Consider the following 60948-nt stretch of genomic DNA (forward strand, 5'->3'; position numbering starts at 1 on the left):
GGCAAGGGTGTCACCAAGCTGCAGGATAGGCGATGAGACAGGTGAGGTAGCTGTGTGGTTGTGCATGACTCTGGGCGACAGTGTGACATCACAAACACCGAGCAAGAACTATGTATGAGGCACAATAATATGGCTTTGACAGTTCATGTCAGTTACTTTTCTTGTTGCTGCTACAACTGTTACTACCGGATAGTAGTAACTTTATGTGGGGAGGATTTATTTTGGCTCACGGTTTCCAATGGATTGCAATACATCACAATAAAGCACAGCCGCTATCAAGGGGATGGGAACTATGGCAAGACTCTTCACATGACAGCCAGAACAGAAAAGTAGAGACTAAGACTAGAAACAGAAGTGTTATAACCTATAAAAGTCACCCCAACCAGTCAGGCCCCACAACCTCCCAGAACAGTGCCATCAGCTAAGGACCAAATGTTTAAATAGATGAGCTTGTGTAGAGATTTCATCTTCAAATGATGAAGATGTATGTCTCAGAATGTCTCCGTTGCTCTGGCAATGGCAGTCATTTCTCTGCCAGTCTCTGAATATGTATGTATGGGCATGTGTGTACCATGTAGAATGTGTCATCTCACCGTGTGTCTTAGGAATGACGATGTGAGCAACTTTATGTACATTTGTGGAGCTGTCAAAATCCATACTGTCCCTCTGTGAATTAGGGACCTTCCTCCCTGGGCCAGAAGACAGTCTTGGGAAAGAGTGGATTAGATCGGAAGCTCAAATGTGTTCCCTGGGCCTTAACTCAGCTCAGCCTGCTGCCCTGTAGGAAATGGAAAGGATGAAGGGACAGAGACACGAAACATCTTCTCAAACAGGACGTGGTAGCTGAAGCCTCTAATGCCAGCACTTGGAAGCATGAGGCAGGTAGACTGCCACTAGTTTGAGGCCTGCCTGGGGTACAGTTTGAGACCTCATCTTAAAACAAAGCTTTGTGTGAAGGCTCAGATCTGTAATCTCAGGGTTTGGAAAGCTGGGGACAGGCAAGACAAGGGTTCCAAACAATGACACAAAAGCTTCTGGAGGCCGGAGAGAGCATTCAAGCTAGTAAGCGCGCCACTCTTCCAGAGGACCCTGGTGGATCTCCAGCACTCACATGGTTTCTCAAAATCTGTAACTCCGGTTCCACCCTCTCCTGGCCTCCCAGGGCACCACCAGGCACGCAAGTGGTGCACACAAGTGCATGCAAGCAAAACACCCATGCACATAAAATTGAAACTAAAATTTAAAAATGGCTGATGAATTTAATACCTCATAGGTGGGGAGTGCCACACTGCCAAGTTTCTCTCCACACTCCTATTAAACTGGATGAACTGTTCTCCCAAAGTGAAATATGTCATTTAGTAACTTGGGAGAATGGCTATCGAGAGATGGCTCAGCAGTTACAAGTACTTGCTGCTCTTGCAGAGGAGCCAGGTTCGGTTCCCAGCACCCACGTGATGGCTCACAAGCAGCTGTAACTCCAGCTCCAGGTGATCCAGTGCCCTCTTCTGGCTTTAAGGGCACTAGGAATACAGTGTACATACATACATGTAGGCAAAGCACTCATCTGCATAAGGTAAAAATAGTCCTTAAAAATGAAAATATTTTAAAGGAAATTAATGGACATTAATTAGAAGATAACATACTTTGAAGTTGGGAACATTCTAAAACAAGTAGGTAAAGTGACACCCTGTTGCGCCCACGTCTTGAGACATCGCCACCGCCACTGCTGCCACCACCGCCTCCACCACACCCCCACCCCCACCCCTGAGCAAGACCATCACAGAGTCAATATCCGATGCAAAACACACAGGGATTTATTGATAACAAGCAAGTCCGACACAGCGGGAGGAGGAGGGCAGCCCTGAGCTCTCAGGGTGAGGGGTTTTAAAGGGAAAATCCACAAGAAGGGTGGTACAAGCCTTGGCATTATATGATTGGGTGAGGGTGTGTAACCTTTGAATTTACTGGTTGGGGGTTACAGTTATTTTGGGCAGGCCTGGACAAGTCCCAGGCTCTGTCCATAAACTGCCATGGAGGCTGGCTGGCCGAGCACATTCACATTGACCCATGCACGTAGCTCTAAGCTGTTGAGGAGTCCCAGACAGTAAACAACTGGCTGAACCTTGAGCAGTCAGAGTACGTGCAGAAAGGGAGCTACTGCAAGGACTATGTCTTTTGTTCATGGCTCTCCCAGAAACTGCTTGCTTAAGTCTCAGGAAACTGAAATTGAGGCTTGATCTCTGAGAGAAGACTGAGCAGCCTGTTATGGCGTCTGCTCAGTCTTTTAACCCAAGGCCACACAGCTTCGCACGTAGCCGGGACAGGCCGTCTGGTCAAAGACTGGTGGTCTCTTTCCCTCTAAGGTAGAGGCAGGAAGATCCTAAAATCAAGGTCATCTTTGGCTGCCTATTAAGTTCATAGCCAGCCTGGGATACATGAGCCCCTTCTCAAAAACAAAACAAAATAAAATAGGTATACAGGATAACCTAGAGGAGTTCTGGTGAGGATCCAGTGATGATGGTGGACCAGAACCCAGAGGCCTTGAACCAGATCAGTGACTCGTTGGAATGAACATTCGCTAGTCAAGCCGACTGGACAAAAGGGTGTACTGTGTAACACACAGAGGCTTCCAATGCCCCCAGGACCAATGAAGAGACGTTGTAGGCAGGAAAGAAGACAAGAGGATTTTGTTGGTTTGGTTTTGTTTTGTTCTTAATTTTGTTTGCTGGCTGGCTGGCCGGCTGGCTGTGTTTTGTTTTCTCTTGTGAGGAGGCACTGCAGGAGGGACAGGAGGAAATGGGACCAAGGTGAGTGGAATTGGGATGCATAACATGAAACTCTCAAAGAGTCAATAAAGAAGTTCAAACAAACAAACAAGCCGGGTGGTCCTGGCGCAGCCTTGAATCCTAGCACTTGGGAAGCAGAAGCAGGTGGATCCCTGTGAATTCAAGGGCAGCCTGGTCTACAGAGCCAGTTCCAGGACAGACTCCAAAACTACACAGAGAAACCCTGTCTCAAAAAAAACCAAAACAGCCGAGGGGTGGTGGTGCACGCCTTTAATCCCAGCACTTTGGAGGCAGAGGCAGGCGGATCTCTGTGAGTTTGAGGCCAGCCTGGTCTCCAAAGTGAGTTCTGGGAAAGGCGCAAAACTACACAGAAAAACCCCATCTCGGAAAAACCAAAAAAAAAAAAAAAAAAAAGAAAAAAAAAAAGAAAGAAAGAAAAAAAAAAAAAAAAAACAAACAAATCATTTTACTGATAAAAAAAATCATGAAGCTATTTAAAACAATTCTTCAATATACATATCTTATCATTTATCAAAAATGAAAGCAAATTTTCATACTAACAAGATATTTATTTATTGTTTTTGTTTTTTGAGACAGGGTTTCTCCATGTAGACCTGGCTATCCTGGAACTCTCTCTGTAGCCCAGGCTGGCCTCAAACTCAGTGATCCCACTGCCTCTGCCTTTGAGTGCTGGGATTAAAGGCGTGTGCCACCATTGCCCCACAACAAGATATTTATTTTTACATAGAGAATTAAATCTTGGAACAGGAAAGATGGCATAGTCAGTCAATCATCTGCCTTGCACATGTGAGGACCTGAGTTCAAATCCTGGAACCCATGGAAGACGCCAGGTAGTGTAGCCTGCACATGTAATCACAACCCTGGTGAGACAGAAGGGAGAAACAGGAGGATCTGTGGAGCTCGCTGGGGAGCTAGTCTCGCCTACCTTGTGAAGTTCCAGGCTACTAAGATGCCAGGTCCCAAACAGGAGGTGGAAGGTGGCTGAGGAATGACATTGGAGACTGTCCTCTGACCTTCACACACATACAAAAGAAGCCCTGGCCGAATACCTGCAACTGTATGAAGAGTATCTTGAGTTTATTATCAGTGCTGAGAATGCCACTTCAAATAACTACGTAGTACGAAAAGGGAGAATTGTATTTGAGCCTGGGCTAGCAAGAATGCTCAACAGGCAGAGGTGCTTGATGCCAAGCCTGATGCTTGACTTCAATCTGGGGGACCCACAGAATGGAAGGAGGAAACTGACTCGTGCAAGTTGTCACAACTCTGACCTACGTCACGCGCGCACACACACACACACACGCACACACACAAAATAAATAAATAATAAATAAATAAATAAATAAATAAACAAATGTAATTTTTTAAAAAGAAGGATGTCAGGTCATTTTTAGAAGTTGTTAGAAATGCTGTCCTAATCCTAAACCAAAATTTACTTAATGGCTTTTAAAAATGAACTCAAGTTAGCACTTCAAATAGTAATTTCCATCTTTAAAATGTGTTATTTTATGTGTATGAGTGTCTGCGCATAGGTCTGTGAACCATATGCATGCCTAGTGCCCGCAGAAACAGGAAGATGGTGTCAGACACCCTGGAACTGGAAGTAACTTACTGCTTGTTATGTGGGTGCTGGGAACTGAACTTGAGTCCTCTAGAAGAGCAGCCAGTGCTCTTAACCTCTGACCTCTCTCTCCAACCCCACTCAAACACTAATTTTTTTTTTTTTCCGAGAACAGGGTCTGTCTACATAGCTCCAGCTGTCCTGGAACTCACTTGGTAGCCCAGGCTGGCCTCAAACTCACAGAGATCCGCCTGCCTCTGCCTCCCAAGTGCTGGGATTAAAGGCATGCGCCACCATCGCCTGGCTCAGAATAAGATTGTGTGTGTGTGTGTGTGTGTGTGTGTGTGTGTGTGTGTGTGTGTGTGTTCATGTGTGTGTGCATGTGGAGGCCTGGGGTCAGCTTTGAGCATCTTCGCTTCCACCTTACAACTGTAATATTTTTTTAAAGTCAAACATTCTAATACAATATAATACTGGGGATTGACCTCAGCCTAACTCATGAGAGGCAGGCACCCCACCACTGAGCTCTAGTGCCAGCCTTTGTTTCCTCTTTAAGTTTAGTTTGCTCACACATGTATATAATTATCTCTGATTACGAGTTTCCCCACACTCTCTTATCTGCCTCCCATCTTTTTATCTTTTGAGATAGCGTCTCACTAAGTCTTGCATTTGTCATACTCGTATCTAAGTTTCCCAAGCGCCTGGGATTACAGACCGGTGCCATGAGGCCTGGCACATATTAGTTTGATATTTGCATGTTAAAGAATGAGAGTAAGAAACCAGGACTGCGTTGAAGTCCTATTGTAACAGGAGCCCAGATCTTAGTAGTTCCCCGGACCTTAGCACAAGTGACTCCACGATGGAAGAACCATTCAGCACACAGACAGCACCACCTGCCAAAATGAAAACAGATGCCGAATCCATCAAAGGCCATATAGTTCTGGGAAAGTCTCTAAATGTACTAACCTTGCTTTTGGCTTCTGCAGTTCTGCCTCTGGCTAACTGTTCTTGTTAACTGGAGTATGTCAACCCAGGACATGGTTTTTGTGCTTCAAAGCTCCCCCTGAGAAAGGCTCAGGATACACTGGGATCTCAAACAGTGTAGTGACCAGCTGGCTACTAAAGCCTTTCTGTTGGCTTAAGCCCATGCCTGAGCAGTCTTCTCTGGTGGATCCCCCACAACACTATGCTGCCACACAAGCAAGTGCTGCCACAAACACATTGGATGTACTTTTGGATTAATTTTTGGCCATTAAACATTCAGAAATGTTTTACTGCTACCAAATTTTTCACGACCCCCACATTCAGTTATGTAAACTCACAGTCTTTTGTTTTGTTTTCTTTTTTTTTTGCCTTGAGACAGGGTCTCTCATCATGTAGCCCAGGCTGGCCTGGAACTCAATATGTAGAGTAGGCTGGCCTCAGAGTAATCTACCCATCTCTGTTTCCCCAATGCTGGGATTAAAAGTGTGGGCCACCACACCTACAGCTCCATATTCAGTCTTAACTCACAGTTCAAGAAAGTCTACTTTAGCTGGGCGGAGGCAGAGGCAGGCCGATCTCTGAATTCAAGGCCAGCCTGGTCTATAAAGCAAATTCCAGGACAGCCAGAACTGTTACACAGAGGAACCCTGCCTCAAAAAAACCAAAAAAAAACTAGGGCTGGAGAGATGGCTCAGTGGTTAAAAGCACTGACTACTCTTCCAGAGGACTCAGGTTCAATTCCCAGCACCCACATGACAGCTCATAACTGTCTGTAACTCCAGTTCCAAGGAATCTGACACCTTCACACAGACATGCATGCAGGGAAAAGATCAATGCACATGAAATAAAAATAATTAAAAAAAAAAAAAAGGTCTACGGGTCCTGTGCTCATTGCATGAATTGGCTGTTTGAAACCTGGGGCTTATGCAGGGACACTTGGCTCAGTCTGGGAGGAGGGGACCGGACCTGCCTGGACTGAGTCTACCAGGTCGATCTCAGTCCTCCGGGGAGGCTTTGCCCTGAAGGAGGTGGGAATGGGGGGTGAGCTAGGGGGAAGGGGAGGGGGGCAGGAAGGGAGAGAACAAGGGAATCCGTGGCTGATATGTAGAACTGAATGGTATTGTAAAATAAAATAAAAGGAAAAAAACAAAAAAAAAAACGAAAAACAAAACAAAAAGGTCTACTTTAGTTCATGATACCTGAAGAAAGTCTATTCATATTCATTTTACTGATAAAATGATAAACTTGCCTAACCACCCTGAGTTTAAGGAGTAGGTTTGGGATGGTATGACTGCCCCCAGTCCTGCAAATCAGTTTTATTTGTATTAATAGAGATGTTTTCCCTTGGAACCCCACACGAGAGCTATGGAAACACAGAAATGAACACACTGTGGGTACCTAACTCTTCACCACAGGGCCAACTCCCTGTCGATTAGTGCCACTGAGAGCCTCCAGGTATGGCAACTCACACCTGTAACCCCAGACCCCAGGAGGCTGAAGCAGTAGTATTGTCATGAGTTCAAGATTAACTGGGCTACATAGTGAATGCAAACCAGCCTTGAGATATACAGAGATTCTAGCTCAAAAAAAAAAAAATCACAATAGTTTATATTCCTTTCGGAAGAGTGTCCAGAATGGCTGTGGCCTTATAAAAGCCATATATCTATGCCTGGCCCCCAAAGCAGCTCAACCCTCAGCTCTCACACCTTGCAGACACCCTGATTGGAATAGCAACTCTGCTCAGAACTGCTGTTACATAGGTTCCTGGCCTTATCTTCATAAGAGATCCCAGGGTCACCACCTCATAGGAGGGAGTGCAGGAAGCACGGGCCAGCTGAGACTCTATAGACCTAGACCTCTTGTTCACTCGTGTGTGAGTGTGTGTGCCTGTGTGTGTGTGAGAAAGCACTCTCCTTCTTCCTCCCTCCATTCTTCCATCTCCCTCTTTCCCTCTTTCCCTACCTCTCCCCCTTCTTCTTCCCTCTACTCCTCCCTCTCTCTTACCTTTCTTTTGTTTGTTTTTTTGAGACAGGGTTTCTCTGTATATCCCTGGCTGTCCTGGGACTCACTTGGTAGCCCAGGCTGGCCTCGAACTCACAGAGATCCACCTGGCTCTGCCTCCAGAGTGCTGGGATCAAAAACGTGTGCCGCCGCCGCCACCACCACCACCAGGCTCTCTTGCCTTTTTTATTCCCCTTCTCCCCATCTCTCCCTCCCCCTTCTCACTTGCTGTGTACTTCACACTTCCACCTAATTGTTTTGTCTTTCTTGATTTTTCTGACACAGGGTCTCACTCTGTATGTAACCCAGGCTGGCTTTCTGCTCTGGATGTATTCAGACTGATCTTGAACTCGTGGCAATCCCCCTGCTTCAACCTCGCAGGTGCTGGGACTTCAGGCATGAGCCACTACACCCAGAAGGGAGCCTTCTAATGATCCACAGGGAAATCCATTCTGATCCTGGATAGACGCACCTATCCAAGTTAGGAATCTTGGGGCCACACACAATTAAAAAGCCCCTGTACCACCCACCCTCTATGTGAGCCTTAACTGCTCTGTGGGTCCTGTCTGGACCTCAGGCAGGAACATCCCTGGCATACCACTGGGTTAACTCTGTCCTCCATGAGGCATCTTAAATAGAGCCCACTTGTAGTAAACTCGTTTCTGACTTGTACCGACCTGACGTTTCTCTGTAGACATTGTCATCCTCACCTCCTTCAGGAACTCTGATCTCGGGGAGCTCTTGCTTTCCCTGTCAGCAATAAGCCCTGACCACACCGGGCACAACAGTCCTATCCAATCTCCTGCCTCACCCTGTGCCATTAGCAGGAACCCGGGATCCACCTTGCAACACAGACTTGTTTGGAACTTGTTCAGGAAGTTCTCTCTTAGCAGGGCATGGGGATGCTTGACTGTAATCCCCACACTTGGGTGGCAGAGGCAGGCAGATCTCTATGGATACAAGGCCAGCCTGGTCTAGGCAAGCTACGGCGACATAGGGAAACCCTGTCTCAAAAAACAAAAAGGGAAGGGAAGGTGCTGATCCAGGTTTGATTCCCAAGCACTTTTAACTCTATTTCCAGGGGATCTGATACCCTCTTCTGGCCTCCTTCAGCACCGGGTATGCAAACAGAATATAGACATACAGGTAGGCAAACCACCATACACATAAAATTAATTGATTGCAAAAAGCCAGCCTGAGCAGGGCGGTGGTGACGCACACCTTTAATCCCAGCACTCGGGAGGCAGGTAGATCTCTGTGAGTTCAAGACCAGCCTGGGCTACAGAGTGAATTCCAGGACAGGCTCTAAAGCTACACAGAGAAACCCTGTCTCAAAACAAACAAACAAAAAAAGCCAGCCTGGTCTACACAGCAAGATCCAATCAGAAGTACTAGCAGGGAACTGTAGTTGGAAGGTTTCCTGGGACCTTCCGACTACAGGGAACCTGTGCTGACTCTCTACTTTGAACCCTGCCTGTCTTATGTATGAACCTATGGACCTAGGGCTTCACCTGGCAGAAGCCTTCCTGCTTACTGTGTGGCTACTATGTGATGATGTCTCACAAGGCTCCCTGTCTTGACCTTTACAAGAAGTCTGGCTTTCCAAATGCACCAGGATATCTGACCAGACTATGTACAAAATATTTGTCTGAACCCCCTTTCCTTCCTTCCTTCCTTTCCTTTCTCTTTTATGTGTATTGGTATTTTTACCTGCATGCATGTCTGTGTGAGGTGTCAGATCCTCCGGAACTGGAGTTACAGACAGCTGTGAGTTGTCATGTGGGTGCTGGGAATTGAACCCAGGTCCTCTGGAAGAGCAGCCCGTGCTCTTGACCACTGAGCCATCTCTCTAGCGCCCTTTTCTTTCTACAAAAGAAACGCTTTACTCGTTTACAGAAATCTATGATCTGACCTTTTCTTGGAACTCCCGGCTTGACTTTCTCTAGAAATCCTCTATTGGGAATTGCAGCTCACTGAAAGAGCACTCGGCAGGATTGAAGAAACCACAGGACTGGTTAGCAGAGTTAACCTACTAGTAATCAATAGTATAGATCCGTAAGCAAGAAGGTGTTTGAAAGGGCTGCGGGTTGTCAACTCAGTTGACAGTGTTTGCCTAAGCCCTGAGTTCAATCCCTAGTAATACACACACACACACACACACACACACACACACACACACACACACACACACGGAGAGACACAGTGGCAAATGCCTGTAATTCCAGCACTTGGAAGTCAGAAGCAAGAGGATCCGAAAGAGAAAATTTTGATTGGGTTCTCTGGAGCTAGCCTGGCCATGGCATTAATCTGAAAGCCTTGCCTTAACCTGTATGGAGCCCCAAAGGAGGAGACATGAGGAACATCTACCTATATGAGCTGTAACCATCTGGGTTAATGGTGTCCTACATGACACCCGGTCTGTTATGCTGTAATCCTCTGGCCTGACTAACCGCAGAAGGCCATTCTTTTGGCTTTCAAAGGAATAATCTTAACTCTGTACACCCTTCTCTCTCCCTTGACAATGTTTCCAACTCCTTAGTTTCCTATAAACCTGCCTTACTATCCAACAGACTCATTCTCCTGACTCCAGACGGAAGACAAGACCTTGAACTCAGAGTACAAGAAGTCCTGGGCCGGGGCTGAGGGTGTAGTTCAGTGGCAAATCACTTGTCCAGCATGCCTGAGTCTCGGGGGCTCACCCCCAGCACTGCATAAAAGAAAACAAATGTGATTTTAAGCCAATAGAATTATTTTCCGAAATTGACTTTAAATTATGTGTAAAAGTGTCGTCTGCCACCTCTAGGTCTGGGCCACAAAAGCTTCTCACGCAAGCCTCTTGTTCTCTGTTTCATCTAACTAACTAGTGAGAACGTCAAGTATGTAGAGGAAAGTAGGTCATAAAATGAAATTTCTCTGGGTCCATAAATGGCCAGCAGTAAACATTCTGATTGTATTTTATATAAGATAAGTAATGAAAACTTTTTGGTCTGAGTTTATCAGATGTTACTGGACTGGACATTGTTAATATATATAATGGAGTTTTTATCTGAATCTGTCAAATGTTAATGGACTAGACATCATTAATGTAATTTTTGGCTGTATATATTGTATATACTTATTGGATAGTTTTTCTTGTATTAATTATAAGCTTTTTTAATTTTAGACCAAAAGAGAGGAAATGTGGTGGTATTGTGTTCCCCAAAATATTGTGTAACTTAATAAACTTATCTAAAACACTGCCTCTGAGGTTGCCTCTTAGGGCTTACCTAAAACACTGGCTGGGTGGTGGTGGGGCACGCCTTTAATCCCAGCACTCAGGAGATAGAGGCAAGTGGATCTCTGTGAGTTCGAGGCCAGCCTGGTCTCCAAAGCAAGTTCCAGGAAAGGCACAAAGCTACACAGAGAAACCCTGTCTCGAAAAACCAAAAAAAAAAAAAAAAAAAAAAAAAGAAAAGAAAAAAAAAAAGAAAAACCACTTATTAAGGCCCTTGAGTTTCTCATAACAACTAGCATAACATAATATTTAGCTTAATCAATAACAATCCCTGCATCTGAAACTGTGCATGAATATCACTTTTTTAGAGCACACACTAGCCTTGATCTTACTATATTGCCAAGGATGACCTTGAACTTCTGAGCCTTCTGCCTCCATCTCCCAAGTGCTGGAATTACAGATGTGTAAAGCTAGGGATCCATGCATGCTAGGCAAGCACTACCAACTGAGCTACATCTCCCATCCCAGCCCTCAATGTATACCAATCTTTTTTGGTGGGTGGGTTTCAAGACAGGGTTTCTGTGTGTAGTTTTGGTGCCTCACTCTGTAGACGAGGCTGGCCTCGAACTCACAGAGATTCACCTGCCTCTGCCTCCCGAGTGCTGGGATTAAAGGTATGTGCCGCCATTGCCCGGCTTAATGTATACCAACTTTAATATCTCTATGAGCATAAGCATGGCACCTATACAGAAAACACCTAGATGACCTGGAAATTGAGCGTTCGAGTTCTTTCTAGGAACCTGTTGTAATGCTTAAGAAACCTCATCCTGGGGCTAGAAAGATGGCTCAGGCAGTAAAGTACTTGTAGTGAAAGCAGGAAAACTCGAGTTAGACCCCCAGAACCCATGCTTGTGATTGTTTGTTTTTAAAGCCAGGGACTACAGCGGCGAAGGCTTGGCAGGTAAGGGTGCTAGCCACAAATCCTTAATGATGTTGAGTCCAATCTCTGAGCCCCACATGGTAGAATCTCTCCTACCAACTCCCACAATTTGTCCCCTGACCTCCACAAGCATGGTATGGCACACTCGAGCATGCACAAATGTATGTGTATCCATAAACAAAATAATAAAATGCAATTTAAAAAAGCTAAGTGTCGCATGTACCTGTACTTTCAGCACCAGGTAGGCAAAAACAGGATTCCTGGGGCCTGCTGGCCAGCCAGTATAGCTCAGTCAGAAAGCTCAAGTGAGACTGTCTCCCTGGGTGGTGGTGGCACACACATTTAATCCCAGCACTCAGGAGACAGAGGTGGACTGATCTCTGAGTTGGAGGTCAGCCTGGTCTACAGAGAGAGATCCTGTCTTAAACCCACCCCCCAAAAAATCAACTCTGTTTCAAAAAATAAGATGGAGGGAGCTGGAGAGACAGCTTCACGGTTAAGAGTATTTGCTGCACAACCATAAGGGCCTGAGTTCGGATACAAGCACTCCTAAGACAAGCTGCGTCTGATTTCATGAATGCCTGTAACCTGAGTGTTGGGGCTGGAGGAGGTGGGGGGGAGAATGATCACTGGAGCTACTTGCTGCTAGCCTAGCTAAAAATATGAATTCCAGATCCAGGGAGAACTCCTGTCTAAAAGGCATAAGGTAGACAGAAAGTAACTATAACACCCGACAACCTCCTCTGGCCTCCACACATGTGCACAGGTGCATGCACTTGCACACACATGCATACACCACAAAAACCACACTCATAGACACACATACATAAATAGGAAAGCAGTTAGAAAAAAGTAAGGTGGAAAGTGAAGATGCTCAAAGTTGACCTCAGGCCTCCACTTGCACTCACACATGAACACACACACACACACACACACACACACACACACACACACTTATTCTGAGCCAGGTGTGGTGGTGCAGGCCTTTAATCCCAGCACTCAGGAGATCTCTGTGAGTTCGAGGCCAGCCTGGTCTACAGAGTGAGTTCTAGGACAGCCAGAGCTGTTACATAGAGAAACCCTGTCTCGAAAAAACAAAAAAAATCATTCTCCTTAAAATAGTCAATCTCTCTGAAAATCCAAAGCCTTTTAAAAGTCAAAGTCTCTCAACTGTGGGCTCCTGTAGAATCAAAAATAAATTAAATACTTTTATTCAAGGGGGAAGAACCAGGGCATGGTCACAATTAAATCAAAGCAAAACCAAACTCCAAAAATATCAATCACTCAATGTCCAATGCCTGGGATTCACTTACAATCTTCTAGGCTCCGGCTGGCTCCACTCCACTGCTGCTGTTCTTGGTGGTCATCCCATGGGATAAGCATCTCCAAAATGCTGGGATCTCTTGCTGCAACTGGACTGCACTTTCACCAATAGCCTCTCGTAGGCTTCCTTCATGGTGCAAAGCCTCAGCTTCTTTGCATGACCCCTTCAGTCCTGGGCTTCAACTGCTACTGAGGCTGCATTTCCCCAATGACCTCTCTTAGCTTCTCACAGTGCCAAGCCTCAGCTGCTCTCCATGACCCCTTCACGCCTTCAAAACCAGTGCCATCTGGGTGATGCTTACACTACCAAGTTCAGTTGTTAGCGCAAGGTACAACCTTGGCTGCCTCTGGAACACAGCCTGTGTGCTGACTCTGAAGAAATGCTTCCCACACCACTAATTTCTCAGCTCCAGCCGACCAGCCTTGAGTATCCCAGCAAAGCCAAGGGTTCACTTTAGTAGTTCTGGTCTCTTGTTAATCACAGCTGATTCTTCATCCCCAGCTGACCAGAACCACAGGATCTTAATTCAAAATAACAAATGGCCCAAATAAAGTCTTTAAACTTTCCTCTGAACAGTCAGGGCTACACAGATAAACCATGTCTTGAAAAAAAAAAAAAAAACTTCCCTCTGAAACTCACAAACCAGGCCTCCATCATCTGCACTGCCCTCAACATTCTTATCTTCCTAGTTCCTACAGAACAGCTCAACAAGCATTGGACACTCAATGGCTTTTCTTGCCACAAATTCCAAAATCCTTCTACAACCCTCCCCAAACAACATGGTCATGTCTGTCACAATAATATACCATTCCTGGTATCAATTTCTGTCTAAGTTATGGTTACTATGGTTGTGATGAAACACCATGACCAAAAGCAACGTGAGGAGGAAAGGGTTTATTTATCTCAGTTCCACATCACTGTTCATCATCAAAAGCAGTGCAGGTAGGAACTCAAACAGGGCAGGAACCCGGAGGCAGGAGCTGATGCAGAGGCCATGGAGGAGTGATGCTTACTGGCTTGCTTCCCATGGCTTGCTCAGCCTGCTTTCTTTCTTTTTATTTTTATTTTTACTTATTTATTTATTTATTTATTTATTTGGTTTTTTTGAGACAGGGTTTCTCTGTGTAGCTTTGCGCCTTTCCTGGAACTCACTTGGTAGCCCAGGCTGGTCTCGAACTCACAAAGATCCGCCTGGCTCTGCCTCCCGAGTGCTGGGATTAAAGGCGTGCGGCACCACCGCCCAGCTTCAGTCTGCTTTCTTTTAGAACCCCGGACCACCAGCCCAGGGATGGCATCACCCACAATGGGCTGAGCCCCTTTACATCAATCACTAATTAAGAAAATGCCTTATGGCCAGCAAGAAGAACAGATCTGTGCCTGGCCCAACAGTTCTTAGAGAGGCTTCATCCAGCAACTGATGGAAACAGATGCAGAGACACAAAGCCAAACATTAGGTGGAGCTCAGGGAACCCCACAGAAGAGGTGGAGGGAGGACTGTAGGAGTCAGAGGGGTCATGAACACCAGGAGAACACAGTGTACAGAATCAACTAAGCAGGGCTCATAGGGGCTCACAGAGGTTGGAGTCTGCGTGGGACTGCACTAGGTCCTCTACACATATGTGACAGTTGTGTAACTTGGTGTGCTTGTGGGACTCCTAACAGGGGGAGTGGGGCTGTCTCTGACTCTTTTGCCTGCTCTTGGGACCCTTTTCCTCCTACTGGTTACCTCACCCAGCCTTGATATGAGGGTTTGTGCCTAGTCTTTTTGTTGATTTTGGTGTTTGTTTGTTTGTTGAGACAAAGGTTTCTCTGTGTAATCATACTGACAGGCCTGGAACTCGATCTGTAGACCAGGCTCAGATTCACAGAGATCCGCCTGCCTCTGCCTCTCAAGTGCTGGGATTAAAGGCGTGTGCTACCATGCCCAGCTCAGTGAAGGTATTTTCTCAATTGAGGTTCCCTCCTCTCAGATGACTTTAGCTTGTGTCAAGTTGACATAAAACTATCCAAGCACATTTGCCTTCATTCTGGAAAAGAAATCAGCCAGATGAAGGAAACCAAGAACTCTGCAGCTGAGACCATTAAAAGTCACACTGGGGGCTGGGCGGTGGTGGCGCATGCCTTTAATCCCAGCACTCAGGAGGCAGAGCCAAGCAGATCTCTGTGAGTTCGAGGCTAGCCTGGACTACAGAGTGAGTTCCAGGAAAGGAACAAAGCTACACAGAAGAAACCCTGTCTCGGGGGGAAAAAAGCCACACTGTGTGCCAATTTTTATGGTTTTAAATCAGTGGTTCTCAACCCTCCTAATGCTGTGACTCTTCAATATAGTTCTTCATGTTGTGGTGACCCCCAATCACAAAATTATTGTTACTTCATAACTGTAATTTTGCTACAGTTATGAATTGCCATGTAAATATTTTTAGAGTTAGAAGCTCAGCAAAGCAGTCGTGACCCACATGTTGAGAACCAGTGTTTTAAATGATTGTTGCGCTAAAGAGATAGCTCAGTGCTTGGATCCTAGCACCACGTCAAACGGCTCTGACAAACACTTCTAACTGCAGCTCCTGGAGGATCCAGTGCCCCTTTCTGGCCTCCTTAGGCACTGGAATACATACAAGCAAAATAAACAAAATATCCTGAGCATGGTGGCACATGCCTTTAATTCAGCACTCAGGAAGCAGAGGCAGGTGGATTGAGTTCAAGGCCAGCTTGGTCTGCAGATCAAGTTTCAGGACAGCCAGGGCTACACAGAGAAACTCTGTTTCAAAAAACCAAAAAAAAAAAAAAAAAAAAAAAAAAAAAAAAAAAAAATTACATGTGGCTGCAAAGTCTTTATTTGCTATCTGACCCTTCATAAAATTTACTGACTCCTGTTGTACAGGAACCTCTTCTGATTCTTCCCGTTTATAAGAATCTTCCCTGTTTATAAGAATCATCTTTAATATATTGCTTTGCAGGCATCACACCCCCAGAATATTCTTCATTATATATTTTCCTTAGTGTGTGTAGATTTAGACCCATAGCCCTTAAGGCAGTGAGGGAGGCTGAAACTGACATTTGCAAGAGGGTCAGAGGGTCTGGCTACTGGATTATGGGATTGTCAATCTATTTGCTAGTCAGTGATGCAGAAGTCCAGAAGTTTCTTTCCAGCTTCAGCGTAATAGGAATACAGCCCAGTAGGAAATGGCAGAGAATGAGGAGATCAGGAGGACAAATTGGCCTCCTGTGAGCCTGATACTTAGACACAGAGTGGGAGTCCCAAAGAGTCACGGGGACAATTTTCCCTTCCCTTCCCCCCCAACCCCTCCCCCCCGGTCCACTACATGCTCTCATTTGATTACTCAGTGGAGGGGGCAGGTAGCTTGAGCTGCCATCCAGGAGAAACATCCCTTCCAAGTCCATTCTGGCCTTGGTACTAGCATCACAATTTCACAGATAAAGGCACTGAGGACAGAGCTGTGACTTGTCCAAGATCGTATGTCTAAGTCCCTCTGTGTGTTGTCTGCAAAGCAGCCATAACAATGCGAACTACATCGCAGAGGTGTGGCTTACTGCCAAGGTGTGCCACTTAGCGACTCCTTCAGTGCACTACCCATTTCCGCAGAATGTTCATAGTTAACATTCGGAGATGCTTCTTGAGTACCACCGTAGTGACTGCTAACTCAGAGAATTCTCAACACTTATCATCACTCTCATTTTGGCTGCCAGCAGCCACAGTCCTTATTAGTCCACAGTCTATCACTAGCCTTTATATCGGACTAGTCACCTGCCTGCCCTAGCTACGTCATCACCAAGCGCAGTGCAGGAATCCCCGAGAAGACGTCCCTTCTGAACGCCCTAGCTTCTTTGATTTGCTCTCGAATCACTGCACAGTACAACCGATGTCGGTCCTTAGGGCTCCTAAGATGACTAGCCTGGAATTGAGAATGGCAGCCATAGCAATCAGAACGGCGGCAGTGGGGGTGGGAACTAGGGGGAGGAGGGGGAGGGGTATTGATAGGGGCAGATCCGGGTCTCGAACCAGTGAGTCATCTTTTACGCAGGCGCAATACGACCCGCTAGTCTGGTGAGCTCGCGAGAGGTGTGGTAGTCTCCAGAGACGTTGGGGACGGACTAGATCCGCGCTGTGGGCTGGTCGTGGGCGGGCAAATTAAAACGCTCAGCCCAATGGAAAAGAAGGCATCAGGTGCCCGGGGCCACACAGGTCGCCGGGAATTTGGCGGTGCTAACCAAGGGCGGAGTTTGAGAAAGGGGCAGCGCTCAATGAGTAGAGGGGTAAGGATTGGCCAGCGTCGAAGGCCGGGCGGGAAGGGGGCGGAGGCTTGGGACTGGCGGAGGGAGCCTGAAGGGGGCGGAGGCTTGGGACTGGCGGAGGGAGCTTGGTTAAACGTTAGGCATCGGAGAAGGGGGTGGGTCTAATGGATTCCGCTCGAAAGGGGCTTCTCCTGAGCAGCGGGGCACGGTGAGAGGATCCGAGCCAGATCAGAGGCTGTGGAAGGTGCGAGTTCGGCCCGATAGGAGGTGGAATTAAGTGAGTCTTGAAGGGTGGTACCGAGGCTGCCGCAGCCTGGCCTCGCGGACTAGAAGGGTCGGTGATTATCCAGGGAGATAGATAGGCTGAAGAGGGCAGGTTGCAGAAGCCAAGCGTTCTGGGCGAGGATTAGAGGTATGAAAGGGTTTGGGAAGTAGAGGGGTGGGGGGCGGTGATTGGAAAGGGCAGGTTTTAGAAGAGCCGGATTGAGCCTGAGGTTACCTTGCTTAGTGAAAAGGCAAGATGAGGAAAGAGACTCGTATAAAAGCAGCGAGGTGGAGGGGAACGGGCGAGACCAGGTTTCCCCGGTGGTAGAAGATGGCCTTGAGAGGCGGGGTTTAGAAGGCACGGGAATGGAACAGCGTGAAGGATGCGATCTAGAATAGGGGCGGGGCCTGGAAAGGGCCAGGGATGTGGGTCCTCTGGACACTCCAGGGGCCTCACCGCCAGCTACACCCCTGCTAGAGCCGTGCCAGGGGTGAAGGCTCTTCAGCCATGACCTCCACCGGCCAAGATTCTTCTACCAGGCAGCGAAGGGGTAGGCACAATCCCCAGTCGCCCCCTCAAGACTCCAGCGCCACCTTGGTGAGGCCCCAGACCGGCCCTGATGAGGGGGGAGGGAAAGGCAGCCAGCCATGTCCAGACTGATCCTTGTCTTTGATTGGCAGAAGCGAGGTGTTAAGAAGGGTACTGCACCCCACTCCAGCCCCAATCTAGCAGAGGTAAAGAAAAAAGGCAAAATGAAGAAGCTCAGTCAAGCAGTTGAAGAAGACCTGATCGCGGGGCTCCAAGAGCTGGTGAGAGAAGCCTGGCCGCAGATGGTCCTTCTTTACCAAACAAAACAATGGTTTTCCCCATCCTGGGCAGTATACAGTGTTCTCTCTGATTGGAGCCCTGAGTGAATCTGTGTTTCTTTTCTTTTCCCCTGCAGGATCTGAACCCCGAGACAAGAGTATTGGTTGGTACTGGATTGGTGTTTGATGAGCAGCTAAATGACTTCCACTGCCTTTGGGATGACAGGTGAGGGATGACCTCCAGATTGTCCCCAAAGTAGGAAATGTACACATTTGCCCCCCTCTCCCCCAAGCAAGAACGAATCTTTTCTTATTCTGGCTTGTAGTCTGGAAGCAGATGACTTAGGGAGGTAGGGATCATTCTTGAAAGAGTTCTGTTTTAAGTCAACACATACATCGAGTGTCTGCTGTGTGCCGAGAGTTGGTGATATATGTGAACAAAGTAGAAAAGTCCCTTCTCAGCTGATTGGTGAGTATGAGGGGAGATCATTAAACAGCTGACAGCAGGATGAAGTTTTGAACGAGGACAGAGTGACTAGGAATTCATGTGTGTTTTTTTGTTTTGAGACAGAATCTGACTCCATAGCCTAGGCTGTCCTGGAACTCACTATTTAGCCTAAGCCATCCTCAGACCTTTGATGATCTTCCTGTCTTAGCCTCCTGAGTGCTGAGATTACAGGCATGACCTATGACACTTGGCTAGAAGTGTTTATTAGACGGTCCTGGACTAGTAGCTAGCACACGGAGTCCCGGAGCCTTCCTTGAGGAAGAGACGTTATGCTGAAATATACTTTGTATCTGCTCTACATTTCAGAAGAATCTGCTTATTCTTTTTGGCTCTATGTTCAAAATATATTCCCTGTCTGACCTCTCCTCACTGGTCCCCTGCTTCCAGCCTCCACACTGAAGCCTAAAAAATATGTTTGCGATGATGTTCCCTTTCTTAAAATACTTCAAGGGCAGAGCATGCTCTTAAGGTAAAGTCTGAATTCTTTAGCCTGGCCTCCAAGGTTCACACGTGATTTGGTTCCACATCACCGTTTATGACCTAGTCAGCCAATCCTCATTTGCTTCAGTTCCCCTCACCCACACTGGTCCCCTTGCTCTTCTTTCAGCATGCCAGGCACCCCCTAGCCGAGAGGGTTCCTCACCCTTGGCTGATCCCTCTTTCAATTTTCACAACTGTTGAGATGCTCACAAAAGTCTTTGACTGGCCACTGCCTTTCTCCCATCTGGTCTTAGATATTTTACCAGCCTCTGCCATTGTCTGTTAATCATTACCCTGGTGTTTACAAATACAGTAGCTCTCTCCCTCTCCTGACCTAAAACTAACTCATGATGGCAAAAGGTTTCATTTATGGCCAACGTTTGTTGAGAGGCTAGGGATAAAGCAGTACCAAAACTGCCTTCAGAAGCCGAGGTGGAAGGGAGAGTGAAGCTGGAGTCGAAGGGGGCTTCCATTTTTTAAAGCAACACCCCGATAAGGCATTGCTGACATTTGAATAAAAATCTAAGGGGGCCTTAAGGGAGTGAGTCATGGAGTCATTCTGAAGAGTGTCCTAGGCAAAAGACATTGAAGCCCATGGGCCTGGCTGAAAGGTATGTGTTCAGTTGAAGACCAAGGAGACCACTACAGGCGAAACAAAGTGAAAGAGGAGGCTTATGGTAAGGCATAGTGTCAGAAAAAGGGTGGCGACAGTGTAGTGGATATTATCAACCTATGACCTTGAAGCACAGCCCCTGGATGATGATGATGATGATGATGATGATGTGCTGGATGCCTGTCCTACATGCCTGTGACCTTGAATTACCTGCCCCTGGGGTGTAGCCTGGGCCACCTTTAAGACCTGAGACCACACGTAGGCTGGTCTCTTTCCCCTGTGGGATTGGGTGGAGTGGACTGACTCAGGCAGCCAGAGCAGCAGAGACAGTACCTCAGCCTTCCAGGACCCTGCAGCGATTCTCCTATCCTGTTGAATGAGTTTTCTTTCCTAATAAATTCCTTTACCCTTTAAGCAGACGCCAGTGGATTTCTCATTATAGGACAGATCTGTTTTTAGAGCCTTCTAGGTGTGATACAGATTTTGGCTTCTACTATGAATGGAGTAGGAGCTACAGAAGGGTTTTGAGTAGTGGAATTTTCACCACTGGCTGCTGTTGTGTGCAGCAGGGACTGTTGGAGGAAAGTGTATGACTTCAGAAATGACAAGAGGAAAGGTTGAAGCCCCAGGGAAGGGATGAGCAGCTGTGGGGGAGGGGGTGTGGATGCGAGATATGGCTAGAGCAGATATGGTCCCTACTGTCGTGCGTGCGTACGTGCGTACATGCGTACATGCGTGTGTGTCAGTCACTGCATCTCTGCCTCCCTAGTTTCCCTGAATGCCCTGAGCGGCTCCATGCCATCAAGGAGCAGCTGATTCTGGAGAGCCTCCTGGACCGTTGTGTGTCTTTTCAGGTGAACTCCTGCCCCCGGCCTGCGGATGGTGGGCGGGGAACTGGCAGGACCTAGGCACGGCCTGTGCTCTAGCCCCTTTATCCCTCATGTCTCCCCAGGCCCGGTTTGCTGAGAAGGAGGAGCTGATGTTGGTTCACAGGTGAAAACTTGGGAGTGTGGTAGGGCAGGGAGGAGGATGCTCTGGCCCAACCAGGAAAGAATCCCATAGACTCTGTGGCCAGCCTTGGACAAGTCCCTGAGCCTCTCTGAATCTGTCATTGCTCAAAAAACCTAAGTTCCAGTTAGGTGTGATGGTACATGCCTATAATCCCATCACTTGGGACAGGAAGACAAGAGATTCAGGAACTCAAGACAGTCCACACCTACATAGCAGCTTCAGTCTGGGTTATGTGAGACCCTGTCTGAAAAAGCCTCCCACCCCACCCTACCCCCAAAGAAAAAAAAATCTTAATTCTTCAGGACGGTCATTTTGTTTGTTAGGTACCTGACAGCATCTTATAGATCCTGAGCCTGGGATAGGCTTGAGTTCTTATAATCTGGTTTGTTAACTGATGATGGGTGTCTGGCAGAGCGATCAGGAGGCTCCTAGGGGCCTGTAGGAACTCAGAGGAAGAGGCCTGGTACAGTATGGCTCACAGAAAACTGGTTTGGCAGAGAGTATCTGAGCTGAGCTGGGGGGGGGGGAGGGCAGTGAGTCCAGCCGTAGAGCCGAAGTGGGCTAGAGAAGAAATAGGGACTGTGGCCTCCATCTCAGCTGATCCCCTAGGTTGACTGTGGAGGTCTGATTTGGCCAGAGGCCTGGTTTGTAGAAGGTGTGGCTGGGAGGGAGGATAGGGCTCTAAATCTTATCCCCTATCTTGTCCCCAGCCTGGAATACATTGATCTGATGGAAACAACCCAGTACATGAATGAAGGAGAACTTCGCATACTAGCAGGCACCTATGATTCAGTCTATCTGCATCCGGTATGCGTGAGAACTGTGAGGTTAGGGTGTGGCAGCAATTCTGGGGTCTCCCATATCCATGCCAACCTCGCTGTGGGAAAAAGAGGCTAAATAGATAGGATAGTCCTTTCTCATTCTTTCTCTCTGGCTCTCCACTGTCTCCAGAACTCCTATTCATGTGCCTGCCTGGCCACAGGCTCTGTCCTCAGGCTGGTAGATGCGGTCCTGGCGGCTGAGATTCGGAATGGCATGGCCGTCATCAGGTAGGACTCAAGCTTCTTACATTTTTATTTTATTTTATTTGTGTTTTTTGAGACAGGATTCTTCTGTGTAACCCTGGCTGTCCTGGAACTTGCTTTGTAGACCAGGCTGGCCTTGAACTCACAGATCCTCCTGCCTTTGCTTCCTGATTGCTGGGATTAAAGGTTTGTACCACCACTGCCTGGCAGATTTAAAAAGAAGTTCTTCCTACCTAGTGGTGCTTGGAGTCCATGTCTGTAATACCAGTACTTTGGAGGTGAATGTTGAAGGATCAAGAGTTCAAGGCTACCTTGAGCTATATAGTAAATTTGAGGCCAGCCTGGGCTACATAAGATACTTTCTTCAAAAAAAAAAGTCCTTCCCTCAAATGTAAAAAATGTTAACTTGGTACTATATGTTCATGTGGTTGAAGAGTGAAATGGGCAAAAATGGGAGTTTAATAAAAATTCTCCTCTCCCTCTCTCCTTGTGGCCGCACTCCTGAAAGGTAGCCATTGTAATCAGTAACTTGTGTCCTCTCACAGATAGTCTTATTAGTAAGTGATAAGTATCATAGGCCACTTATTCACAGGTACGCATGTTTCTTTCCTATCTGGAACATCTTGAAATCCAGAGGCAGCCAGTTCTATCGGAACATCTTGAAATCCAGAGGCAGCCAACAAACTGTGACATCTCAGATTTTTGCCCATAGCATTTTCTGTTTTCTTGTTGCCATGGAAAATCATAGCCTATCTTGCCGCAGCTGACTCCCTCCCTACTGCTGATAAAATGCAGAAGCTAGCCCTTTGTCCCCCCTCCCTTTTTAATCTCCAGTGGCAGTAAGCACACGATGCCCTTCCAAACTGCATTTTTTTTCTTGCTTTTTCAAGACAGGGTTTCTTTGTGTAGCCTTGGCTGTCTGAGAACTAGCTCTGGCCTCAAATTCACAGAGATCCCTCTGCCTCTGCTTCCTGAGTGCTGGGATTAAAGGCATGGCAGTGGGCCACTAACACCCAGCTTCTGTGCATTTAAAACAACAACAACTTAGATGTTTTTTTGTTTCTGTTTTTGTTTTTTTAATACCGAATGCTGTTTACTGGAGGGAAGAGGTCTTAAATACAGGGTAATAGCACAATGGGAGAACCCCGGAGGGCAGAAGTTTGCTACTGATGTTTTACAATCTTGCAACTTAGATGTTTTTGAAAGCTTTCTCTTAACAGTGTATGGGTTATACCTGAGTGAGATGCCCTTGTGAAATATACTTTCTAAGTTAGTCACTCTCATGCTGTTGGGCATTTTGCTTCTCAGTCATTTGCTGCTTCAAATACCATAGCAAATAACAGTGGCACATTTATGAACATAGCAAATTTTTTTTTCCAGAGCTGAGGACCGAACCCAGGGTCTTGCGCTTGCTAGGCAAGTGCTCTACCACTGAGCTAAATCCCCAACCCGAACATAGCAATGTTTACTACATAGGTTTCAGCTAAGCCCATGTAGCAAAATGACTGGGTATGAGAAAGTATGTATGGACAACTAACTTCGCGTTCTATTTTTTGAGACAGGAGCTCACTATATATCCCAGGCTGGCCTTGAACTGTATAGATCCTCCTGCTTCAACATCTTCGAGTGCTAGTATTACAGGCATGGCCACGATGCCAAATGCATGCATGGGTACATTTTCCTTCTGTCTGTCTGTCTGTCTGTCTCTCTCTCTCTCTCTCTCTTCATTGATTTTTTTTTTGTTCTGTTTTGTTTTGAGACAGAATTTCACTGTATTGTGTAGTTGTTTGTTTGTTTTCCAGACAGGGTTTCTCTGTGTAGCTTTGGAGCCTGTCCTGGAACTCACTCTGTAGACCAGGCTGGCCTCGAAGTCAGAGATCCGCCTGCCTCTGCCTCCTGAGTGCTGGAATTAAAGGCGTGCGCCACCACTGCCTGGCACATGTCTTAATGGTTGTGTTTAAATCTCCTTTGATGAGAAAGCATTGGATTTGGGGTTGTGAAGCTTCAGAAGCCACGGTTACTCAGTTGCTGGCCGATTGACAGAATCTATTCTGGAAGAGTGGGGAGCGTGGGAGGACGACTCCCAAATCCGTAGCCTCCCCTTTCGTGCTTAGGCCTCCTGGACACCACGCCCAGCGCAGTCTTATGGATGGGTATTGCATGTTCAACCATGTGGCTGTGGCCGCCCGCTACGCTCAAAAGAAGCACCGCATTCAGAGGTCAGCAACAAATGACGGGTGGAATGTGGGTAGCATGGAAGAGGGGTACCGTGGTCCTGGTTCTTCCTCTCTCTTTCACTTGATCCCTTTGTACAGAGCTCCCCTCTCTCCTGCCCACAGGGTTCTTATTGTGGATTGGGATGTGCACCATGGTCAAGGAACACAGTTCATCTTCGACCAGGACCCCAGGTATATCCCAAGTCCCACCCTAAGTACTGGACTCCTAACTCCTTCTGTGAGGCCCAGCCATAGGTGTTAGGAAGGAGGGAAAGGCATTCACATTCATTGAGTTGGCCTGGGACGAGGAAATATACTGCTTCCTGGTTGTCTGCTCTCTCCTAATTTCACTCTGAAGCAAGAACTGTGGAGTTCCCATTTTACAGATGGGGAAACTGAACCTTATGCAGAGTAGGAAATTAGTGTTATGCAGGCAAGTGAAAGAAGTGGGATTTGACTTAAAAGTAATTGGAGATCTTGTTCAACAATTTACCCCTGAGCTGGAGCAGACCTCAAATTAATACTTTATTTTTTTAAAAATATTATTTATTTTATTTTACAATACCATTCAGTTCTACATATCAGCCACGGGTTCCCCTATTCTCCCCCCTCCCACCAATACTTTATTTTAACTGTACTTCAAACTATTCTTTAAAATTAAATAGGGGGCTGGCAAGATGGCCCAGCAGGTAAAGGTGATGGCCTAACAACTTGAGTTTGATCCCCAGGACCCACATGGTGGAAGGAGAGAGCTAACTCCTGCAAGTTGTCCTCTGACCTCCACATATACCATAGCATGCAAATACCCGCACACATACACAGAAAAGAAAAAGAAGTTGACAGTTCAGGTTTTAGCCTCATAGATTTTTATGTATATATAGATATTCACTATTATTAATAATATACTACCATTGGGATAATTCTCCATATGTTCACTAGCAGCTTTATTTCATCTAACTGTATTGGGGACACATTTACCATGTTGATGCTACAAAAGCATCCTATTCTTTGTGAAGACTGTAGAGTATTTCATTGCATTGTTGGAGCTCTGGTCATTTAATCCTGGGACATTTAAGATACTTCTTACTTTTTGCTATTGTAGACAATTCTACTGTGAATAGTATTGTAAATACAGAATTTACATCTCTAGGTATATCTGTATAATGAATTTCTAATAGTGCGTTGCTGAGTCAGGCAGATCGACATGCTTTAAGGCCTGGTGTATGCTGCCAGACTTTACCCCAGAAGGGTGCTAGTTTATCCTTCCTGGGGAAAATGATTAAGTGAAGCCAGGCGGTGGTGGTGTACGCCTTTGATCCCAGTGTTTGGAAGGCAGAGGCAGGCGGATCTCTGTGAGTTCAAGGCCAGCCTGGTCTACAAAGCAAGTTCCAGGACAGGCACCAAAACTACACAGAGAAATCCTGTCTCGGAAAAGAAAAAAAGAAAGAAAATGGTTAAGTGTTTGGTACTAGGGAGTATTATATTGTAAAGAGTAGTTTTATCTGGCCTTCCATCCAATTTATATATTTAATATATTTATTATAGAGAATTCATTATAGAGAATTTATTATAGAGAATCCACTTGTGCTCTCGTGGCCCTTGGTTCTATCTTGATGCTTTGTTCTTTAAACATTGCTTTACTCTTTTCCAGCACTTGGTGCTGATGACAGTTGTCTTTCTCACTTCTCTCTGAGTTACCTGTTTTGCTCTCTGAAAGGCTTTGGGGTCTCCTCTTTTTGCCATCTGTTATCCCACATGAACTCTAGGTCCTGTTAATGTCTCTTTAGCAGTGGGTTGACATTTTACATTGGCAGCCTTACACCTTCTATGTTTACACGTGTTTTTTTTTGGGGGGGAGAGGGGGGTTCAAAACGGGATTTCTCTGTTTTGTTGCCTGCCCTGGATCTCACTCTGTAGCCCAGGCTGGCCTCGAACTCACAGAGATCCATCTGCCTCTGCCTCCCGAGTGCTGGGATTAAAGGCGCGCGCCACTGCCGCCTGGCTACATGTTCTTATATTACATCTTTGATAATAACTTTAGTTTCTCTGTCCTCTCAGACTCCTATTAGATGTTAAACCTCCTGGCTGGATCCTTTATGGGATTTTGTTTTGTTTTGCTTTGACTTTTGAGACAGGGTCTCTAGCTCGGGCTGGCCTCTACTTCTGTATATAGCTGAGGATGACCTATTGTTTTTTAAGTGGGGACAAGAGGTGTTTTCCTCTTACACTCCAGGGCCAGGGCAAGTATGTAGCTGTCTGGGATGAGAGTCCCTTGCCCTCTGCCCATGAAGTGCAGGGGTCTTAACTCTGCCTCTCCCACATGGATGCCAGGGAGGCCAGGACCTGTGCCACATCCACCTCCTCTAAACAGATCTCTTTTGTTTCTTTGATACATAGTTTTTCAAATGAAGGTTCATCTTGTCCTTTTATTCTTAGAGTTTTATCTAATTTTTATTTCCCTTCTTTGCCTTTTCATTTTGACTTCCTGCTCCAAGCCCTCAATCCTAAGGGATGGTCTGGATTTTTTTTTAGTTTGAACTCTTCTTCCTCCTGCCCTGTGCCACCAGGCCTGGTTTCTAAGACACTAGAGGTCGAACCTAAGGTTTCATGCATGCTAAGGCAAGCATTGTACCAACTGAGCTACATCCCCAGCCCTGGGCGGCTTTTTAAAAATAAACCTTTATTTTTAAAAATTTTATGTATATGGCTGTTTTGCCTGCATGTATGTCTGTACCATGTGCATGTCTAGTACCCTTGGAAGCCAAAAAAAAGGGCATTGGATTCCTTGGAACTTGATCTACAGTTGTGAGCTGTCATGTATGCTGAAACTCAAATGCAGGTCCTCTGGAAGAGCAAAGATGCCCTTAACTGCTGACATCTCTACTCTCCTAGGTGGCTTATTTCATGTTTTCTCTCTCTTTTTACTTGGCTCAGTGTCCTGAGAGGTGGCCTTAATTCTGTTTGTAAGTCCTCCCATTGAAGTATGTACTCTGACTTTTTTCTTTTGAAATGAGATCTTACTGTGTAGCCCAAGCTGGGCTTTGATCTTACTCTCTGCAGGCCAGGCTGGCCTCCAGCCTGAGGTCCTCCTCTCTCAGCCGACCAAATGCTAAGACTGCAGGCAAGTGCCACCCTCTCTAGCTCGACATTTTTTTGATCGGCACAAGCATTTTCTTTCTCTCTTGTTTTTATACTCTCTCGTTCCTGAGCTTGTTTTTATAGAATAAGAATTAGATCTGGGCCTTGGTGGCGCACGCCTTTAATCCCCCAGCACTCGGGAGGCAGAGGCTGGCAGATCTCTGAGTTGGAGATCAGCCTGGTCTACAGAGTGAGTTCCAGGACAGCCAGGGCTACACAGAGAAACCCTGTCTTGAAAGAAACAAACAATTAGAAGTGCCTTAAAGTTTTTTCCCATTCCATGTTGTTATATCTCTTCATTCTGAGGCTAAATGAATTATCTTATTGGTTCTTCTCTTTTATATTGGTGCTTTTCCTCAAATGTCTCCTTTTGGCTATTTATACCTCAAATTGAAGGGCTGTTCTTGAGGCCATTCATGAGATTACTGTGCTGTGCTATTTGTAGATCTGTGTTCCTAAAAAGCATTTCCCCAGAAATGGAAACAGGATGTGTGCTGATAGAGATCTCAAGTTCAGGGACAGTGGGAAAAGATCCAGGCATTGGGTTGGACTTTGCAAATACCAGGATAAAAAGAATGCCACTTTGGGGGAGGGGGTACAGAGTGCACATTTTTTTATTTAATTAATTTTATTTTTACGTGTATCCCTTAGTGTATGGATGTATACCATGGGTGTGCATGAGTCTGCAGATGTAAGAAGAGGGGGTCAGATCCCCTGGAACTAGAGCTAAAGCTGCTGTGTGGGTGCTGGGTATTGAACTCAGGTCCTCTGCAAGAGCAGTAAGTGCTCTTAACCTCTGAGCCATCTCTGCAGCCCCCAACATCTCTTTTTTTAATCCCTCAGCCTTAATAAAGGTTTGTGTCAGATTCCCTGGAACTGTACTTAGAGACAGGTGTGAGCTGCTGTGTGGGTGCTGGGAATTGAACCCGGGTCCTCTGGAAGAACAGCCAGTGCTCTTTTACCACTGAGACATCTCTCCAGCTCCTCACTTAATTTTCTAACCTTTAATCTCTGGCTCTTTCTGTCATTTCTACTGTTCTAGTACTTAACTAATTCTTCTGTTTTATCTTTTTAAATTTCTTCCACTTGTGTTCTTTATTTTGTTTGTGGCAACCTGGGTTAAATGCTTCAACACTAATAAATCCATTGGCCATTTTATTTCATCCATATCTACACCCTCTACTCTAATCCTGGATTATTTCTGCATAAATTCTCGAATGTATCTTTTAAAATTAGGGATTAAGTTTTAGCAAACATATTACTCATTGGAGGTATAGCTCAGTGGCAGAACTGTTCCTTACAGTTTGGGTCTAACTTCCCTCCCCAGCATTTTAAAAAAAGCACAAACCTCAGTATCATGGCTGAGAAAATGAGTAAGACTTGAATAAGCTTTTGGGGGGTGTGGGGTAAAATATGGTCTCATTATGTAACCTAAATTATCCTTAAAGTCTCAATCCCCCTGCTTCAGCCTCCTGAGTGCTGAGATTATATATATGCATTGCTGTAGCTGGCACCTCTACTGTCCTTTGCATGGGATGTCAGAAAGGTAAAGAGTAAACCTGTTCTAGGAGTCCACCCTTAGACTTGAAGTTGGTAGAAAACACTGTACAATATCCCTTTGGAGTCTGGGGATGGCTCAGTCAGTAAATCCTTATGAGGACCTGACTTTGATCCTCAGAACCCATATTTTAAAAAGCCAGAGTGATGGTACACACTTACAATCCCAAGTAGTGGAGTGGCAGAGACAGGCAGATCCGTGGGGCTCAGTGACAGCAAACCTAACCTACTTGATGAGCTCCAAGCCAATGAAAGACCCTGTCACAAAAAAAACAAGGTGGATGATTCTGGAGTAACAACACCCAAGGTTGTCCTTTGTCTTTTACATGACACATACACATATGAATACACGTACACACACGTCTACTGGGCGGTGTAAAGCCCTCAATACATAGCAGCACGCGCACACACATACACACACAAAATCAATCAATAAAAATAAAACCCTCTTTTTACTCTATAAACCTAGTTTCCTTGGGTGCTAGTTGTTTTTTTGAGACAGGGTCTCACTGTGTAGCCTTGGCTACTCACTCTGTAGACCAGGCTGGCTTTGAACTTACAGAGCCTCTGCTTCCCAAGTACTAGTATTACAACATGCACCACCACACTTGATGAGGGCTGTTTTCTGTTCTCTGACTGAGAGCTGTTGGGGAGCTGGGTTTCTTCAAGTCTTTGCTTATTTATTCCCTGAGGAAAATTCTTATTCTCCAGTGTAGTTATTTTCCTGTACTCATTACTTTGCTGAAGGTTTAAGGCCAGTATTTACATGTCAGTGTCAGAAATTTTAAAATAATATAATTAAGCAAACAAAACTAAATAATTCAGACTGCACATGGTGGTTCTCTTGTGAGTTCAAGGCCAGCCTAGTCTACATAACAAGCTGCAGACCAGCCAGAGCTACATAATAGAAACCCTGTATCAAAACCAAAACAAAGAATCATCCTCTACCCACTCAAGACCAGAGCTTTAGTGTTGTTGTTCTTCTCTCATATGTTACATCCTGACTTGCAGTTTCCCCTCCTGCCACTCCACTCCATCCTGCCCCCCCCACACTTCCCCTCTCCCCCAGATCCGCTCCTATTTCCCTTCACAAAAGAGCAGGCCTCCCAGGGATATCAACCCAACACAGCATAACAAGATGCAATAAGACTAGGCACAAAACGTCATAGCAAGGCTGGACCAGGAAACCCAGTAGGAGGAAAAGGGTCCCATGAGTAGGCAAAAGAGTCAGACAGCCCCTGCTCCCACTGTTAGGAGCCCCACAAGAACACCAAGCTACACAACCACAGCGTATATAGAGGACCTAGCATAGACCCATGCAGGCTAAAGCTTTTTATGGGGATTTCATTCCCCAATTCCAAGATACTTTTAATCATTTTTAAGTATCATTTTATATCCTTTAAATTTCACAGCTATATTATCAACATATATGAAGATGTCTTTCTTGAATTAGTCTAGATTCTTTGCTCACCACTATTTTTTCATTTCCCATAAAAAGGAGGTGGGTAGGATGCTGCCTCAGACTACTGGAACAAGGCACATTGTAGTTGATCAGATAGAGGGTAACTGGATAGACAGATGTACAGATAAATGATAGATTATTCATTTTTCCCCAAGCAGAGTTAACCCCCCAAACCCTCTGCTTTCTGTTGGAATTTGTCCATCATGTTCTTTTAGTCTCAACCTGACTATCATGCCTTTTTAGCTAGAATCTGTTCATCATGTCTTTTCACCCAGAACATGTACATATGTCCTCTCTGTCTGAACCTACAGATTTTGTCTTTTTAGTCAGAACCTGCACATGGTGGCTTTTCAGCGTCAGTTTTGTGTCTTGGTCTTTCTCACCCCTGTGGGCACTTTCTCCTCTATGAAATAGAAGTAGTAGAGATGGCTTTGTGAAGTATTAAGGAAAAAGGACTGTCCTCACTTGACTTTATGGCAGCCTCAGACACTGTCCTTCACTTTAGACCCACACACAAAACCAAGCCCTCTCTTTCCTCGTTCCTGGCCTCTGCATTTCTCCACTTCCTTCAGTGGAATCACTAAGTTCCCCGGCATGGACTTGATGAGGCTCTTTACAGCCCTGGCTGGCTTCTGCAGATAAGTTCCCCTAAGACCCCCATGGACCTCCAGTATTCAGTGTTGTTATTACCTTGGGATAATAACACTGCGCGGAGCAGTGAGAGGACAAGACTAGCGTTCCTCACGGGTTCATTGCCCAGGTTCCTGGGTCGACTCAGTAGCTCTTGAGACCTTAGGCTTGAGTCTGAAATGGGGCGGACACTGACAGAAGGGTTCCTGTGGGAGATCAATGAATATGTAGAAAAAGGGGTAAACCACTGGGCGAGGAGTAATGAATGGGAAAAGGAATAAGTTGGTGAATGAGTAGAAGGGTAAATTAATGGAAAAATTAAGAGTATAGATTGAGAATCGGAAAAACTTATGAGCAAGAGAATGAATTGAGTAGTTGGTAAAAAAACAACTTGTTGAATAAATAAATCCCTGCAGCTGTAGGTTGGGAGCCTTAAGTTTGACTCTTCAATTCCCTTATTTTTTCTATGCTAGGGGTTGAGTTAACACATACTATGCAACCCTCAACATTTCTTTCTCTGCCTCTAGTGTCCTCTATTTCTCCATCCACCGATATGAGCAGGGTCGGTTCTGGCCCCACCTTAAGGCTTCTAACTGGTCCACTACAGGTTTTGGCCAAGGCCAAGGCTATACCATCAATGTACCTTGGAACCAGGTCAGTGTCTTCTCACCTTAAATGAGCCTAGCCTTGCCCTCCCACAGGCTCAAGAAAGGTGACTGACTGTCGTATCACATTTCTGTGTCTGTAGGTGGGGATGCGGGATGCTGACTACATTGCTGCTTTCCTGAACATCCTGCTGCCAGTTGCCTTTGAGGTCTTGGAGATCCAGGAAATTTGAGGGTGTGGGGGCAACACTGAGGGATGACCTATGAAGGCGGGCCTTCTCACATACTCTGTTCCCTTCCTCAGTTTCAGCCTCAGCTGGTCCTGGTGGCTGCTGGATTTGATGCCCTCCAAGGAGACCCCAAGGTAAGGCAAGTTCTCCGGGTGTTAGGTAGGCAAAGGGAAGTACACTGAGCTTCGTGTTCCCACAGGGAGAGATGGCCACCACTCCACCAGGCTTTGCCCACCTAACGCATTTGCTCATGGGTCTGGCAGGAGGCAAGTTGATTCTGTCTCTGGAGGTGAGTAACCTACTCTTTCTTATCTAACGCTGTAGATCTGAAAGGACTTAGAGTGTTTATATTTGTTTATTTATTGTTTGTGTGGACGTGTACATACTCTATGTACATGTACCATGATGTTTGTGGCGGTCAGAAGACAACATGTGAGAGTTAGCTCTCTCCTTTCACCATGGAGATTCGTTTTTGGGGATTGAACTCAGGTTATCAGGCTTGGTGGCAAGCCCGTGTATCCTCTGAGCCATCTCACTGGCCCACTTGAAGGCTTAAGAACAGATCTTTGGGCCTTGGGGATGGAGTTGAAAGGTAGAATGCTTAGCTGATATATGCAAGGGGTTCCATTCCCAGTACCACTAAAAACAAAACACGAGTTTTGTTCTTGGAGGCTGAAGAGATGTCTAGTGGTTAGAGCACTTGCTGCTCTTGCAGAGGACCTGGGTTCGATTTCCAGCTTGCTGTTTGCAACTGTCCATAACTCCAGTTCTTGGGGATCTAACAGGCACACACGTGGTACACATACACACATGCAGGCAGAACATTCATAATCATAAAGTAAATAATTGACTCTTGAAATTTTTTCATGGGGTTTTTTTTGTAAAGTTGTTCCTTGCTCAGCCTTACCACTTCATAATTCTTTGTGCCTCTGCTAATCGCTTTACATCATTGTCCAGTGAGTTAAATGAAGTCACCCTCCAAATTTCTTGTTGTTTGACATATAGTGTGCACCCAAATCATGTTGCTGTTATCAGTATCAGTATACATCAGTATATTCCCTGGTAATATCTGGCCCTCTGCTTGCCTCCCCCAACAACTCCTTCCCCAGGGTGGCTATAACCTCCATGCCCTGGCTAAGGGTGTCAGTGCGTCACTCCACAGTCTTCTTGGAGACCCTTGCCCCATGCTGGAGTTCCCTAGTGCACCGTGTGCAAGGTGAGCCCCGGGGAAACGGGGGAATGGGAGCCCTTCTTACCTGCCAGGGGGCCATTTTCTCACATACCTGCTTCCACCACCCCCAGTGCCCGGACTTCTATCTCCTGCACTCTAGAAGCCCTTGAGCCCTTCTGGGAGATCCTTGCGGGATCAGGTAGGAGGTGGGGAATGGGCATGATCAGCATCAGACGGGGCATGATCAGCATCAGACGTGACATGAGCTACTGGGGATATTCTCTTCCCGATCCCCTCTTGTTTTCCTGGGATGCCTTGATGGGGAGGACTGTTTGGGTTTTCGGCCTTTTGTCTGGGCCACATTTGTCTCAGAATATGATGGGATCCAGACTCAGGAAGTCAGGTGATGATCTGAGCCCCTCTTTAGTCGAGCCCCAGGAGGAAGATGAAGTAGAGGAAGACAGGGCCGAAGAGGAAGATGAGGAACGCCGCTGGGAGACTGCTGCACTGCCACTGGATGCATGGCCAGCGCTGCAGGAGCGCACTGGGCTGGTCTATGACGAGAAAATGATGAGCCACTGCAACCTGTGGGACAAGTATGTGCTCTGAGGGCGGGGACCAGTGATGGGGATCCCTCACCTCCGTCACTAAACCCCGGCTCTGGTCTTCCCCCACTGCTAGTCATCATCCTGAGACACCTCAGCGCATCTTGCGGATCATGTGCCACCTAGAGGAGCTGGGCCTTGCATCACGCTGCCTCATCCTGCCTGTGCGGCCTGCCATGGATGCTGAGCTTCTTACCTGCCACAGGTCAGACCCGGTGCCAGGGGTAGGTCAGGTGCAGGACTGTAGGGAAGTTCTAGGAGAAGGGCCTGGGGCTCTACTCCCATGGTGGGTGGAGCTACTGCCCACCTAGAGAGGTCCAAGATCTTACCTGGGGGTGAGCTTGTGGCTCATGGTTCCTCTGTGTCTCCAGCGCCGAGTACGTCGAGCGCATCCGGGCCACAGAAAAGATGAAAACCCGGGAGCTGCACCGCGAAGGCGCCAGCTTTGACTCCATCTACATCTGCCCCAGCACTTTTAGCTGTGCGCAGCTTGCCGCAGGCGCCGCCTGCCGCCTGGTGGAAGCTGTGCTTTCAGGAGAGGTATGTCTTCTCGGGGTGCCAGGGCAGTTGGGCTGAAAAGATGAGGGCCTAAGGAAATAGAAAGGGAGGACTCCCTGGCCCTCCTTAGGAGGACAGAGGCAGTGGGAGAGTCTGCTGGGAAAGGACGGGAGTGCGGGCCAGGGTCTTACCCACTGCTCCTCTCCGCAGGTTTTGAACGGCATTGCCATAGTGCGCCCTCCAGGACACCATGCAGAACCAGATGCTGCCTGTGGGTTCTGCTTTTTCAACTCTGTGGCTGTGGCTGCTCGCCATGCCCAAGCCATTGCTGGACGTGCCCTGCGGTGAGGGCTCCCCAGAGACCCCCAAACCCGATCTTTGAAGGAACCTGGACACTACTCCCCCCATTCAGTCTCACTTGGCAGATCCATGGTACAGCCCCCGGGAGCTTTTGTAGACACCAGCAAGGGTCCACTGGACAGCACTTGACTACAAAAGAGGCAGGAGGAAGGGCTGTGGTGGTGTCAGCAGATCATGTCATCTAGATGCTTAATAAACGAGGATCCAGGATATAACACCAACATTCCTGATCCTTAACAGGTCTTTCCAACAAAGCCCAAGCCCAGGCTCCAGGTACTTACTCCAAAAGACTTAGGGATTGGCATGTGACATTAGCCAACCCGGCCTGGAGCCCTGTTCCCTAGTCAGTCCTCAGAAGAGTCGAGGACCTAGCCTCAGGTACTTGTTTAGTCCCATAGTAAAGCCCTTGGGAACCAAGGTTGGGCCTTCAGTCTTCAAATGATGGCCAGTGCTTTCTCAAGATATCCATGATCCTCCTACCCAGCACCAAATGCTTCCGAAGACCCCTGGAGTCCAGCTGGCCATAGCCCTCCTTCTCCTAGGGTTAAGTGTCTTAGGCTGCTAAAAGGAGCTATTTCCCTCCCCCAGGATCCTGATCGTGGATTGGGATGTTCATCATGGTAATGGAACTCAGCACATGTTTGAAGATGACCCCAGGTGAGAGATGGGGCTGTTAGCAAGAGTGGGGGGGGCGGTGCTAGGCCATCCTTGCCGGAATGTTTGAAGCCCCTAACTTGTCACGGCCCCTTTCTCATCCTGTCCTCTCCCTTGGCAGTGTGTTATATGTGTCCCTGCACCGGTACGACCGTGGTACTTTCTTCCCCATGGGGGACGAGGGTGCCAGTAGCCAAGTAGGCCGAGCTGCCGGTCTAGGCTTCACTGTCAATGTGCCCTGGAATGGGCCCCGCATGGGTGACGCTGACTACCTGATGACTTGGTATCGTCTGGTACTTCCCATCGCCTATGAGGTAAGTAAGGCTCATGTGACATCTGTGTAGGTGGCAGCATGTGTGTCTGACTGCCAGGTAACCGATCATATGGTGGCTGTTGGGACAGGGGTGGCAGTGATGGCCTTATGTATCTGTCTGACCATGTACATATGGCTGCATGTGAGTGGCCTCTCTGTGATATTTTACATGGGAACAACTGTCTTGGCTGTATGAATATGTATGTGTGTGTGTGTGTGTGTGTGTGTGTGTGTGTGTCTCCTGGATATGTCTGCCATCGTGAGTGCATGGTTATGAGGCTGTCTGCAAGAGATGCTGTCTCTGTGGAACTGTGTGTACAAGGGAGGCAGGACATTGGATACATGTGTGTAATGTTGCCCAGTGGCCGTCACCTTCTTTCTGTATGTGATAGATGTGATGCTGGATGCCGCTGTCTTGGGATAACCCAAGAGAGACCTTGCGAATGTGGGAGGCCGTAGTGAGATAATCGTCCATGTCTTGTTTGACTGGGTCCACATGTCTCTGAGTTGGCTCTCTCTGAGTGCTCTGGCTCAGGGGTAACCTAGCTGTGTGTGAGCTGGGGGCAGGCCAGTGGCGTGTGTGGGACTGACTCACTGAGGACATAAATAAAATAACTCTGCAAGTCTGGCCTTAGGATCTGCATGCATGTGACCTGCACACAGGTGGCAGTCACTACCTTTATGTGTCTGCAACTGTGTGCAGGCGATTGCCTCCTATTCTAACTGTGGTGACTGTGTATCATTGTGGCTGTGCTGGAGTGGCTGTGTATTTTTGTCCCCAGGAGAAAACCAAGTATATGTGTGTAACTGGTATGGTTTGCAGTCCTGCCAGTGTGGGGTTGTAAGATTGGGAGTCGGAGTGTATGACACTCATATTAGTATATATTATTATGTGTATGAAAGCCTGCATCATGTGCATGTGTGTCCCATGTTTGACCCTTGTTGTGTGTGGGAGAGAGGACATGTCTCTGTCTCCATTTCTCTTCTCACTGTCTCTTACCATCTGAGTCTCCATGCATCCTTGTCTCTGTGATCCATAGCCATCTCATGACTATCTCAGAAGGGGTTCTGTCAATTTGTAGCGGGTCTCCAATATCTTTTTTTTAGCTTTTATTTATGTTATGTGTTTGGGTGTTTTGCCTGCATATGTATCTATGTACCACATGCATGCCTGGTGCCCATGGAAGCCAGAAAAGGGCATCAGAGCCCCTGGGACTGGAGTTACAGACAGTTGTGAGCTGCCATATGGGTGCTGAGAACTGAACCCTAGTCCTGGAAAAGCAGCGGGCTCTCAACTGCTGAGCCATCTCTCCAGCCCCTGTCTCCCAAAATATCTTGAGTTTCTGGTGGGTATACCCTTGTCTCTGACAGGCTGCCCATGTCTGTTTCTCCTGGTTTCCCTGGCTTTGCTCCTTCTTTTCAGATCTCTGTTCTCACATCCTCTGCTTTCTGACTTACATTTCCATGCCTTCATTTGTCCTGGTTTCCATCTCTTGCTGCCCACCCAAGCCTTGATGCCCGTGTTTCTCTTCTCTCCTTACTGCAGTTTAACCCAGAACTGGTGCTGGTTTCAGCTGGCTTTGATGCTGCACAAGGGGACCCGCTGGGTGGCTGCCAAGTGACACCTGAGGGTTATGCCCACCTTACTCACCTGCTGATGGGCCTCGCCAATGGCCGCATTATCCTTGTCCTAGAGGTAACTCTCTTGATCCCTCTTGTCAGGGTGGGAGGGCAGTTTGGAAGAGTTGCTCTGTCAGTCTTTCCAGTGTAGTTGTCAAAACAGCACTGTGAGGTAGAGTCTGGTTAGCTCATTTTCCTCTCTAGGTCAGAGGAACTAGCTGGTTGTGGTGGCACATACCTATAATCCTAGCACTTGAGAGGAGGAGGCAGGAGGATCAGGGTCATCCTCACGTACATATCAAGTTTGAGGCCAGCCTGGGCTATATGAAACCCTGTTTCAAAAGCTCCCCCCCATAAAAACACATCAGAGAATGGATTGGAATAGTAACTAGTCTGAGGCCACATATTTAATAATGGCAGAATCGATACTTGAACATTTGGCTCTGGAGGTCTGCTTTCACCACATCTGAATTGCTCCTTGCATGTTAGAGAGACAAAGTAAATTCACTGACCTTTTGTAAGTGACTGCTGCCGCCACCCCTGTGCCTGGGTTTCCTGATCTACAAATGGGGCCGGCTAATTATGGAGGCATTCCGGGCATACAGTGTGTACTGTAAAGATGCTCTGTCTTCCTGCTGTTACGTCTTTCAGACAGTAACTTAACCCTCTCAGCAAACTTGGGTGCTGTTTTCAGAGATGAGGACAGTAAGTCACAGAGAATTTCACTGGCTTACATTTACAAAATGTCCCACTTACGGTTTGCCCAGGACTGCTTATGGAAGGTTAAGGGTATTGGTTAGGAACATGAACTAGTAGTTCAGTGGTAGAACATGGCATGTACCAAGGGCCCAGGCTCAATTCCTTGGTGATATTAGCAACAATGTGGACTATTTTGTCGTCAGGCCACATTCAAATACCAGCACTCCTTCTTCAATTGTTGCGACCTCAAACAAGCCCTCTAACTGTGCTGGGCCTTGGTTCCCTTATGTAAAAAAGGAGGAGAAACAGGTTTGATCAAGTAGGAAAGAGTTCAAGTTAGGGGATCATACAGAGAGAATATTAGTTGTTCCTGTCCCAGGTCACAACAGGAACTCTTGGATCTGCCATGTATGTGCATTTGTGTGGGTCAAATCTGTGTTTTATATGATGTGTGGCCAAGGGTTCCTGGACAGTGTGAAGACAGGTATGGAATGAGGGCATGTTTCTGTACAGATTGAGCATCTGTCATTGTGAGGATTGTGTTAACATAATGCATAAAATATTTAAAATAGGGTCTAGCCCACAGCAAATAATAAATGTAAGCTATTGTTTATTAATACTATTACCAGTGTTGTTATTGTTATCTTGCACTTGACAGCACAGTTTACATTCCCCCAACAACCACCTCACACAGTGAGTACTGCCCATCGTACAAATGTGTGTTACACTCATTTGTTCCTGGTTCTACCCTGCACTCTAGACTTATAGTGCCCTAGAACAAGGAGGAGAACTAATTAGAGAGCCAGGATATCTAACCCTCCAGATCCCCTGATGAACCCTCATTGTACCCTTCCTTCTCTTTACAAAGGGTGGATACAACTTGGCATCCATCTCTGAATCTATGGCTGCCTGCACCCATTCCCTCCTTGGAGACCCACCACCCCCGCTTACCTTGCTGCGACCCCCACAGCCAGGAGCCCTGGCCTCAATCACTGAGACCATCCAAGTCCATCGCAAATACTGGCGCAGTTTGCGGCTGATGAGTGAGTGACCGGGCGGTGGTGGGACAGGCCTTTAATCCCAGCACTTGGGAGGTAAAGGCAGGCGATAGATCTCTGTGAGTTCGAGGCCAGCCTGGTCTATAGCCAAGGCTATACAGAGAAACCTGTCTCGAAGAACCTAAAAAAGGGGAAAAGAAGAAAGAAAAGAATAAGAAGAGAGAAAGAAACTGAAAACTATAAGGGAATTTAATTCAAAGAAGGGAGGGAGGATTAGAGGCAGAAAGGGGGTGGTATCCACACTCAAGTATCTTTTCCATTGTTCCAGAGATGGAAGACGGGGAAGAATGCTCCAGTTCTAAGCCTTTCATCAAGAAGCCGCCCAAAATGACCAATCCTGTGTCAGCTAAGGGAACAGCCTCACCAAAAGGAAAGGTTCCAGAAGCAGGCCTAAGGAAGACTACATCCGCGTTATCTGCAAAAGAATGTACTCCAGGCCACACTAAATCAAAGTCAGCCAAGGCAGTGCTTGTTCAGGGCCAGTCCCCAGAACAGGCTGCTAGTGCAGCTCCACCGGACCAGGCCACCTCGAAGGAGACCGAGGGAGGAGCCACAATGGACCAGCATGCCTCAGCAGCAACCACAGATGTACCTAACCAGACCGCCTCGGAGGAGGCTGTGGGAGACGAGACTGAGCCAGTTGGAAGCCCTCTAGCCTCGGGTGCAGCAGACAAAGAGAGCACAGAGGCTTCCCCTGTGCAGGGAGCCGCAGCCGAGCAGTCCCCTGAGCAGCTGACGGGGAGTCTGAGCAGTTTGGAGCTAAGCAGTGGCGCTCAGGTAAAGCCTGCCACACCCGGGAGGAGGGTAGAAAGTGCAAGAAGTGGGCACTCTCAGCTACATCTTTCCTTCTGTGTCTAGGAGGCCCCTGAGTCTGAGGAGGGCCTACTAGGAGAAGCCGCTGGAGGTCAGAGCATGAACAGCTTGATGCTGACACAGGCATTTGGGAACTTTAATGGCCAGGTGGGTTCAGGGAGAGCCTGGGGTTATGGCTGCTGCTGCCTTGTCTGTCAGGCCTCCAGACAGGAGCCTATGATGTTCGTGGAGAGGCGGAATCCTTTGCTTACTCAGTTCTACCTACCCACTCTAGGATGTATTTTATGCTGTGACCCCACTATCCTGGTGTCCCCATTTGACGGCAGTGTGCCCCATTCCTGCAGAAGGCTTAGATGTGGCCCAACCATGTGAGACCTGTGGAACAGTCCAGGAGAACTGGGTGTGTCTGACTTGCTATCAGGTATGGAACAAAAGAGGAGGGGTATGGGTAGAGGTTGGCCCAGCAGCAAACTTCAGCTGGTGCCAGGCAACCCTCACTCTTCCTTCTTTCCTTCCTTCTTTCCTTCTTTCCTTCCTTCTTTCTTTCTTTCTTTCTTTATTTCTTTCTTTCTTTATGTTTTTGGCTTTTGGTTTTTCGAGACTGTATTTATTTATTTATTTATTTATTTATTTATTTAGGTTTTTGACTTTTGGTTTTGTGAGACAGGGTTTCCCTGTGTAGCTTTGCGCCTTTCCTGGAACTCACTCTGTAGACCAGGCTGGCCTTGAACTCACAGAGATCCACCTGCCTCTGCCTCCCAAGTGCTGGGAATAAAGGCCTGGGCCCCCACCTCCACCTGGCTAAACCCTCACTTTTCAACCCCAGGTGTACTGCAGTCGTTACGTCAATTCCCATATGGTCCACCACCATGAAGCTTCGCAACACCCACTAGTCCTGAGCTGCGTCGACCTGTCCACCTGGTGTTACCACTGTCAGGCTTATGTCCACCACCAGGTGAGCCTGGGCAGGGGGTTAACCCACGCACACTGAGCCCTCTCCCTGTCCACCCCATATCCCTTCTGTCAGTTGGTAAGAGGAGAACACAGACTCCTCGCATGGCTGCCCCATGGGTGTTTGCAGGAGTATGAGTAGTCCATGAGACACGGCAGTTCAGGGCTCCAGTGGCCACAGCCTCTTGGTGACTACAGTCAAGCCACCTTCAGTTTCACCTACTTTGTCCTTGCTTCCTTCCTCAGGATCTCCAAGAAGTGAAGAGCGCTGCCCACCAGAACAAGTTTGGGGAGGACATACCCCACTCACACTAAGTCCCAGAACATGCTGCTGCCTGTTTGCCTTCTGAGGCCTTAGACAGAGCAGCTTAGTTCACTGCAACCTGTACCTTGGACGAGGGTGGCCTCACTTAAACCCATCCCTGAATATCCTTTGCAAGGTGCTTGTTTAAGTGCAAATCCTTTTAAAAAGACTATGATGTTCGGTTGTAGATCTGCCCCTGCTCACTGCCTGCTCGAGGAACACCACTGTTCTACCCCAGAAGGAAAGAGGGACAACTTAGTAGCCCTAAGAAGGAGCTGCAATCACCAGGATGACATTGAAGGGCACAACTGGCAGTTACAGCAGGCTTGCATATTTAATAAAGTTTAAGTTGTTACAAAACCTGAAGAAAGCTTTTCTTAATTTGGAAAAACCCCTCATTCCCAGCCAGCACAACTGGAGAAAGGGAGGGAAGAAGAAAGTGTGTGTGGGGGGGTCTTCATCAAGTCAACTGTCCATCCAATGCCCCCCAAATCTAACTAAAATTGAAGCAGGCAGCTAGATTGGCTCCACTGGGAATGAACTAATAGAATTCCTGAGAAAATGATTGCCCACCATAGAAATAAGAGTCTCACTAGGCATGGTGGCACAAGCCTTTTATCCCCAAACTCGGGAAGCAGAGGCAGGTGGAGCTGAGTTCAAGGTCAGCCTGGTTTACATAGCAGAGTTCTAGGCCAGTCAGAACTACTAAAGACAAAGACAAATAAAGGGTCTCAGCCTATCCCAGCTGAATTCTAGGGTGAGAAGACATGAAAATTGTCAGGAAGTAGCCTCACTGGGCTTTTTTGCCCATCTATCTCATTGAGGATAAGGTTCAATTTTAACTTGGATGTAGTGGTTATGGGTGGCATCCTGAGTTGAATAACGAGGATTTTCTGGAGTTTTATTCCACATCTGAAAATTGCTTTGGCTGATGGCTTAGGAATTTTGTTGATTGCCACCTTCTGATACCAGAGACTCACCTAGTCAACAAGAAAAAAAGGGCAGCTGTGAACCCCCCACCCCCTTTTAGATAGGCTCTCATATAACAGGCTGGCTTCATATAACTCTGACCCTGTACATCCTTTTCAATTTTATTTTGTTTTGTCTGCATGTATGTCTCTGCACCATGTGCATGTCTGGTACCACAGAGGCCAGAAGAGGGTGACAGATACCCTGGAACTAGAATTACAAATGGTTTTGAGCCATTGTGTGGGTGCTGGAAATCGAGCCTGTGTTCTCTGGAAGAGCAAAAAGTTTTTAACCACTGAGCCATCTCTTCAGCCTTAACCTTGCACTTTTGAGCCTTCTGCTTTTACCTCTCTAATGCTGGGATGACAGCACTTCGTACATTTTAAGCAGTGCCTTCATGCTTAGCAAGCACTACCAACTGAGCTAAGTCACAACCCATTCCAGTCCCTTTGGGGAAGCATTACGATGCCCCACCTTACTTGCTCAGAATTCTAGCCTATGATTGTCATAGCTGCAAGAGAGTCTGAGGGATTTATAACTTGCACTTCTGCCTCAGATCAGGTTCTTTCTGCCCTCACAAAATAGCCCGTCCTCTACAACCGTTTCCCTTCAGGACAGACACAACGTACCTCAGCGCCACCGAGAAACGCAGCTGAAGTTGTACAAGTTCTCCGCGTCAAAAAAAAAAAAAAAAAAAAAAAACAAACGGACCAAAAAACAAAATGGTTTCCAAAATGCGGCCTTCCAGGTCAAATCCTGACAGAGCGCTACACGCACACACACAAATGGCCCAAGCTGAACCAAGCCTAAAGCAAGCAATCCAGGCGACGGAGGGGCGGGCCGGAGAGGGGGGTGCTGTGTCGAGAGGGGCAGGTGGAGGTCCCGCCCACTTTTGCTCTCCACATTGTGCGGTGGCCGAGGGGAGAAGGCGGGGGGTCAGGGGTCGGGCAGGTGGGAGGGGGCAAGCCCACATCCCCGCCCTCCGCCGCTGCTGGGGGTAGGGAGCATCCTAGCCCCCAGACCGTCCGTCCGGTCAGAGCAGCCCGCCGCCCCTCAGCGGACCGCCGCTCCGGCCACACAGGTAAGTGGGACGCTGGCATTCCTGGGCCAGACATCTTTTGGCGCGGGGGTCCCAGGGGCCCCTTCTCGGTTCCCGCCTTGTCGGGGGAGCGAGCCTCGCACTCGCTTCCCCTCCGTCGAGGGCCGCGCTGAGCGGGAAGCGGGGCTCTTTCCCGACGTGGGAGGTAGGCGAATGGAGACCCGGGGACGCCGCCAACCGCCGCGGTTCTAACTTGAGTCCCAAGTGGAGGGCGGCAGGGACAGACGTTTACACCTCACCTGCCTCTGACACGGAGAAGGGCAGAGACCAGGCGGGCTGTGGGGGCTCACCCTGGGAAGGGGGCCGCGAGCGAGCGCTCGTATTCGGGGCGACTCCGTACCCTTCCCTCTCTCCGGGACCCCGTGTGCCCGGCCCGCTTCTGCTCGCCCTCCTGGGACTCCTGCCCTCCTGGGTCGGAGAGGCGAGTCTAGAGGACCCGTGGAAGCGGCTCGAGCCGGTGACCAGAGGGTCCCCAGAGCTTGGGGGGATGCTCCAGCAGCACTTCTACATGGGGCTCTGTGTAACTTGAGGAGAAAGCTGAAGCGCCGATCTGTGGAGTCTCTACCGCTCCTGCCGAGGGGCCCGGGGCCAGTCCCCTCACTCTTTTCTCTGGTCCTTGTGAATGAGAGACACGGAGACTATAGCCCCAGCCTTCCTGGGGGGTCACAACGATGAGTTTGAGTGGCCATATTGGGGGCTCACTCGGCCGCCCCCGACCTCCATTCCTCACTGAGGTAAACGCCGGCCCCTTAGGGGGGCGCCCTTCTCGTATTTATCCCCACCTCTAATCACAGCCCCTCAAGATTTGCAGCTGCTCTGCTCTCGTCCGAAATTTCTTTCCTCATCCCCTGTCTTCATCTTGAGAGGAAGCTGTTCAGTTCCACCTTCCGAATCTACCAGAAGCTGACGTCTCCTTTCCACCTGTTCCACTCTCCCTGGCTTCTTCCACTACTCGGGCCTCGGCGGCACCGAGGCCCTCCTGCTTCTGTCTCTCCTCGCCTCCTCAGACTCTGCCCTCCCCGGGTCCAGACTCTGGGATGCTCCGAAGCCCTGCCCTCGGCTTACTTTCCTCACCCTGCATTCCCTTTGTGGGTAGGCACTTCCAGTGGCCCCTTTCAAAGAAGGATCCCTCCACCTAAGGCCTTCCCCCCCCCCCCATCCCCCCTCACTTCCTCCAACTCGACACAATCTGCGAGGGACCCCTGGAACCCACCACCTGCCCCCTGCCCCCTGCCACTCCTCCCAGTTTCTAGTGGAAAGTGTGGCAACCACCATTATGGTGCACTCTTGGAAGGCCCTACCCCAACCGGATATGGAGGTGCATTCAGGGAGTTAATGACTTGCTATTAATAGCTAACACAAATTGAGCACCTGCTGTGTGCCTAACCTCTTCTACTATGCAAGATAATTTCCTTATTTATCATATTTATTGTCCCTCTTTTCACTAGAATTTCTTCAAGGCCCCAGGAGTTGAGTCTGTTTTTTTCTGTACCATATCAATGCTTGGCATACGGGAAGATTTTTTTTTTTAAACTAATTAGCCAATATTAAATAATAAAATACTTAACATTAATTAACAAATTATCTGGTGCCAAACAATGTGAGATTATAGACAACAGTGTGGATTATAAAATAAAATGTAGACAGTAACGTTCAGTTCACAGCAGGTAAGGTCGTTTTTGTTGGGGGTGCTGTTGTCTTGAGGGTTTTGGTGGTGGTGCTGATGATGGTTTTGCTTTTTTGAGTCAGGGTCTCCCTCCCTATGTAGCCCTGGCTGGTCTGGAACTCGCAGAGATTCAGCTACTTCTGTTTCCTAAGTGCTGGAATAAACCTGCGTCAGTCAGCACGGGTTCCAGTCAAAGAACTCGGCTTAGTAGGGCTTTCCCGGCAAGCGTTAGCACCTGCTGAGCAGGCTTGCTGGTCCTCTGCCTGATTTTCCATTGTACTGAGGATCAAATTCAGAACTTCATGCAGGCTAGGCAAAGCATCCTACCAGCTGAACCAGATCCCCGGCTTTCTTTTACTTTCTGTGACTGTCTCTGTCCCTGCCTCACAATATAGGTGGGTACTAGACTATATGATTTTGGCTTGTCTTTTTTTTTTTTTTTTTTTTTTTTTTTTTTTTTGAGGTAGGGTCTGGCTCCCAATGTGTTATGTAACCGAGGCTGGTCTTGAACTTCTAATCATTTCTCCACCTCCTGAATACTGGAATATTATAGATGTGAGGCAGCAGGCTGTTTTTATGCGGTGCCGAGGATTGAACTCAGGGCTCTGTGCATACTAAGGAAGCACTAAACCAACTGAGCTATAGATCTGCAGCCTCGGTTGATTATCTTTCTGCAGTAAGATGTTCTTTTACAACATAAACCCCTTGGGTGGGAAAGTTCCCAGCAGCCAATCCCCAGACAGGCACTACTCTGCCAAGCTGGGGTTCCAAGACAACCAAACCAAATCCCCCTGTCCTTGTGCAATGGCGAGAGACTGCTAAGGGCTATAGAAATTCTTTTTCTGAACGTACAGATGTTCGAAATGTTTTAAACATTCTCAAATTCAACTATAGTAATGGTTACACAAGAGTCACACATTTTAACCGGGTGGGCTTCATGGGGTGCATGTTAATATCACTAGTAGGAGTACTTGAAAAATCCCAGTCAGGCCAGATGGCTCAGAGATAAAGGTGTTTGCTACCCAACCTGACCACCTTGCTTACTCCTGCAGAAAAAGAGCCTACTCCATAGGTTGTACTTTGACTTCCACACAAATGCTATGGCACTCAAAAACAATCCCACCCCTGCGGGGGTGGGGTCACTTCCATCATCCAGTCTAGCACCTCCCGTGCACAAAATAAATACAATTTGTAAATTTTATATGTATGTATATATATATATATGAAAAACTACTGAAAAGAGATATCCCTGCTTGGCGTTGAAGGAGCAGCTGAACAAAAGAGGCTCTCGGTTTAAGAAGGAGGCTGGACATGGTGGGACACACCTGTAATTCTAGCACTGGGAAGGCAGAGGCAGGAGGATTGCTTAAACTGAGGTCAGCCTGACCTGTAGGACAAATTCCAAGCTAGCCAGAGCTACATGTTAAGACCCTACCTCACCCCACTTCCAAATAAGGAGAAAACGCACGGTGTATACTTAACTCTGTTGATTCAATGACACCTGGGGGGTCTCCTTTCTTCCAGCCAGCCTCACCTGACCTCTCATTCTCTCTCACTCTCAGCACCTGCTGTTTACATCGCTTCTTTGAGCTGACTGTTGGGGAATGGCGGTGTCAACAAAGTCTAGCATCTTGGATCTGAGCCTCAGCGCACAGTGCACGAGATCCCCAGAGGAAAGCCACGAGGCCTGGGCACAATGCACAAATGCTGGTCGGCAGCTTCCCGAGTACAAGGCCGTGGTGGTGGGGGCAAGTGGTGTTGGTAAAAGTGCTCTCACTATCCAGATGACCCACCACTGCTTCGTGAAAGACCACGACCCCACTATCCAGGATTCCTACTGGAAGCAGGTGGCCCTGGACAACGGAGGCTATGTTCTGAATGTGCTGGACACCGCGGGCCAGGATATCCACAGGGCCCTGCGTGACCAGTGCTTGGCAGCTGGTGATGGCGTGCTGGGGGTCTTTGCTCTTGACGACCCCTCCTCTCTGGAGCAGCTGCAGCAGATATGGTCTACCTGGAGCCCTGACCAGAAACAACCTCTGGTACTCGTGGGCAACAAGTGTGACCTGGTGACCACCGCAGGAGCTGGAGATGCTCACGCCGCTGCAGCCATCCTTGCTCACAAGTGGGGAGCCCCCTTCGTGAAGACCTCAGCCAAGACACGGCAGGGTGTAGAGGAAGCCTTTGATCTGCTTGTCCATGAGATTCAGAGGGCCCAGGAAGCTATGGCTGAACCAAGCAAGGAGGCCCGACACCGCAAAGCCATGTGTAGCTGTGGCTGCTCGGTAGCCTGAAGATCTTAGTCAAGCAAATTGACCTTTTGCCGGTCGTGTTCAGATGACCCTTCCCCACCAAATAACAGTTACTATGGACACCTTTTTATTTTCATTTGGTGAGGAGTCCTTTTATTTTCATTTGGTGAGGAGTCTTTGATGGTAACATGGGGTGTCCAGCATTGGCTGTGTTCTATGAAGTTCTATGCAAAGTTAAATAAATGTTGTTCTCAGGATTCAAAGCTGCCTCCATACTAAGTCCTCTTGTTTGTCTTTTGAGACGGAGTATTGCTGTGTACTAGGTAGCCCTGACTGGAACTCAGAGAGCTGCCTGCCCTTGCTTCCTGAGTCCTGCGATAAAAGGTATGTGCCACCATGCCGAGTTTTGATTGTTTTCTGAGACAGGGTAGCCCAGGCTGACGCTCAACTCCTTCCTGGGTGATCTTCCTGTTTCCACCTCTCAAGTGCTGGTATTACATATTACAGGTGTGCATACTGTACCCAGCTTTCATACTAAGTGTTATGTGGGCGGGAGAATGTTGCTTGAGTTATGAGAATTCTTTCATTCAAGGAATTTGGGGGGTCTGAGCATGGTAGTGGCACACACCTGTAATCCCGGCACTTGGGGAGAGAGAGGAGAAACTGCCCAACCTTGTTTTGGATACTAGGAATACCAGACAGTGATAGAAGCTATATATTAAAAGAGGCAATGGCTCACAGTGACAGGAAGGTTTAAAAATGCCTTGTGAAGTGACGTTTGTACAAAGAACTTGCACATATTGAGGGCAGAAAAAAATCACCAGCGCAAAGGCCATGGTTGGGCCGACTATTCACAGAGCCGTGTGTGCTCAGGGTTTGGCATGTTGCTGCTGGGGTGCTGGGTGACTGGACCAGCTGCCGATGTGATCCACCCAGGGCCCTCACAACAAGCAGTCCCTGGTCCCGGTGGGCAACGAGTGCAGCCATAGCCCCTGGACCTTTAGTGCTGTGGTCCCCTGGCAGACGCTGAAAGTGACCTCAGCCTCTCAGGGAACCCCACCTCAGCGAAGCCTAGAAGGCTAGCCCAGGCACCTGGTGAGTACGCCAATGCCACTGCTATTGTAGGTGCTTTTTTTTTTTTTTTTTTTTTGCCAGCAAGGAGAGCACACTAGGCAGGGGCACATTCCATGTCAGTCCAGGACCCCAATGCACAGCCACTACGGCTCTCACCCAGCCCACCGGCCCCTAGAACACGCCACTCAGCAGAGAGCTGCTGTAGAGCGCTTTTATTGAGGGTTCAGGAGATGGGGGTCTCAGGGGTCGCCGCGTAGGCGCCTGTGGACGTGCGGGCAGGAAGTCAGGGTTGCTGGGGGGCTGCTCCTGGGTTCCAGGGCGTGCGGGATGCAGCAGCGCTCAGGGAGGCAGGAGGCGGCGAGCGGGCGCCTGGGGCGAGGAGGAGTTCTCCAGGCGTTTCACGCGCAGCAGCGCCCCCAGCACACTCTCGGGAGGCACCTCAGGACCCAAATCCTGGTCGGCAGCTCGGCGGAGGCGGCGAGGGGCCGCAGCAGCCTCTGGTTCCGAACTTCCGGTGAGGATCCGCCCCAGCAAGTACCTGCATGGTGAAGCGGAGTGCAGTGAGGATGCGGCGTGCAGTGAGGATGCGGCTCCGCATCACCTCTGCAGTCCCGAGCCCGGCCAACCCAACTTCGTAACACCATATTGCTTGCACTCAAGCCTAAGGGACTCACTCCTTTCCGATTAAGTCAGAGGTCCCTGCCTTCCATCCCAGAAACTGCCTTCCCCGAAGACCTGTCCGGGAGCCCTAGTCCTGTAGAGTGTCACCCAGTCTGGGGGTCTATGGGCGTCTGTCCCCTGTCCCCGGGGTCCAGGACTTCACTTCCTCAGGCTCCAGTGCAGCGCTTTGGTGATCTCAGCCTTTGCCCTCCCTCCCCCCCCCCCCCCCCCCAGCACCTCAGCAGCTCCGGGTCCACGTCGGGGGTCTCGTCGCCGGCGTCCTCGACATCGGGGCCGGTGGGGCCATCGTCGTACACGGGGGGTCGGGGGCGCAGCGCAGCGGCAGGCGCGGGAACGAGCTGGGCGGCGAGGGCGGCGGGGTCTAGGCGAGCGCGGAGCAGAGCACGTGCGAGCTGGGCGGCAGGAGCGTCCGGGTCGTCGTCGGGGGCCAAGGGCGGGTCCGAGGCCCGCGGGGAGCCCCAGACGCGCAGCAGCTGCGCCAGGACCCGCGCCTGCTGATCCTCCGCCTCCTGCGCCTCGGCGCGCGCGCGTTCCTGTCTCTCGGCCTCCAGCAGGTGCGCCAGCGCCCGCGCCAGCTCCTGCACCGCGCCCGCCGCCTCTCCGCGGGGCACGGCCCGACGCAGGCGGCGGGGACTGCCTGTCTCAGCCAAGGGCGCCGAGGCTGCGCTCAGACTGCGGGGCTCCTGCGGGAAGATGAAGTGGGGGAAAAAAAAAACCATATCGTCATCGTCATTGTCCCTCTAGCCAGGGACGCCCAACTAGAGGGGTGGGGCTCCACGGACCACCACATTCACTGGGCCCCTCCAAAATTTCCATCATCTCTAAGGCCCCAGCAGACACTCAATTACCTCCAAGGGCACTCAGATCACTAAACACCTCTAGGATCCATGCAATCTCACTGTGATGCCTTAATCACTCAGGACTTGCCCTGAGTCTTCTGGATGCCAGGTTGTTTTTGTTTGTTTGTTTCTTGGGGAGGTGGGGGATACCAGGTTTGGAATAAAAACTATAATACTTCGCTGTTGGAAATTAAATGTGCAAAAATAAGCCGGGCATGGTGCACACGCCTTTGCTCCCAGCAGGCATATCTTTGAGTTCAAGACCAGCCTGGTCTACAAAGGGAGTTCCAGGAGAGCCAGGGCTCCACAGAGAATCCCTGTCTCGAAAAAAAAAAACAGAACAAATTACAGATATCATTTTGAAAGGGAAATTGCCCATGTCTCAAAAGAATAGATTTTATGACCCACTCTTAGAGTGTTGCACTCAAAGTCTACTGAACATAAATAAATTCTTGAACCATCATAGTAGTATGTTCTAATAACATAAAAGTAGGGGAGTAAAGGAAAGAGTGCCCTGGAAATAAACCATGACATACTAGTATACTCATGATACACTCGTAGAATAGGATGTTGTGCATCAAAATGAACTACAACCATACACTTCAATATAAATGAATCTTCCACCAAAGCAAAACCAATAGAAGGTTCTGGGGGCTAGCATGCAGAAAGGCCTCGATTCAAAACTACATTCACACACACACACACACACACACACACACACACCCCCGACACACACACACACACAAAGGCAAATTCTAGAATCCCACTGTAGATAGCTTAAGACTATCCAACACCAGGGACCAGATGCCTAGCCTGATTCCATTTCTATGATGTTCCAAAAGCAGAAACTAAACAATTGATTGTTTAAAGATAAGCTGCAAATACATGGAATCAATGGGCAGAAAAATAGGAGGTAAGGCTAGCAAAGGAGGCCTTAGTATTGGTCATACTTTATTTCTTAAGCTGAATAGTAGCTATTATTCTTTATAACTTACATATATGTTAAATAGATTGTTCCATGCTAAGTATTTAATAATTTAAAAAACCCTTCTCTGTGATTCAGACAGCTTTGAAGAGGTAGAGAGCAAGCTGCTCCATGTCCCTCCCCTTGGTCAGCATCCACCATACCACCTTCTGCCCTTGGGGGAATTACTCACCAGCAATCCCCCCTACACACACACACACACACACACAGCCCTTGAAATGTCACACATGCAACCCAACACTGCCATATCTGCTGCAAGGAACTGCACAGAAGTGGTCTTTTCATGCTTGCGTGCACATTCCTTGTCGGGGAAATGATCTGCTGTTCCACTCTCCGAGCCACCCAGGTGCAAGGATAGGCATCTCTTTTAAAAAACACCATGCAGAGCAGAGACATCATGGCTTCTTTCCCAGCAATGACACAGCTCCACAAAGAAACAAGAAGGAAACCATCTCGTGCATGCACACAGAAAAACCCAAGCACTCAGTCTACCTAAGCCACCAGGAAATATGTACCCTGAGGTACAAGAACCACTCCTTCCAAAATGAAAAAAAAAAAAAAAAAAAAAACAGAAACACATAAGTACACAGGGAAGATACGCCCATATACTACGTCATCACACATAAGAGTTCACAAATACACACATGGTATCACTGAGAAAGCAATCAAGCCCACACACACACAAAAAAAAGTCAAACAGAAGAATCTCCAGCATTGCAGGACGTTCAGGGGCAGTCAAAGCAAAGGACGCACTGAAAGAACACAATACCTATACACCTCGGTCATCACATCACAGGCACACATACTGATACATGGACATCTTTTCTAAATGTGCCCTGGTGCCATGGACAGCGCCACAGGCCACCCATGGGTCGAGGTCAGAGCAGGCCCCAGATGCTGAGGGAAGGGCAGGGTGCGTCTGCTAGCCAAGAGCCCTTGAGCATCGGCACCCTCACACCCAGAAAATGCGCCTGGCCTATGTGGAGGCTGTCGGTCGTACCCTTGCCAATCTCTATGCACATACTAGCAAGAATGCCTCACCAACGCTTTCCCCCATCTTCCTCCCCATCCCCACCCCCACCCCCTGCTGACTGGAGTCGCACCTTTACGGGCCTCGCTGACAGGGCGGGGGGCAGCCGCAGAAGGCCCAAGAGCAGCAGCACCAAAAGGCCGACGCCCCCGGCCCTCGGCCCGCAGAGCAGCGGCGACCCCGCCATGCTGCCCCAACGAGCCGGGCTCCGGACGGGCGGACTGGCTGTCAAGTGCGCAGCGCTGGGACTAGTGGGCACAGCCGTGGCGCTCTGCGGCTGCGCACATCCAGGAGCCTGGTCTCCTCCTGTTCACCCCCTCCTGTCACTCCACGCAGGCGCAGAATTGGGGCTCTGGCCTTCTCTTCGTCCTGCGCATCGCCATGGAGATGTCCAAGGGGCAAAGTGGAGAACTGAAGTCTGCACTGGCGGTTGCCATGGCAGTCGAAGGGCAGTTGCTAGGGCAATAGACCTTGCTGTCGAATTACCAGACAGACAAGGAAAATTGACTCAGTGGGCTGAAGTAAGGGTCTGGTCTCTGTCCTTGGGGAAACAACAGACTCTACTCTATTAGATGGATGGATAAACAATTACGGGCTGCATGCTGTGGACCACGATGTTCACAGAGAAATAAATGAGTTCAAGCCAGGTGAGATGGCATGGACCGCTCAGTTCATACTGCTCGGAATTAGCCTCGTCCCCAAATAAAGCTATTACCAGCAAGTGCAACCTCAAAATGACACGAAGTTCTCTAGGACTGATATTAGGTAGGAGCTCACTGAGTGCTCCTTTCCATCCTCTGTCCTCTGTCATTCCCTTCATCTCTCAATGGCTGTGTTTATTTTGTCCTCATGTGGCCTCAGCTCTCTCCATCTTCCTAGTTTCTAACAGCCTCTCCTTGAATCGCTCACAAAGTCTCCTGTTTTCATTTACTGTCTGTATTTACTTGTTTCTCCATAAATACATAGATTTATGTCCATATGTTGTTCCAGAAAGGATTTCTCTTTTTTGCTTTCATTTAGAATTGAAACTAAAGAAAAAATTCAAATAGAATTAAAACAAAATATGGTGACATGGCGTAAATGAAAAGTGAGGGAAAGCCAGGCATGGTGGTGAGTCCCTTTTATCCCAGCATTCAGGAGGCAGAAGCAGGAAGAGCTCTGAGTTCAAAGCCAGCCTGGTCTACATAGACAGTTTCAGGTCAGCCAAGGCTACACACTGAGACTCTATCTGAAAATGAATGAATGAATAAATAAATAAATAAATAAATAAATAAATAAATAAATAAAGTAAAGAAAAGAGCCAGCCCCCCCACTGGAACACTCTTATAATTCCAGCATTTGGGAAGCTGAGATACTGAGTTTCAGCCTAGCCTGGGCAATTACAAGACCCCGCCTACAGGAAGAAAATAAAAAGCTGGGAAAAGAAAAATCCATCTGTGTGGCCGAGGATGTATCTAATCCATTGATTATGCCCTGTCTATTCCCAGGATCTCAGGTGACATCGCAATGCAAATCCTTTCCCGGATCCTCTTCTGAAAGGCTGGAGCAGGAGGCCTGCTGCAAGTCTAAGGCCAGTTGGGGCTACCCAGGAAGTGCAAGGCCAGCCAGGGCTACATAGTGAGACTCTGCCTCAGACCACACACAAAAAAGTACATTTCTTTTTTTTTTTTTCCTTCTTTTCTTCCTTTATTTTGGTTTTTTGAGACAGGGCTTCTCTGTAGCTTTGGAGCCTGTCCTGGAACTTCCTCTGTAGCCCAGGCTGGCCTAGAACTCACAGAGATCTGCCTGGCTCTGCCTCCTGAGTGCTGGGATTAAAGGCATGTGCCACCATTGCCCGGCTAAAAGTACATTCCTTTCTGGACCTGAGGATTAAACACCAATAAAGTGGACACACACTTGAGATGGCTTCCATTTCTCCCGCCTCTTGGTGTTCACATCTTTGATAATATAATCCACTCCTATGGAGTGTATAAGTGGACAGGTTAGATGTAACATATGTGTATATTAATCGTAAGATCAAACAACCATCTACTGAGGACACTCTTAACTACTCTGCTGCTTTTGATAAGGCAAGCAGCCACTGGAGACATTCCCCACCCCCACCCCCACCCCGCACCCACACCAAACAGGGTTTCTCTATGTAGCCTGGGCTGTCCTGGAACTCACTTGGTAGCCCAGGCTGGCCTTGAACTCACAGAGATCCGCCTGCCTCTGCCTCCCGAGTGCTGGGATTAAAGGTGTGTGCCATTGTGCCTCTTGACTTGGGGCATCTTAAGTAGCAAAGGTTAGAGGCTGGCTGGCTAGACTATAGGAGCTAAGGGGTGGGTACTCTTCAGTGACCATTCAATAGGAAACTGAAGCCTTTCATTCTTCTACACGTTTTCTGTATTGTTAGTGTGGGGGGAGGGGAGGGGCTGAGACAGGCTTTCTCTGTGTAGTTTTAGTGCCTGTCCCAGATCTCACTCTATAGATCAGGCTATTTACTATTTACTATTGACTTATTTGTTTTGTAGTGCTGGGGATAGGATTCAAAGTTTCTGTGCCCTGACTACAATTTGAAGGTTGTATTAACAGAAAACTAGTGTAAACAGGTGGTGGTGTTTCTCACCTTTAATCTCAGCACTCTGGAAGCAGAGGCAGGTGGATCTCTGTGAGTTCGAGGCCAGCCTGGTCTACAAAGTGAGTTCCAGTACAGCCTGGTCTACAAAGTGAGTTCCAGTACAGCCACGACTGTTATATAGAGAAACTCTGTCTCAAAATAATAATAATAATAACAAAAATATTTTTTTAAGATTTATTTATTTATTATGTACACAGAAGAGGGCGCCAGATCTCATTACAGATGGTTGTGAGCCACCATGTAGGTGCTGGGAATTGAACTCAGGACCTCTGGAAAAGCAATTGGTGCTCTTAACCTCTGAGCCATCTCTCCAGCACCAATAATTAAAACATTTAAAAGATGATTTACTACATGAAGACACATTTCATAAAACTTTGGTGAAATAATTACGTATTATAAAAATTGTTTTGAAAGCATTCTTACAAAAAGTAATTCTCCTATGGCTATGGACGGAGAAAAGATGACATCAGGGTGAAAAGAGGAATGGGGTGTATGTGAATGAAGTTCATTCAGACATGTGCGGGAATGCCAGAATACATTCCTCGCTTTTTATAGTTAATTCATGCTTTAAAAATCCCTTCAGGGCTGGGCGATGGTGGCGCATGCCTTTAATCCCAGCACTCGGGAGGCAGAGGCAGGTGGATCTCTGAGTTCGAGGCCAGCCTGGGCTACCAAGTGAGTTCCAGGAAAGGTGCAAAGCTACACAGAGAAACCCTGTTTCGAAAAACCAAAAAAAAAAAAAAAAAAAAAAAAAAAATCCCTTCAGAGGGACTGGAGACATAGTTCAGTGGTTGATTAAGAACATGCACTGCTCTCACAGAGGACCCAAGCTCAGTTCCTACTACCCATGTTGGGCAGCTTACGACTAACTGCCTGTAACTCCAGGGATTCAACATCCTCTTCTGGCCTCTGTAAATCTCTGTCTCTGTCTCTGTCTCTCTGTCTCTCTGTCTCTGTCTCTCTCTCTCTCTGTCTCTCTCTCTCTCTCTCTCACACACACACACACACACACACACACACACACTTAGACATAAAAAAATAAGAAAATATTTTAAAATTATGTACATGAGTGTTCATGTATATTTATGCACCACATTCATGCCTGGCGCTTTTACAAAGGTCAGAAGAGGGTCAGACCCTCTAGAACTGGAGTTACAGATAGTTGTGAACAACCTAGTGTGTGGATGATATATTATATACCCTAATAAACTTATCTGGGGGTCAGAGAACAGAACAGTCACTAAATTAGCCATAGAGGCTAGACAGTGGTGGCACACACCTTTAACACTATCACTCTGGAGGCAGAGATCCGCCTGAATCTCTGTGAGTTCAAGGCCATGCTGGGAACAGAGCCAGGCGTGGTGGCACACACCTTTAATCCCAACACTTGAGATTTCATGCCTTTGCTTGGAAAGGACACACGCCTTTAATCCCAGGAAATGATGGCAGGAAGCAGAAAGGTATATAAGGCATGAGGACCAGGAACTAGAGGCTTTTAAGCAGTTCAACTGAGACCCTCAGGAGTGAGAACTCAGAGGCTTTCAGTCTGAGGATTCGTGGAAACAGGATCAATCGGCTGAGGAGTTGAGGTGAGGTTGGCTGTGGCTTGTTCTGCTTCTCTGATCTTTCAGCTTTCACTCCTTATACCAGACTCTGGGTTTGTTTGTTTTTAATTAATAAGACCTTTTAAGATTCATCTTACACAAGTAGATGCTGGGAACTGAACCCAGGTTCTCTGCAAGAGCAACAAGTGCTCTTAAATGCTGATCCATCTCTCCAGCTACTTTCCCAAATAAAATTATTTATTTATTTATTTATTTATTTATTTATTTATTTATTTATTTATTTTTGTTTTTTTTTTTCAAGACAGGGTTTCTCTGTGTAGCTTTGCGCCTTTCCTGGAACTCACTCTGTAGCCCAGGCTGGCCTTGAACTCACAGAGATCCGCCTGCCTCTGTCTCCCGAGTGCTGGGATTAAAGGCGTGTGCCACCACCGCCCAGCAAAATAGTTTTTTAAAAAAGGAAGTGTGCCAGTGTGGCGACGCTTTTGATCGGAGCGAGCAGGCGATCTTGTGATTCGAGCCAGCCTGTTAGCATTCAGAAAGCACAAAGCTACACAGAGACCTGTCTCGGGATGGCAGAATCCAGCACTCGGGAGCAGAACAGCGATTTAGGATTTAGGACCAGCCTGGTCTACAGAGTGAGTTCCAGGAAAGGCACTAAAACTACACAGAGAAACCCTGTCTCAAAAAACCAAAAAAAAAAAAAAAAAAAGGGAAGTGTTTCTGCTATCCTGCCCAGGCTGACCCTAAACCATCAAAGTCAAGTAGTGTTCCTCCCTAGCCTAAATACTTGGAACTCCAAGTTAGGCCACCATACTATTACAGTGTGTGTGTGTGTGTGTGTGTGTGTGTGTGTTTTGCTGGGGATCAGACAGACTCAGAGCCTTGAGGATACTAGACAAGCACTCTGATGACTGAGCTGCATCCCCACTTTTACATTTTCAGCCTGGAATAGTGGCTCATACCTGTAATCCCGGAACTTGAGGAGCTGGGGCAGAAAAAGTGCCTTGAAACCAGAGCAGACAGGGCTACATCGTGCCAGGCCAACCTGGGCTCGAGCAAATGCTGCTTACAAACGATATACATTCTTTCCAAACTGATACACATTATTTCGTGGTGCTGGGGGATCCACGATAGCCCCACAACACACCCCCATGGTTGTGCATGTCCAGCAGACCTAGACTAACAATCCAACCTAGGGCCTCACACTCACTAGGCAAGCTCTTAGCACCGGTTTACGAGTGCAATACAATCTCAAACTCCAGTTGAATATTTTTTGTATTGGGGGGATCCAAAACCAGGGTCTCATGTACATAAACTAAGCACCCTACCACTGAGTTATACCTCCAAACCTCCAGCTGAATAGTTTAAGGGGAGATTATATATATATATAAAATGTATGAATTACTGCAAAAAGTTGCCCTTGCCTATTCAAATCAGCATTATAAATAATAGCTTACCAATAGAAGCACAGCAAGTGTCCATTAGGAGATAACTAAGGTTCGGACTTGAAGTAGACAAAGGAAAGGTTTGGTGATTGAACTCAGAGGTAGAACACTTGCTTGGCATTCTTGAGGCCCTGGGTCCCATCTCCAACACTGCAATAAAAGTTTTAAGCTAAGGTGCAGGGGCTTGGGACGTAGCTCAGTTTCTAAGAGTGCTTGCCTAGTACCCTTGAAGCCTTCTATCCCTAGCACCACAAAGGGTTGGTCGCGGTGGTGCACTGCGATCCCAGTACCCAGGAGGTAGAGGCAGGAGGATTAGAAGCACACCAGGCCACCACAGCCGCATAGCTACAGAGGTCAGCCTGTACTCCAGGAATCTCGGTTCAAAACACGGGAACAAAACACCACAAGAGGTCCCGAGTTCCGGAGATGGGCAATGGTGCTGGTTGCTTTAACAATGTGAACCTGCTCAATGCCTTTTGCTCAACTCTATGCTTTGAAAACGGTTGTGATTTTGTAAAATACATTTTTGGGCTTTGTCTCTGTTTCCTGGAATGCAATTCCTAAAATCCTTAGAATATTCAAAATGATTATCTTCTTATATGCTAATGATTGGCTGTTGACCTCTAGGTAGCGTCAGGGTGGGAGCTGGGTGACCAGATGCCAGATGGAATTAGACAGCTGCGACTTGGGCCCCACCCCCAACTTCTCCAGGAACTAGCTAAAGGTAATGTTTATGAACCACGGTTATAATGAATTGTGTTCATAAACTGAGGCTGGAAAGGACTAGATTTGGAGGGGTTCTGCTTAGCTGGACACACAGCAGTTCCTTGAGACTGACACCCCTGGAGAGGGCCTGAGATCTCTGACTCTGCCCCATCCCCAGCTCTATTGGTGTTTAATCAGTATCCTCTGTAGAGTCTATTATGATAACTAGGTAAGTAAAGGATTGCCCTAGCACATTAACTGAAATGAGGAGGGACTTGGGGGAACCTGATTATAGCCTGTCAATCACAAACACAGATAAGGACTTCTGGGAGTTCACAGTAGAGGGCCGTCTGGCATGTTTTTGTTCAAGACCCTGGATCCCATTTCCAGCACTATCTGGCCTATCCTTCCCCATTCAACCCCCTGGGGTTGTGTGTGTGTGTGTGGGGAACCAAAGAGAAAAACAAGTAAAACCTCCAGGACTTGGTAATTAGCATGGGAAGTGGGGAGGGGCAGTCTATTGGCACTGAGGTCACAGGGCAAGGCAATGTACATTGTGTGAAGACAGAATTGATCAGAAGACACCTATCTACCTGGTAACTGGCCACAAGTTTTTTTTTTTTTTGTTTTGTTTTGTTTTTCTGTTTTCTTTTTTGGTAATTTTTTTTATTAAGAAATTTTTAAATTCATTTTACATACCAACCACAGACCACTCTCTCTTCCCTCCCCCTCCTCCCATCCCCTCCTCCAACAAGATAAGGCCTCCCATGGGGAGTCAGCAGAGCCTGGTCATTCAGTTGAGGCAGGTCCAAGCCCCTCCCCCTGCATCAAGGCTGTGCAGGTGTCCCACCATAAGGAATGGGCTCCAAAAAGCCGGCTCACGCACCAGGGATGGATCCTAATCCTACTGCCAGGGGCTCCTCTAAGAAGATTAAGCTACACAACTGTCTCACCTATGCAGAGGGCCTAGTCTAGCACATGGGAGCTCCACAGCTATTGGTCCACAGTTCATGGGTTCCCACTAGTTTGGTTTGGTTGTCTCTGTAGATTTCCCCATCATGATCTTGATGCCTCTTACTCATAGAATCCCTCTTCTCTCTCTTTGACTGGACTCCTGGAGCTCAGCCTGGTGCTTGGCTGTGGATGGATCTCTGCATCTGCTTCCATCAGTTAGTGGAGAAAGGCTCTATGATGAGTTAGGGTAGGCCAGTTCAGGTACCCTCTCCACTATTGCTAGTAGTCTAAGCTGGGGTCATCCTTGTGGATTCCTAGGAAGCTCTCCTAGCACCAGGTTTCTCCCTTACCCCATGATGTCTCCCTCTATCATGGTATCTCTTTCATTGCTCTCCCACTCCACCCCGGTTCCAGTTCAACCATCCCGTTCCCTTATGTTTCATCCCCCATCCCCTACCCTCTATTGCCCCCACCACTTCCAGTTTACTCATGGAGATCCTATCTATTTCCCCTTCCCAGGGTGATCCATGTGTCCCTCTTAGGGTCCTCCTTACTAGCTAGCTTCTCTGGAGCTGTGGGTTGGAGTCTGGTTATGCTTTGCTTTACATCTAGGATCCACTTATGTGTGAATACGTACCATGTTTGTCCTTCTGACTCTGGGTGACCTCACTCAGGATATTGTCTAGTTCCATCCACTTGCCTGCAGATTTCATGATGTCATTGTTTTTCTCTGCTGTTTTTAAACTGTAGTACTCCATTGTGTATATGTACCACATTTTCTTTATCCACACTTGCTCAACGATGTTCACAGCAGTATTATTCGTAATGTCAGAACCTGGTCACAAGTTTTCTATTCTAATTGTTAACTGAGAGTATAGGAGAATCTGAATCAGGCTTTCCTCCTATATTCTCAGGATGATTAAAATGTTAAATTTCAGCTTATGTCTATCTTATGACAATTTTTAAATGAACACTTTTAAAAGCTGGGGGTATAGCTCAGTTGCTAGAATGCTTGGAACCTGCCTCAGTCTCTCCAGCATCTGGGTGCTGGTGCTCATTACATCTAGTTTCCCTGTTACTCCCCCCCCCCATTCTGCCTCCTGCCCTCCACTCCCCCACCGTCTTATTTTCCTGCATCTAAACCTTCAGTGTCTTTTCCCTGAGCATGTGGATAGGGTGACTCTCACTCCAGAGACAAGTGGTAGACCCTATTGCTCTCCCTTGATTCTCTCTCTTTCCAATGATTACAAAGATCATTTTTACATTTGTGTGTGTGTGTGTGTGTGTGTGTGTGTGTGTCTCTGTGTCTGTCTGTCTGTCCGTCTGTCTCTGTCTGTCTGTCTGTCTGGTCCTAGGGAATTGAACCTAAGTCTTCAGGCTTGGTGGCAAGTACCTTTACCTGCTGAGTGATCTGGCCAGCCTCTTTACAAGCCCTTCCTGTAAGATAGCAGATGCAGGACACACAGCAACTGTGAGAGCCACCAGCCTGGGAGAAGCAAGCTGGAGAAAGGGGAAGGAGGCCGAGGTAAAGCAGAAAGGAAATGGGGGAAGCTTCAGGAAAGAATAAACGGAAGGAAAGCCTCAGAAATCCTAGACAGAAACAGGCGAGTATAAAGGAGATTGAGGAATTAGGTGAGCGGCTAGGGTATACAGCTCAGCGGGAAAGCATCTGTCTAGTGCAAGGCTCTAGGTTTTCATAACTTTTTTTTGGAGACAGAGTCTCTGCAGCTCTGGCTGGTCTGAAACTGGCTGTGTAGATCAGGCTGGCCTCAGACTCACATAGATCCTCCTGCCTCTGCCTCCTAAAAGGTGTGTGCCACCATTCTTGGTAAGCATGTGCTAGAAGAGGTCTGACAAACTGCATCCAGCCCCGGAGTCCAGAGGGCAAGCAAGCACCTCTTGCCTCCCACTGTGACCTCCTTCAGCTTGCTCTGGTCCTTCAGTTTTCACAGCTACCTTCTTGCATTGTCCTTCCCGGGGCTTTCTTTTCCCCTTTCAGTGGATATGAATTGTACAGAACAGAAGCTCATAGGAATTACTGAGACTTGCAAATATGCAGGTAACCTGCTTGGATCACACACCCCTTCCTTTACTCCTCTCCCTGCTCTCTGATCCCTATCCTCTTCCCTAATAGTCCCCCAAGTTCACGTTGTCTTTTTGTTTGGATTCTGCACAAGAGAGAAAACACTGAATACTTCTCCTGGCTAATTTTTTTTTTAACAATATTTCAGTTCCCATCCATTTTCCTGCAAGGCACATAGTTTCATTTACAGATGAATACTACTCCATTTGCATTTTTATATATACACTCACACATATCACATTTTTTTTTCCTCTCCTACTGACAGGCATCTAAGCAGATTCCCTACCGGCTTACTGTGACTAGT

At 47.8% G+C, this 60948-nt stretch overlaps 3 protein-coding genes across 10 annotated transcripts; 2 read left to right on the forward strand and 1 right to left on the reverse strand.

The window, feature by feature from the left end:
* Nucleotides 1–16934: 16934 nt before the first annotated feature.
* On the forward strand, nucleotides 16935–41043 carry Hdac6 (histone deacetylase 6). 8 transcript variants are annotated; one of them, XM_028881380.2, is made up of 29 exons: nucleotides 16935–17106; nucleotides 17828–17947; nucleotides 18034–18159; nucleotides 18294–18382; nucleotides 20527–20611; nucleotides 20710–20750; nucleotides 21479–21575; nucleotides 21720–21817; nucleotides 23908–24012; nucleotides 24133–24201; nucleotides 31324–31450; nucleotides 31545–31610; nucleotides 31706–31765; nucleotides 31831–31920; nucleotides 32741–32847; nucleotides 32934–33001; nucleotides 33230–33398; nucleotides 33484–33612; nucleotides 33779–33947; nucleotides 34116–34249; nucleotides 34854–34922; nucleotides 35041–35233; nucleotides 36779–36928; nucleotides 38420–38594; nucleotides 38878–39386; nucleotides 39468–39569; nucleotides 39697–39843; nucleotides 40249–40377; nucleotides 40620–41043. In XM_028881380.2, the coding sequence occupies exons 1-29, from the start codon at nucleotides 16999–17001 to the stop codon at nucleotides 40686–40688; spliced, it is 3600 nt and encodes a 1199-aa protein (XP_028737213.1). In that variant the 5' UTR covers nucleotides 16935–16998; the 3' UTR covers nucleotides 40689–41043. The 8 variants fall into 8 exon arrangements, with proteins under 8 accessions (XP_028737213.1, XP_028737212.1, XP_028737214.1 ...); XM_028881379.2 differs by having other exon boundaries at nucleotides 16936–17106; nucleotides 18031–18159; XM_028881381.2 differs by lacking the exon at nucleotides 16935–17106 and adding an exon at nucleotides 17174–17362 and having other exon boundaries at nucleotides 18031–18159.
* Nucleotides 41044–42618: 1575 nt separating this feature from the next.
* Nucleotides 42619–46922, forward strand: Eras (ES cell expressed Ras). The gene is made up of 2 exons (XM_028881331.2): nucleotides 42619–42727; nucleotides 45974–46922. Exon 2 carries the CDS (start codon nucleotides 46016–46018, stop codon nucleotides 46703–46705), a length of 690 nt encoding a protein of 229 aa, XP_028737164.1. The 5' UTR covers nucleotides 42619–42727; nucleotides 45974–46015; the 3' UTR covers nucleotides 46706–46922.
* Nucleotides 46923–47934: 1012 nt separating this feature from the next.
* Pcsk1n (proprotein convertase subtilisin/kexin type 1 inhibitor) lies at nucleotides 47935–51569 on the reverse strand. Its single transcript, XM_028881378.2, has 3 exons — nucleotides 51346–51569; nucleotides 48635–49101; nucleotides 47935–48275 (listed from the first exon to the last, which is right to left on the reverse strand). Exons 1-3 carry the CDS (start codon nucleotides 51457–51459, stop codon nucleotides 48077–48079), a joined length of 780 nt encoding a protein of 259 aa, XP_028737211.1. The 5' UTR covers nucleotides 51460–51569; the 3' UTR covers nucleotides 47935–48076.
* Nucleotides 51570–60948: the final 9379 nt, after the last annotated feature.

Source organism: Peromyscus leucopus, chromosome X (genome assembly GCF_004664715.2).
Source record: "Peromyscus leucopus breed LL Stock chromosome X, UCI_PerLeu_2.1, whole genome shotgun sequence".
Taxonomy (NCBI): domain Eukaryota; kingdom Metazoa; phylum Chordata; class Mammalia; order Rodentia; family Cricetidae; genus Peromyscus; species Peromyscus leucopus.

Coding starts and splice junctions, on each gene's coding strand:
- Hdac6 (XM_028881379.2), top strand. CDS start 16,999: ATGGAAAAGAAGGCATCAGGTGCCCGGGGCCACACAGGTCGCCGGGAA. Junction 18,383..20,526: donor CACTGCCTTTGGGATGACAG/GTGAGGGATGAC, acceptor CTGCCTCCCTAG/TTTCCCTGAATGCCCTGAGC. Junction 24,013..24,132: donor AAGAAGCACCGCATTCAGAG/GTCAGCAACAAA, acceptor TCCTGCCCACAG/GGTTCTTATTGTGGATTGGG.
- Eras (XM_028881331.2), top strand. CDS start 46,016: ATGGCGGTGTCAACAAAGTCTAGCATCTTGGATCTGAGCCTCAGCGCA.
- Pcsk1n (XM_028881378.2), bottom strand. CDS start 51,459: ATGGCGGGGTCGCCGCTGCTCTGCGGGCCGAGGGCCGGGGGCGTCGGC. Junction 49,102..51,345: donor TGTCAGCGAGGCCCGTAAAG/GTGCGACTCCAG, acceptor ATCTTCCCGCAG/GAGCCCCGCAGTCTGAGCGC. Junction 48,276..48,634: donor GTGGACCCGGAGCTGCTGAG/GTGCTGGGGGGG, acceptor TTCACCATGCAG/GTACTTGCTGGGGCGGATCC.